Source organism: Schistocerca serialis, chromosome 10 (genome assembly GCF_023864345.2).
Source record: "Schistocerca serialis cubense isolate TAMUIC-IGC-003099 chromosome 10, iqSchSeri2.2, whole genome shotgun sequence".
NCBI classification, from domain to species: Eukaryota; Metazoa; Arthropoda; class Insecta; order Orthoptera; family Acrididae; genus Schistocerca; species Schistocerca serialis.
Window position 1 is genome coordinate 201023806 of NC_064647.1, and position 72089 is coordinate 201095894.

The 72089-nt window shown below is 43.8% G+C and overlaps 1 pseudogene; it reads right to left on the reverse strand.

Annotated features, from left to right (window-relative positions):
* Window positions 1–19397: 19397 nt before the first annotated feature.
* LOC126425600 (5S ribosomal RNA) lies at window positions 19398–19516 on the reverse strand (annotated as a pseudogene).
* Between the last annotated feature and the right edge of the window lie 52573 nt (window positions 19517–72089).

Below are 72089 nucleotides of genomic sequence, written 5' to 3' on the forward strand. Positions count from 1 at the left end.
CTCTAAGCGATAATAGACTCGTCACATCTACACGATCTGGCTGCTAGCTAATCTATGTAGTGTTATTCGATCGTGTGATACTAAACACACTATGTGAACAAAAGTATCAGGACACCTGGCTGAAAATGACTTACAAGATCGTGGTGCCCTCCATCGGTACCAATGGAATTCGATGTGGTGTTGGCCCACCCTTAGCCTTGATGACAGCTTCCACTGTCGCACGCATACGTTCAATCAGGTGCTGGAAGGTTTCTTGGGGAATGGCAGCCCATTCTTCTCGGAGTGCTGCACTGAAGAGAAGTATCGACGTCGGTCGGTGAGGCCTCGCACGAAGTCGGCGTTCCAAAACATCCCAAAGGTGTTCTACAGGATTCAGGTCAGGTCTCTGTGCAGGCTAGACTATTATAGGGATGTTATTGTCATGTAACCACTCCGCCGCAGGCCATGCATTATGAACAGGTGCTGGATCGTGTTGAAAGATGCCTCGCCGTCCCGAATTGCCCTTTAACAGTGGGAAGCAAGAAGGTTCTTAAAACTTCAATGTAGGCGTGTGATTTGATAGTGCCACGCAAAACAAGGGGTGCAAGCACTCTCCACGAGAAACACGACCACACCATAACAGCAACCCCTCCGAATTTTACTGTTGGCACTACACACGCTGGCAGATGACGTTCACCAGGCATCCGCCATAGCCACACCCTGCCATAGGATCGCCATCTTGTGTACCGTGGTTCGTCACTCCACACAATGTTTTCCCACTGTTCAATAGTCCAGTGTTTACGCTCCTTACACCAAGCGAGGCGTCGTTTGTCATTTACCGGCGTGATATGTGGCTTATGAGCAGCCGCTCGACCATGAAATCGAAGTTTTCTCACCTCCTGCATGTCATAGTACTTGCAGTGGGTCCTGACGCAGTTTGGAATTACTGTGTGATCCTCTGGATAGATGTCTGCCTACTAAACATTACGACCCTCTTCAACTGTCGGCGGTCTCTGTCAGTCAACAGACGAGGTCGGCCTATTCGCTTTTGTGCTGTACGTGTCCCTTCACGTTTCCACTTCACTATCACATCGGTAACACAGGACCTAGGGATGTTTAGGAGTGTGGAAACCTCGCGTACACACGTATGACACAAGTGACACCCAATCACCTGCCCACATTCGGTCCGTGAGTTCTGCGTAGTGCCCCAATCTGCTCTCTCACAATGTCTAATGACTATTGAGGTCGCTGATATGGAGTACATGGCAGCAGGTGGCATCACAACGCACCTAGTATGACAAACGTATGTTTTTGGGGTTGTCCGGATACTTTTCTTCACATAGTGTATCATCAATGAACTATCGTAAAGGAACTGCAGCGGGCCAGGAACAAAATTTCTGTTCCCTGTAGTGAATGGCAAATCTAATTAAATGTGGATAAACGTTGGTTCAAAATGGCCCTGAGCATTATGGGACTTAACTTCTGAGGTCGCCAGTCCCCTAGAACTTAGAACTACTTAAACCTAACTAACCTAAGGACATCACACACAGCCATGCCCGAGGCAGGATTCGAACCTGCGACCGTAGCAGTCGCGCGGTTCCAGACTGTAGCACCTAGAATCGCTCGGCCACCCCGGCTGGGTGTTGCTCTCACAAGGGAACCTCCCCATAGCACCCCCCTCAGATTTAGTTATAAGTTGGCACAGTGGATAGGCCTTGAAAAACTGAACACAGATCAATCGGGAAAACAGGAAGAAGTTGTGTGGAGATATGGAAAAAATAAGCAAAATATACAAACTGAGTAGTCCATTCGCAACATAGGCAACATCAAGGATATTCTGAGATTAGGAGCGCCGTGGTCGCGTGGTTAGCGTGAGCGGCTGCGGAACGAGAGGTCCTTCGTTCAAGTCTTCCATCGATCGAAAATTTTAGCTTGTTGTTTTCAGACAATTATTATCTGTCCGTCTGTCGTCCGATGCAAGGTAACTGCGCCGTAGTATCGGGCAAGGTAGAAGAATCTTTTTACCTATTCGCCAAGTGTACAAGTTAGTTGGGTCGACAACATATTCCTGTCATGTGACGCATATGCCGTCACCAGTGTCGTATAGGATATATCAGACGTGTTTTCCTGTGGAGGAATCGGTTGACCTATGGCCTTGCGATCAAATGTTTTCGGTTCGCATTGGAGAGGAACGTCCTTTCGTCTACTAATAGCATGATTTTGCGGTGCGGTCGCAAAACACAGACACTAAACTTATTACAGTGAACAGAGACGTCAGTGAACGAACGGACAGATCATAAATAAAAAAACGGAAGTAAACTTTTCACTCGAGGGAAGACTTGGACCAAGGACCTCTCATTCCGCTGCCGTTCACGCTAACCACGGGTCCACGGCGCTCCTGAGCTCACACGCTCCTTGAAGTAGCTTATCGTGCTCATGGACTACTCAGTTTGTATATTTTGCTTATTTTTTTCATAGTTCCACACAACTTCTTCCTTTTTTCTCGATTGATGTGTGTTCAGTTTTTCAAGGCCTATCCACTGTGCCAACTAATAACTAAATCTGAGGGGGGTGCGATGGGGAGGTTCCCTTGTCAGACGTCCTGTCACAATAGGTGAACCACTCGAGATTAGTCGGTAATACTGAGGAGTTGTACGAATGGAACAATCACATCAAAACCGTATTGAGGAAGATCAGTACACTTTGATTTGTTGGCACGGTTCTCGAAAAAGAGCGGTGCTTCTGTAAAGAAAACTGCATGTACGTCACTAGTGGAACCATTTCTACAATACCGCTCCACTGCTTGGAGTCCTTATCAGGTCCTGGTGACAGCGGACATAGGCGAAATTCAGAGACGCGATGCTGGCGTAGTCCACAGAGATATGGAAGTGTTCCGAGTCCTCGGAAGAAGTACTTCGTAGTTATTGCGAAATCTAGTTGGCTAAATTTACGGGTTCTGTATTTGAAGGCTCCCCCCTTCGGAGGTTCGAATCCTCCCTCGGGTATCGGTGTGTGTGTGGTCCTTAGCGTACAGTAGTTTAAGCTAGATTAAGTAGTGTGTAGGCTTAGGGACCGATCACCTCACCAATTTGGTCCCATAAGACCAATTTGTATACAAATTTCCAATTTGTATTTGAAGAAGATTACGCGACTAATACGCTCCCTAGGGATCGCGGTAGTAAGAAAATAAAGATTATGGCTTTCTGTCTTTTAGTTATCAGTCTTCCGACGTGGCCCGCCCACAGTTCTTCACCACTGCTAAGCCGTTCATCTCAGAGTACCACTTGCAACCCAAGTCCTTAGTTATTTTGCTTGGTGTATTCCAATCTCTGTCTCCTTCTAGTACCGTGGAAATTATTCCATGATGTCTGAACAGATGTCCTATCGTCCTGTCTCTTCTTGTCATTCTTTTCTCGCTCATTTTGCGCAGACCCTCCTCATTCCTTACCTTATCATTCCACCTATTTTTCGATATTCTTCTGTAGCACAATATCTCCATTGCCTCCATTCTCTTCTGTTCCGTTCTTCCTACTGCCATATTTCACTTCCATACAATGTTGTGTTCCAAAGGTACATAGTTCTTTCTCATATTAAGACTTACGTTTGATACTAAAAGACTTCTATTGGCCGGGAATTCCTCTTTTTCCAGTGCTAGTTTGGTTTTTATGTCTCCCTTTCTCCGTCTGTGATAAGTTATTCTACTGCCTAAGTAGCAGTATTCCTTAACTTCGTCTACTTCGTGATCCCCATTTCTGATGTTAAGTTTCTCGCAGTTTTCATTTCTGCTGTTTCTCATTACTTTCGTCTTTCTTCGATTTACTCTCAATCCACATTATGTTCTCATTAGATTATTCATTCCATCCAGAATATCATGTAATTCTCGTTCACTTTCACTCAGTATAGCAATGTCATGAGTGAATCGTGTCGCTGATACCCATTCACCTTGACTTTTAATTCCTAAGTCTTTCTTTAATTTCCATCATTGCTTTTTCGATAGTAGGGGCGAAATGCTACAACCGTGTCGTACTCCATTTTTAATCCGAGCACTTCATTCATGGTCAACCACTCTTGTTATTCCCTCTTGACTCTTGTACACACTGTATATTACCCGCCTCTCCCTACAGCTCACCCCTATTTTTATCAGACTTTTGAGCATCGTGCACCATTTTACAATCTCGGATGCTTTTCCTAGATCGGCAAAACCTATGAGCGTATCTTCATTTTCTTCAGTCTTCCTTACATTATCAATCATTGCGGTCAGCAATTCCTCTCTGGTGCCTTTATCTTTCCTAAAGCCAAACTGATCATTAATTTTCTTTCCCATTCTTCTGTATATTATTCTTGTCAGCAGCTTGAATGCATGAGCTGTTAAGCTGATTGTGCGGTGATACTCGCACTCACTTGCCTTCGCTATCTGCGGAATTGTCTGGATGCCACCAGCCTCGTAGATTCTACAGACCAACTTGAATAGCTGTTTGATTACCACCTCCCCCAATGATTCAAAAATTTCGATGGAGTGTTATCTACCCCTTCTGCCTTATTTGATTTTAAGTCTTCGAGAGCTGATTTAAATTCTGAGTGTAATACTGTATCCACTTTCTCTTCCATACCGACAGCAATTTCTCCTTCTCACGTGATCAGACAAATTCGACCTTCATAGAGGTCTTCTTTGTATTGTTTTCATCTATTGGCTCCCTCCTCTTCGTTTTACACTGGAATTCCCACAGCACCCGTAATGTTACCACCATTGCCTTTAACTTCACAGAGGGTTGTATCGACTTTTTTTTATATACTGAATCAGTCATCCCAATGATCATTTTTTTTCGAAATCTGCCCATCTTACCAGCAGCCATTTCGCCTTGGCTGCCCTGCTCTTACTATTTATTTCATTTCTAAGCGACATATAAGGACTTGGAAGAGCAGTCGAACGGAATGGACAGTGTCTTGAAAGGAGGATATAAGATGAACATCAACAAAAGTAAAACGAGGATAATGGAAATTAATCGAATAAAACCAGGAGACGTCGAGAGAATTAGATTAGAAAGTAGTAGATGAGTTTTGCTATTTTGGCAACAAAATAACTGACGATAGCTGAAGTAGAGATGATATAAAATATTGACTGGTAGTGGCAGGAAAAACATTTCTGAAGAAGAGAAATTTGCCAGCATCGGATGTAGATTTAAATGTTAGTAAGTCTTTTCTCAAGGTATTTGTATGGAGTGTACCCTTCTATGGAAGTGAAACATGGACGATAAACAGTTTAGACAAAAAGATAATAGAAGCTTTTGGAATGTTGTGGTACAGAAGAATGTTGTAGATTTGATTGGTCGATCACGTAACTAATGAGGTGGTACTGAACAGAACTGGGGAGGCAAGAAATTTGTAGCACAACTTGATCGAAAGAAAGGGTCGGTTTATAGGACTCAGTCTGAGACATTAAGAAATCACCAGTTTACTACTGGAGGGCAGAGTGGGAGGTAAAAATCGTAGAGGGAGACCAGCAGATGAATTCAGTAAGCAGATTCAGAAGGATGTAGGCTGCGGTAGGTACTGGGAGATGAAGCAGCTTGCACAAGATAGAGTAGCGTGGAGAGCTGCATCAAACCAGTCTCAGGACTGAAGATCTCAACAACAACAACAACAACGACAACAGCTGATTTATGCTACGGTATACCTGTGTTTCCTTGAACGTTTTTGTACTTCCTTCTTTCGTCGATAAGTTGTAGTGTTTCATCTGTTCCCCAAAGCCCTTTTTAGAGATGTCCGCTCTTCTTCAAATGAACTGCCTACTCTGGTATTCCTTATCGCAGTAGCTTCTCATCCGCCAGTGATTGAGTATCCCACTTCCACCCAGACTGATGGCGGTAACAGAGCCATAAAGACACAGATTTACACCACACCCTATTCCCAAATAGAACAAGAAAGACGTTCCGCGTTCTGGCCCTGAACGAGGCAGTTGGGTCCGACTGACCGCCGTGTCTTCCTCTGATAATAGCTTCATCAGATGTGGTGCGGATGGGCATGCGGTTAGCACACCGTTCTCCCTGTCGTTAGCGGGTTTTTTGACCTTCATAGGAAAGAAAATCGTTAACAACGGTACAATCTACCCTCCACCGTCCACCGTACACTGATCGGCCAGAAAATTATGACCATATATCTAAAAGCCGGTATGTCAACCTGTGGCACAGATAACGCCGGCGATGCGTCATGGCATGGAGTCAATGGGACCTGGGTAGGTCGCTGGACAGAGTTGGCACCACATCTGTACACACAAGTCACATAACTCCCGAAAATTCCGGAGAGTGGGGTGGGGGGAGGGGGGGGGGGGAGTGTATGGGGCATGACCTCTGTCGCCACATTCAATTCCACATGTGTTCGATCCGTTCAGATCTTGCGAGTTGGACGACCAGCACATCAACTGGAACTCGCCACTGTGTTCCTCGAACTACTCCATCACACTCCAGGCCTTGTGACATGACGCATTATCTTGCTGGAAAATGCCAATGCCATTGCGAAACATGGTCGTCATGAATGGCTGCACGTGGTCTGCAGTCAGTGTACCTCCATGGTCGCATGGTGCTTTGCACGAGCTCCACTTGATTCATGGATGCCCACGTGAATGTTCCCCAAAACATAATGGAGCAGCCACCAGACCGTCTCTGTCCCACAGAGCAGGTGTCAAGAAGGTGTCGGATTCGCGCCTTCCCGTCAGCATGATGAAAAAGGTATGGAGATTCGTCAGACAGCGCAACGCTTTGCCACTGCGCCAACGTCCAGACCTATTTCATTCGTATTGCCGATGTCTTGCGAGTTGGGGGACCAGCACATCAACTGGAACTCGCCATTCGCCCACCCTGTCTGCCACACTTGACGTACTCGTACCATTTCATATCGCTTCGCAACGCTATGCACAGATGTTTAAACAACGTGACTGTGTCAAGCAGGACCCTACTAATACTATACCCGAACATTACTGCACACATGCTCATAAATTAAGGATAATGATGATACATGGTGAAAAAACGCTCTGGTGGGTGGTTTGCGTGTTTAAATCGCCTCGGGATATGACCATGCGGTGCATTTGACCTGCGGTCGTCACACGGTAACGCTGGCAACAGTCCACATACGCAGAGGTGTGTTGGTGCATGTCAGAGTACGGTGCAGAGAGTAAGTGTGCAGTCGTTTTCAGAGGTGCTAATGGTGACTGTGTGTTGAAAATGGCTCAAAGAACACATATTGATGACGTTACGAGGGGTAGAATACTAGGGCGACTAGAGGCTGATCAAACACAGCAGGTAGCACGGGCCCTCCGTGTTCCCGCAGACGGCCACGGAGTACTGCAGATAGCCTTGCTTGGGACCTTACTGCAGCCGCTTGAACAGTTGTCTCCACACACAGTCTAGAGACGAGACATGGTTTATTCACCCGGATACCTGCAAGGTGCATTCCACTGACCCCTGGTCACAGGAGAGCCCGTAAAGCCTGGTGTCAAGGACACGGTACATGGTCATTGCTACAGTGGGACATGTTCACGGACGAGTCCAGGTATAGTCTGAACAGTGATTCTCGCCGGGTTTTTATCTGCTGTGAACCAGGGACCAGATACTAACCCCCTAATGTCCTTGAAAGGGGCCTGTATGGAGGTCGTGGTTTGATGGTGTGGGGTGGATTTATGTTGGTGCACGTACACCCGTGCATATCTTTGACAGAGGAACAGGTCAGGTGTATCGGGACATTTTGCACCAGTATGTCCGCCTTTTCAGGGGTGCAGTGGGTACCACCTTCCTCCTGAGGATGATAACGTACGGCTCCATCGAGCTGCCATTATGGAGGAGTACCTTGAAACAGAAGATATCAGGCGAATGGAGTGGCGTGCCTGATCTCCAGACCTAAACCCCACCGAGCACGTCTGGGATGCTCTCGGTCGACGTATCGCTGCACGTCTTCAAAACCCTATGACACTTCAGGGGCTCCGACAAGCACTGGTGCAAGAATGGGAGGCTATACTGCAGCAGCTGCTCGACCACCTGATCCAGAGTATGCCAACCCGTTGTGCGGCCTGTGTACGTGTGCATGGTGATCATATCACATGTTAATGTCGGGCTACATGCGCAGGAAACAGTGGCGTTTTGTACCACAAGTGTTTCGGGACGGTTTTCTCAACTTATCACCACTACCGTGGACTTACAGATCTGTGTCGTGTGTGTTCCCTATGTGCCTATGCTATTAGCGCCAGTTTTGTGTAGTGCCACGTTGTGTGGCACCACATCTGCAATTATCCTTAATTTATGAGAATGACTGTAGTTTGTTTTTCCTGCTCATCCAGCTACCATTCATCACACCAACTAGAAATCAGCGAACAGCCACAGACTGACGTCCACCCTGTCTGCCAGGTCATTTATGTATGTACAGAACAACAGTAGTCCTTGGGACAACACTGGAGTTACCCCTGTCTCCAATGAACATTCGCCGTCGAGGACAATATACAGGGTTCTCTTACTTCAGAAGTCTTCGAGCCAGTCACACATCTGCGAGCTTATTCCGAATGCACATATCCTCTTTAACAGTCTGCAGTGGGGTATCATGTGAATATTTTTCGCAAATGTAGAAACATGAAATCTGTATGTTGCCCTCCATCCATAATTTGCAGTATATCATGCGCAAACTGGGTTTCGCGCGAGCGATGCTTTCTTAAGTCGTGCTGATTCGTGGACATAAGGTTTTCGACCTCTGAGATACATATTACAGGCGTACTCAGAATGCATCCTAAAATTCTGCAGCAAACTGATGTTAAGGATATTGGCTTTTAATTTTGCGAGTCGATTTCTTTAACTTTTCATATATACAGGGTGGTCCATTGATCGTGACCGGGCCAAATATCTCACGAAATAAGCGTCAAACGAAAAAACTAGTTCTTTGTAGTTTTTTCGTTTGACGCTTATTTCGTGAGATATTTGGCCCGGTCACGATCCGACCACCCTGTATATAAGAAAAGTTAAAGAAATCGACTCGCAAAATTAAAAGCCAATATCCTTAACATCAGTTTGCTGCAGATTTTTAGGATACATTCTGAGTACGACTGTAATATATATCTCAGAGGTCGAAAAGCTTATGTCCACGAATCAGCACGACTTAAGAAAGCATCGCTCGCGCGAAACCCAGTTTGCGCATGTCTACTTTGAAGGGGGAAACCAGCTGGCGCTATGGTTGACTCGCTGGATGGCGCTGCCATAGGTCAAACGGATATCAAGTGCGTTTTTTTTTAAAATAGGAACCCCCATTTTTTATTACATATTGGTGTAGTACGTAAAGAAATATGAATGTTTTAGTTGGACCACTTTTTTGGCTTTGTGATAGATGGCGCTGTAATAGTGAGAAGCATATGGCTCACAATTTTACACGAACAGCTGGTAACAGGTAGGTTTTTTAAATTAAAATACAGAACGTAAGTACGTTTGGCATTTTATTTCGGTTGCTCCATTGTGATACATGCACCTTTGTGAACTTATCATTTCTGACAACCCAAGTTGTTACAGCGTGCCGGCCGCGATGGTCTAGCCAAGCTGTTACAGCGTGCCGGCCGCGGTGGTCTAGCGGTTCTGGCGCTGCAGTCCGGAACCGCGGGACTGGTACGGTCGCAGGTTCGAATCCTGCCTCGGGCATAGGTATGTGTCGTGTCCTTAGGTTAGTTAGGTTTAAGTAGTTCTAAGTTCTAGGGGACTTATGACCTAAGATGTTGATTCCCATAGTGCTCAGAGCCATTCGAACCCTTTTTGTTACAGCGTGATTACCTGTAAATACCACATTAATGCAATAAATGCTCAAAATGATGTGCGTCAACCCCAATGCATTTGGCAATACGTGTAACGACATTCCTCTCAACAGCGAGTAGTTCGCCTTCCGTAATGTTCGCACATGCATCGACAATGCGCTGACGGATGTTGTCAGGCGTTGTCGGTGGATCACGATAGCAAATATCCTTCAACTTTCCCCACAGAAAGAAATCCGGGGACGTCAGATCCGGTGAACGTGCGGGCCATGGTATGGTGCTTCGACGACCAATCCACCTGTCATGAAATATGCTATTCAATACCACTTCAACCGCACGCGAGCTATGTGCCGGACATCCATCATGTTGGAAGCACATCGCCATTCTGTCATGCAGTGAAACATCTTGTAGTAACATCGGTAGAACATTACGTAGGAAATCAGCATACATTGCACCATTTAGATTCCCATCGATAAAATGGGAGCCAATTATCATTCGTCCCTTAATGCCGCACCATACATTAACCCGCCAAGGTCGCTGATGTTGCACTTGTCACAGCCATCGTGGATTTTCCGTTGCCCAATACTGCATATTATCCCGGTTTACGTTACCGCTGTTGGTGAATGACGCTTCGTCGCTAACTAGAGCACCTCCCGAAAATCTGTCATCGTCCCGTAATTTCTCTTGTGCCCAGTGGCAGAACTGTACATGACGTTCAAAGTTGTCGCCATGCAATTCCTGGTGCATGGAAAGATGGTACGGGTTCAATCGATGTTGATGTAGCATTCTCACCATCGACGTTTTTGAGATACCCGATTCTCGCGCAATTTGTCTGCTACTGATGTGCGGATTAACCGCGATAGCAGCTAAAACACCTCCTTGGGCATCATCATTTGTTGCAGGTCGTGGCTGACGTTTCACATGTCGCTGAATACTTCCTGTTTCCTTAAATAACGTAACTATCCGGCGAACGGTCCGGACACTTGGATGATGTCGTCCAGGATACCGAGCAGCATACATAGCACACGCCCGTTGGGCATTTTGATCACAATAGCCATACATCAACACGATATCGACCTTTTCCGCAAATGGTAAACGGTCCATTTTAACGCGGGTAATGTATCACGAAGCAAATAGGTCCGCTCTGGCGAAATGTTACGTGATACTACGTACTTATGCGTTTGTAAGTTTCCTTTAATTTACGTCTATGGTCACAAACTTTTTGTTAACAGATTACCTGTTTCGGTGTTGAATGATCATCATCAGATCTGCAGCAGAGATGGGAAAAACATAAATATACTCGCAAACTGTCTACAGCTTAAGAACAATACATAGACCATAATGAAAAGTAGTACTGACAAAATTAACATTTGTGTGCTTTAAATACGAAGAGACATACCTGTTTCATAAAAACAAAGTTCTAACGTACTGCAGCCATAGTGGCATCGTCAAATGTTAAATACGGAATCAGCACCAGCATTGTCAAATACATATAAACAACATCATACGCACGAGTCATGTTGTCTGTAGTACTACTGTTCAAAACAAGCTACCGTACAGTAGCCACAAGATGTTTGTGTTGTAAGTTCACCAGATGTCGCTAATGTCGGCATACACTAGTTTTCAATAATTAATAGAAACAAAGAAAATAAAGGGCGATACAATAGTTGAAGTCTGTAATAAGCTTATAACGTAGAAAAGGCATTACAGTAATAAAAAGCAATAAAATGAAGAACACGACAAAAGTAAGATTGTCAAAAAGAAGAAGAGTTAAGAAACAGTGGTTGACCTGTCCTTTAGTGCCAATATTCTAGATAATGACATAAATATTTAACACCATTGATAGTGCAGCGGTTAATATTAAACAACCATGAAACAAATCGCTAAAGGTGCCACAAATGAAAGAGAGGATAGTGCTGCACATAATCAGCGCCGTCTGTTAGCGCAAACACCAGAATTCCGCACAGGCACGTTTGTGACTATTACATCTACCACAAAGCGAAAAAGTGGTCCAACTGAAAAATTCATATTTCTTTACGTACTGCACGAATATGTAATAAAATATGGGGGTTCCTATTTTTTAAAAAATGCAGTTGATATCTGTTTGACCTACGGCAGCGCCATCCAGTTGGTCAACCATAGCGCCATCTGGTTTCCCCCTTCAAGCTGGACGAGTTTCGTTCGCTGCAGTTTTTTCGTTTTATGCTTATTTCGTGAGATATTTGGCCCGGTCACTATCAATGGACCACCATGTGCATGAGTCACCTGCGCTTTTTTCTAGTCGCTTGTCACTTTGGGCTGGACGAAAGATTCGCTATAAATGGAAACTAAGTGAGATATCGGTGACGTATAGTCTTTGTAAAACCATCCGCACCTGGTGGCGTTTTTGCTTTCAACTCTTTCTGTTGTTTCTCTACGCCAAGGATGCTTATTACGATGTCGTCCATAGGGGACACTGTGCGATAGTCAAACGACGGTACGTTTTTACGATTCTCCTGCATGAACGACTTCTTAAACGTGGAACTTAAAACTTCGGCTTTTCTTTCGCTATCGTCTATTGCCAGACCAGACTAGTCAACAAGCGACTGGATGGAAGCCTTAGATCCGCTTAGCGATTCTACAGAGGACCTGAACTTTTTCGGGTTCTCCTCCAGATTTTCAGCCAAGATGTAACGCTGGTAGCTGTTGTGTGCGTCGCACATAGGTCTCTATGCAGATGTGCCAATATCTACTAATCTTCGCCTGTAGTCATTTGCGTATCTTCTTTTGAACCTTTGCTTCCTCAACATTTTCCGAATTTCGTTATTAAACAAAGGTGGGTCTTTTCCGTTCTTAATTAATACTTGTCCAGAGCACGATTTAGAATCTGTTTAAACTTTTCCCATAATTCGTCTATGTTCATCATTCTGGAACTAAATGATTGTAATTCGTTGCCTAAGTGAGGTGTTAACAGCTGCTTATCTGCTCTTTCTAACAGAAACACTCTCCTAGGCCTCTTGAATGATTTATTACCTTTCATAACCATAGTCGCTGTGATGATATCATGATCACTAACCCCCGTCTCTGTACTGACACCATCGATAACATCCGACCAGTTTGTAGCTAGACGGTCTAAGATACTTCTATCCCGTGTAGGCTGCCGAACTAGCTGCTCAAGGTAGTTTTCGGAAAACGTGTTTAAAAGTACTTCATAAAACCGTCTTTCTGTACCAGTTTCTATAACCCCTTCCAATGAATCCATACACGTTCCACTCTATTCTCGGTAGTTCAGACTCATCACTAACTACGATCATGCTCATAAATTAATGATAATTGCAGAATGTGGTGCCCCATAACGTGGCACTACACAAAACTGGCGCTAATAGCATAGGCACATAGGGAACACACACGGCACAGATATGCAACTCCATGGAATTGGTGATAGTTGTGAAAACGGTCCCGAAACACTTGTGCTACAAAACGCCACTGTTTCCAGCGCATGTACCCCGACATCAGTACGGGATATGATCACCATACACACGTACACGGGCCGCACAACGGGTTGGCATACTCTGGATCAGGTGGTCGAGCAGCTGCTGCGGTATAGCCTCCCATTCTTGCACCAGTGCCCGTCGGAGCTCCTGAAGTGTCGTAGGGGTTTGAAGACGTGCAGCGACACGTCGACCGAGAGCATCCCAGACGTACTGGATGGGGTTTAGATCTGGAGAACAGGCAGGCCGCTCCATTCACCTGATATCTTCTGTTTCAAGGTACTCCACGATGGCAGCTCGGTGGAGCCGTGTGTTATCATCCATCAAGAGGAAGGTGGGACCCACTGCACCCCTGAAAAGGCGGACATACTGGTGCAGAATGACGTCCCGATACACCTGACCTGTTACAGTTCCTCTGTTAAAAACATGCCGGGATGTACGTGCACCAATCATAATTCCACCCCACACCATCAAACCACGACTTCCATACAGGTCCATTTCAAGGACATTAGGGGGTTGGTATCTGGTTCCTGGTTCACGCCAGATGAAAACCCGGCGAGAATCTCTGTTGAGACTATACCTGGACTCGTTTGTGAACATAACCTGGGACCACTGTTCCAATGACGATGTACTGTGTTCTTGACAACAGGCTTTACGGGCTCTCCTGTGACCAGGGGTCAGTGGAATGCACCTTGCAGATCTCCAGGCGAATAAACCACGTCTGTTCAGTCGTCTGTAGACTGTTGGTCTGGAGACAACCGTTCCAGTGGCTGCGGTAAGGTCCCGAGCAAGGCTACCTGCAGTACTCCGTGGCCGTCTGCGGGCACTGATGGTGAGATATCGGTCTCCTTGTGGTGTTGTACACTGTGGTCGTCCCGTACTGTAGCGTCCGGACACGTTCGCTGTAGGCTGGAATCGTTGCCATAATCTTGAGGTCACACTTTGTGTCAAAAGGGGGGTCCGTGCTACGACCTGCTGTGTTTGAACAGCCTCCAGTCGCTCTAGTATTCTACCTCTCATAACGTCATCAATATGTGTTCTTTGAGCCATTTTCAACACACAGTCACCATCAGCATGTCTGAAAACGTCTGCACACTTACTCGCTGCACCGTACTCTGACATGCACCAACAACACACCTCTGCGTATGTGGACTGCTGCGAGCGCCACCGTTTGCAACGACTGTAGGTCAAATGTACCGCATGGTCATACCCCGAGGTGATTTAAACCCGCAAACCGCCCACCAGAGAGTTGTTTCACCATGTATCAGCATTATTCTTAATTTATGAGCATGAGTGTAGTATTGCGTCATCTGGGTACTTATGCACAATTGACCATAGACTATTTTGAATGACCCGAGAACTATCACAGCGGTGTCGGTTGGTCGGTAGAAACATCCAAGAATTAACTTGGTTTCACCTAGATCTGTTATGCGAGACCAGATAACTTCACTGTCACAATTTCAGTCTCAATAGGTGCAATATTTTTGTCGACTGCTATGAACATTCCCCTTCTTGCGGCGTCTAATCTGTCTTTCCGATAAACTCGCTAAATATCTGATAGCTTTTTACTTCGCGTTGCAGCCAGCTCTCAGTCCCAAGAATAATTTGAAGTTGAGAACTTTCCTGGAGCGCAGTAAAGCTTTGTTATGAACAGCAGGTTTGCCTCGTCATACAACTGGGGTGAAATTACATTAGGTGTTCCACAGGGTGCAATCATGGGTCCCCTTCTGTTCTTGATATATGTGAACGACCTCCCTTCCTATCTGAAACAGGAAGTTGAACCGACACTGTTTGCTGATGATACAAGCATCATTATTAATCCAGTAAAAGAAACTCCAATTGAAAATGATACAAATAAGGTCTTTGGAAAAATCATTAATCGGTTTTCTGTAAATGCTCTTGCTCTAAACTTTGAAAATACACAGTACATGCAATTTTCTGCTGCAAAAAGTACAGTTCTTCAATAAATATAACACATCAACAGAAGTCAGTAGACAGGGTAGAGCATACTAAGTTTTTGGGTGTACACATAGATGAGAATCTTAATTGGAAAATTCGTATTTTGGATGTTGTAAAGCGACTAGGTTCAGCAACTTTTGCAATCAGAATAATTGTCAATTTTGAGGATATAGAAATTAGTAAACTAACATACTTTGCATACTTTCACTCTCTGATGTCATACGGAATAATATTTTGTGGTAACTCAACATTTAGACAAAAAGTATTCACTGCTTAAAAGAAAGTGGTTAGAATAATGTGTGTGGTTCATAGTGGCACATCTTGTAGGCATCTTTTTAAAAGATTGGGAATTCTTACAACAGCCTCACAGTACATTTACTCACTAATTAAATTTGTTCTCAACAACATGGACCAGTTTAAAAACAACAGTGACATTCATGATTATAATACCAGAAATAAGAAAGATTTACACTATCCTTTACTCAGCCTATCTTTGGGGTAAAATATGCTGCTATAAAAAATTTTCGACAAATTACCAGATGAAATAAAATGTCTGACAGACGGCAGTAACGGCTTCAAAAATGAATTGAAATCATATATTCTTGATAATTACTTCTATACCATAGATGAATTCGTGAATAGGAATAAATAAATCTATAAATATAGTATACGCATTTTGTGCCATTTAAGGGAATGGGGTAAATAATAGAAATATTAATCTTTAACTCTGTATTGTAATATATATACAGGGTGTTACAAAAAAGTACGGCCAAACTTTCAGGAAACATTCCTCACACACAAATAAAGAAAAGATGTTATGTGGACATGTGTCCGGAACGCTTAATTTCCATGTTAGAGCTCATTTTAGTTTCGTCAGTATGAACTGTACTTCCTCGATTCACCGCCAGTTGGCCCAATTGAAGGAAGGTAATGTTGACTTCGGTGCTTGTGTTGACATGTGACTCATTGCTCTACAGTACTAGCATCAAGCACATGAGTACGTAGCATCAACAGGTTGGTGTTCATCACGAACGTGGTTTTGCAGTCAGTGCAATGTTTACAAATGCGGAGTCGGCAGATGTCCATTTGATGTATGGATTAGCACGGGGCAATAGCCGTGGCGCTGTACGTTTGTATCGAGACTGATTTCAAGACGAAGGTGTCCCGACAGGAAGACGTTCGAAGCAATTGATCGGCGTCTTAGGGAGCACGGAACATTCCAGCCTATGACTCGCGACTGGGGAAGACCTAGAACGACGAGGACACCTGCAATGGACGAGGTAATTCTTCGTGCAGTTGACGATAACCCTAATGTCAGCGTCAGAGAAGTTGGTGCTGTACAAGGTAACGTTGATCACGTCAGTGTATGCAGAGTGCTACGGGAGAACCAGTTGTTTCCGTAACATGTACAGCGTGTGCAGGCACTATCAGCAGCTGATTGGCCTCCACGGGTACACTTCTGCGAATGGTTCATCCAACAATGTGTCAATCCTCATTTCAGTGCAAATGTTCTCTTTACGGATGAGGCTTCATTCCAACGTGATCAAATTGTAAATTTTCACACTCAACATGTGTGGGCTGACGAGAATCCGCACGCAATTGTGCAATCACGTCATCAACACAGATTTTCTGTGAACGTTTGGGCAGGCATTGTTGGTGATGTCTTGATTGGGCCCCATGTTCTTCCACCTACGCTCAATGGAGCACGTTATCATGATTTCATACGGGATTACCTGTGTTGCTAGAACATGTGCCTTTACAAGTACGACACAACATGTGGTTCATGCACGATGGAGCTCCTGCACATTTCAGTCGAAGTATTCGTACGCTTCTCAACAATAGATTCGGTGACCGATGGATTGGTAGAGGCGGACCAATTCCGTGGCCTCCACGCTCTCCTGACCTCAGCCCTCTTGAGTTTCATTTATGGGGGCATTTGAAAGCTCTTGTCTACCCAACCCCGGTACCAAATGTAGAGACTCTTCGTGCTCGTATTGTGGACGGCTGTGATACAATACGCCATTCTCCAGGGCTGCATCAGCGCAACAGGGATTCCATGCGACGGAGGGTGGATGCATGTATCCTCGCTAACGGAGGACATTTTGAACATTTCCTGTAACAAAGTGTTTGAAGTCACGCTGGTACGTTCTGTTGCTGTGTGTTTCCATTCCATGAGTAATATGATTTGAAGAGAAGTAATAAAATGAGCTCTAACATGGAAAGTAAGCGTTTCCGGACACATGTCCACATAACATATTTTCTTTCTTTGTGTGTGAGGAATGTTTCCTGAAAGTTTGGCCGTACCTTTTTGTAACACACTGTATATTACAAAATCTTGTTTCACATGTGCATTTCTTGTGCACTTGGTACGTTCCATATCATAACGGCTACCGTACCGTGCGATTGATCAATGGAACAGGCAGCTAACTAACTAACTAAGTAGCACCAGGTCAGGTTAAAGGAAAGCATCGAAGCGTTTCAGAGGGGTGCTGCTAGATTTGTTAACGGTAGGTTCGATCAGCGCGCACGTATTGCGGAGAAGCATTGTAAACACAGATGGGAATCCCTGGAGGGAAGACGACGTTCCTTTGCGAGTCATTATCGTGGAAATTTATAGAAACGGCGTTTGACGCCGATTGGAGATCGATTCTACTGCCGCCAACGTACATTGCGCGTAAGGGCCGTGAAGATAAGGTGTGAGGAATTAGGGCTCATACGGAAGCTTTTAAACAGTCGTTTTCCCCTCGCCCTAGTTGAAAATCACTAATAGTAGTACAAGATACCATCCGTCAAACACCGTACCGTGGTCGATGGGAATGCAGATGTAAAAGCATCCTATACGTCACTCCCTTTCTCTTTCCAGTAGCAAAAGGAGAAAGGCAAAAAGGACTGTATAGTGGCTCCGTATCGGCCAGCTTAGCGGATCTTACACGAAATGTACATTGGTGCCAATAGGGTTTCTCTGCGGACAGCTTCAAATGCCGCTTCTCCAAATTTTGTCAGTAATATTTAATGATGAGAACTTCTACCCTCAACCCAGTTGAGTTAACGGAGCAATTTCGCGCCACTTGAGTGTTGGTCGAACCTACCGATACCAAATTTTGCAGCACACCTCTAAAGTTCCCTAATCCAACCTGATGGAGACCCTAAACAATCGGACAGTAATCAAGAACGGATCGCGGAAGTGTAGTATACGCGCTCACCTTTATAAATGAACCAAAGTTCCCTAAGCCAACGGCTTTGCCGCAGTGGTAATACCGGTTCCCGTCAGATCACCAAAGTTAAGCGTTGTCGGGCTGGGGTACCACTTGGATGGGTGACCATCCGGTCTGCCGAGCGCTGTTGCCAAACGGGATGCACCCACCCCTTGTGAGGCAAACTGAGAAGTTACTTGATTGAGAAGTAGCGGCTCCGGTCTCGTAAAGTGACATACGGCCGGGAGAGCGGTTTGCCGGCCACATGCCCCTCCATATCCGCATCCAGTGACGCCTGTGTTTCTGAGGATGACACGGCGGCCGGTCGGTACCTTTGGGCCTTCATGGCCTGTTCGGGATGAGTATAGCTTTTTCTTTAAACTTTCCTAGGATTCTTTTAATAAAGCGATGCAGACAATTCCGCTACCCTGCAAACCGACATTGAGTGTTTGCTCCATGCCATATCACTTCGCAACCCAACGCCAAGATACGAATTTGTTCATTATAAATGTCTGTGAAAACAATTGGTTTCTTTATAAAAACTTTTCTGATGCCTGTCTCGATTTTCTTTTATTCATGTTTTACACGGACGCACTTCGGGAAACGATTCCCGTTTTCAAGTGTGTTTTCTCTTCGTACTGTGCCGTTTTTTCGAAAGGTCTTCTATGTGTGAGGTTCTGCATCGAAGACATTACGTAAAAGTGGCATAGTACAAAGAGAAAATCATTTCCCGAAACAAGTCGTGTAAAATGTGAATAAAAGAAAATCGTAACTTGTAGCAGAAAAGTTATTTGTAAACAAACCCATTACGTCTAGGTATAAAAAGCAATCCGTCTTCAGGCCACAAGTGGCCCGTCGGAACCATCCGACCGCCGTGTCATCCTCAATGAGTATGCGGATAGGAGGGGCGTGTGGTCAGCACACTGCTCTCCCGGTCGTTACGATGGTTTTCTTTGACCGGAGCCGCTACTATTCGGTCGAGTAGCTCCTCAATTGGCATCACGAGGCTGAGTGCTCCCCGAAAAGTGGCAACAGCGCATGGCAGCCCGGATGGTCATCCATCCAAGTACCGGCCACGCCCGACAGCGCTTAACTTCGGAGTTCTGACGGGAACCGGTGTATCCACTGCGGCAAGAGCCGCTGCCGGTATGTCTAGATATAAGGGGCGATCAAAAAGTTTCCGTTCTGACGGGAACCGGTGTATCCACTGCGGCAAGAGCCGCTGCCGGTATGTCTAGATATAAGGGGCGATCAAAAAGTTTCCGTTCGAAGGTCGTACAGCCCAGAATCGGTATGCCAATCAGGCAAAATCGCTGTGAGCATTGTATCAATATTCTCACCATTGCACCAGCCTGAAGATATCAGTTTGGTAAAACATTTTGTACTGCTCCCTGAAGAAGTCCCTAACTGCCTGCTGCACACCTTCGTCCGATAGGAATCGTCGATCCTTCAAGGCCCTTTTTGAGGGACTGGAGGCGTGATAATAGCATGGGAAGCGATTCAGGACTATACGGCGGGTGCTTGAATTGTCTGTCGCTTCAGTTGGCAAAACGTCTGGGCTACATTTGCGATATGTGGGCGTGCGTTATCATGAAGCAGCAGCAATCTCTGTCGCGCCAGCGTTCGTCGCCTAAATCTCAGATGCCCGCATCTGAGTCGCGCTACGTTGCATATACGCTGCAGCAACGCCCTCAAACGGAAACTTTATGATCTCCCCATATATTAATTCGACGTGATTGCGTCACGCAGCACACCACTAAGCCAGTAGTTGAACGTTACAGGATTGTTTTTCCTACTCGTTTCCATTAGTTTAAATTTTTCTACATTTAGAGGAAGGTCGATCATCACACCTATAGTCACTCAAAGACGACTCTTTTCCGCACACTCCAGCGTCATCAACAAATAGTCGCAGTTTGCTGCTCCCCGTAAGGTAGACAGCTTGAATAAGCTTGAACAAGCTAAGACGAAATGGTTACATGAAAAATAAATCGAAAAACAAATGACATTCTGAAGGACTAACTCAACATATAGAAAAGTGAAAATAACCTTCGGAGAAATTAAAAGGAAGGACAGTAACATTAGAAGTTCAATGAGAATTCCACTATCAAATGCAGAGAAGAGAGAGGATAGGTGCAAAGAAGGCCTCTATGTGTGGGAAGATTTGTCTGACGTGATAGAAGAAGAAACAGGAGTAGATTTAGAAGAGACAGGGGATCCAGTATTAGAATTTAAGACAGCTTTGGAGGACTTAAGATCAAATAAGACAGAAGGGATAGACAACATTCCCTCAGAATTTCTAAAATCACTGGGAGAAGTGGCAACAAAATGACTATCCACGTTGGCGTGTAGAATGTACGAGTCTGGCGACATACCATCTGATTCTCGGAAAAATTATCGTGCATACAATTCCGACTACTGTAAGAGCTGACAATGAGAGAATTATCGCACAATCAGCTTAACAGCTCATGCAGCCAAGTTGCTGGCAAGATTAGCTGGCTGGCTCTGAGCACTATGGGACTCAACTGCTGAGGTCATAAGTCCCCTAGAACTTAGAACTACTTAAACCTAACTAACCTAAGGACAGCACACACATCCATGCCCGAGGCAGGATTCGAACCTGCGACGTAGCGGTCGCGCGGTTCCAGACTGTAGCGCCAGAACCGCTCGGCTACCAGCGGCCGGCTGGCAAGATTAGCACACATAAGAATGGAAAAGTAGATTGAGGAAGAGCGTAGAAGCGGCGGGGAAAGGAATACTGTATGTGGAAAACACTGACAAAGAGAAGGGACGGGAAGATAGGACATCTGTTAAGACATCAGGGAATGACTTCAGTGGTAGTAGAGGAAACGGGTCACGGCAAAAACTGTAGAGGAAGACAGAGATTGGAATATATCAGGCAAATAATTGAGGACGTAGGTTGAAAGTGCTATTCCGAGATGAAGAGGTTGGCAAAGGAGAGGAATTCGTGGAGGGCCGCATGAAACCAGTCAGAGGACTGATGACTCAAAAAGAAAAAAGATATATATATCCAACTGGGTTTTGTAGCGTGCGCGAAATATAAATAATAAGTTACTTTCTACATTCATGTTCAGTAAAAACAGAACACCTTGAACAATCAGAGATAGGACGTTCAAAGTCACAGGATATGTACGTTATTATGTTCCGCAGAAATGATTAGGATTTCAGTCACCTCGGTTCATAGTGTGCTGTTGCCTAGTACGCACAGGGTCCGCTATGGGCCGTGGGAACTTATTCCGTGCGTGATGGCATCAACGCGTATAAGGTACGAATGGCGTCATGTGGTGTAGCCATCCAAGCTGCATTCACTTGGGTCCAAAGTTCATCTGTTGTGGTTCGCATTGGGTCACCCGTCGTTCCACCACACACCACACATTTTCGACTGGCGACAGGTCTGCTCGTCTGGGGGGCCAGGGCAAAAGGCTGACATCCTGCGACACCAAGAAGGCACGTGTTCGTGCAGCAACAAGTGGGCGTGCATCGTATTGCTGAAAGATGGCATCTGGGGTGTTGTGCAGAAAGGGTGTGGCAACGAGTCGCAGGATCTCATTCACGTAGGTCACACTGGTTACAGAGCCCTGGACACGCACCAGCTGTGATTTGTGGTTGTACCCAATGGCACCCCACACCACAAGACACTGAGATGGCGCTGCATGTCCTGTGCGAATGCACTCACTGTGATGCCGGTCCCCGTCTGCTACAAACCAAATCTGCGGCGAACCAAAATGCAGCCATCGTTTCCAAACAAACACACCCTGCATCCGTCGGAAAACACTCTCTGATGCCATTCTATTCAACATTGCCAACTAGCATGTTTCTGCATATTCGTCAATGAGAACCCGGGGGCCGACATGGTTCAATAATCATTCCTCTGGCACATACTAATGTACATGTACTATGAACATGAACGTCCTGTCTCTTTTCGTTCAAGGTGTTCTGTTTTTTTCTGATCATGAGCGTACTTAGCATCGTGGCAGTGACTTGCATCAAAGTATATACTTGTTCTACATCTACATGGTTAGTCTGCAATCCGTACTTAAGTGCTTGGCATAGAGTTCATCGAGCCATTTCCATACTACTTCTCTACCATTCCACACTCGAATGGCGCGTGGGGAAAAGGAACACCTAAATCTTTCCGTTCGAGCTCTGATTTCTCTTATTTTATTATTATGATCATTTATCCCTACCGAGAGAGGTGGCGCAGTGGCTAGCACACTGGACTCGCATTCGGGAGGACGACGGTTCAATCCCGCGTCCGGCCATCCTGATTTAGGTTTTCCGTGATTTCCCTAAATCACTCCAGGCAAATGCCGGGATGGTTCCTTTGAAAGGGCACGGCCGACTTCCTTCTCCGTCCTTCCCTAATCCGATGAGACCGATGACCTCGCTGTTTGGTCTCTTCCCCCAAACCAACCAATTTATCCCTACGTAGGTGGGTGTCAACAAAATATTTTCGCATTCGGAAGAGAAAGTTGGTGATTGAAATTTCGTAAATAGGTCTCGCCGCAAAGAAAACCGCCTTTGTTTCAGTGACTGCCACCCCAACTCGCGTATCATATCAGTGAATTCTCACCCCTAATGCGCGATAACACGAAACGAGCTGCCCTTCTTTGCACTTTTTCGATGTCCTCCTTCAATTCTACCTGGTAAGGATCTCATACCGCGCAGCAATATTCCAGCAGAGGACGGACAAGTGTAATGCAGGCTGTCTCTTTAATGGGTTTTTCGCATCTTCTAAGTGTTCTGCCAACAAAGCCCTGTCTTTGTTTCACCTTCCCCACTATATTATCTATGTGGTCTTTCCAATTTAAGGTGCTCGTAATTGTAATTCCTAGGTATTTAGTCGAATTGACAGCCCTTAGATTTGTGCGATTTATCGTATACCCAAAATTTATCGGATTTCGTTTAGTAACCAAGTGGATGACCTCGCACTTTCTTTGTTTAGAGCCAATTGCGACTTTTCGCACCATACAAAAATTCTCTCTAGATCATTTTGTAACTGGAATTGATCGTCTGATGATTTTACTAGACGGTACATTACAGCGTTATCTGCAAACAATCTAAGGGGACTGCTCAGATTATCGAATAGATCATTTACGTAAATCAGGAACAGCAGAGGGCCTATGACACTACCTTGCGGGACGCCAGATATCACTTCTGTTCTACTCGATGATTTACCGTCTATCACTACGAACTGTGACCTCTCTGAGAGGAAATCACGAATCGAGTCACACAACTGAGACGATACTCCATACGCACGCAATTGCATTAATAGTCGCTTGTGAGGAACGGTATCAAAAGCCTTCTGGAAATCTAGGAATATGGGATCGATCTGAGATCCTTTGTCGACAGCACTCATTACTTGATGGGAATAAAGAGCTAGCTGTGTTGCACAAGAACGATATTTTCTGAATCCGTGTTGGTTATGTATCAATAAGTCATTTTCTTCAAGGTGATTCATAAAGCTCGAACTACAGTATTTGCTCAAAAATCCTACTGCAAATTGAGGTCAATGAGGTCAATTCAATGGGTTACTCCTATTTCCTTTCTTGAATATTGGTGTGACCTGTGCTACTTTTCAGTGTTTAGGAAGAGACCTTTTGTCAAGTAAGTGGTTGTACATGATTGCTAAGAAAGACGCTATTGTGTCTGCACACTCTGAAAGGAACCTGATTGGTATACCATCTTGACCGGAAGATTGCCTTTTGTAAGTGATCTGAGTTGTTCCGCAACACCTAAGATATCTACTTTTATGTCACTCATGTCAACAGCTGTTCTGGTTTCGAATTCTGGAATATTTACTTCGTCTTCTTTCGTGAAGGAATTACGGAAATCTGTATTTAGTAACTCCGCTTTAGTGGCACCTTCATCGGTAACATTTCCATCGCTATCGCGCAGTGATTGTATTGATTGTTTTTTGCCGCTGGTGTACTTTACATACGACCAGAACCTCTTTGGGTTTTCTACCATATTTTGAGACAATGTTTCATTGTTGAAACTATTAAAAGCATCTCGTATTGACGTCCGCTCGAAATTTCGAGCTTCCGTGAAGACTTTCCAGTCTTGGGGATTTTGCGTTCTTCTGAATTTGGCATGCTTTTTTCGTTGCATCTGCAACAGTGTTGTGACGTGTTTTGTGTACCATGGTGGATCAGTTCCGTCTCTTATTAATTTATGCGTTATGAATCTATTTCTGTCGATACTGTATCTCTGAATTTGAGCCATATCTGGTCTACACATACATAATTAGCTTGGAAAGAATGGAGACTCTCTCTTCCGAAGGCATCAAGCGAATTTTTATCTGCTGTTTTAAATAGATATATTTAGCGTTTATTTTTAGTGTTTTTGGTTGATATGGTTTTGAGCCTCGCTACAATGACCTTGTGTTCACTAATCCCTGTATCCGCTCTCTATTAGATGAGGATTATTTGTGGCTAAGAGGTCAAGTGTGTTTTCGCAACCATTTAAAATTCGTGTGGGCTCATGAACTAATTGTTCAAAGTAATTCTCAGTGAAAGCATTTAGTACAATTTCGGAAGATGTTTTCTGTCTACTACCAGCTTTGAACATGTATTTTCGCCAACAAATCGAGGGTAGGTTGAAGTCTCCACCAATTATAACTGTATGAGTGGGGTAGTTATTTGTGTTGACCGAACGACATTGTCAGTTACGACTGCAATGGTCACAGTATCCCTGAGTTTTCTCCGTGGGTCAATAGTAACGTCTCGCCTAGAGAATCCATCGCATTTCTTGTTCCACCAGGTCGTTGGCCTCGCACGACTGCCATCCAGGCGAATGGCTGCTTGAAACGTGCACCACGCCACAAATTCAGTCCGTTGAGTGCAGAATTATGCTTTGGGGTACATTCAGTTGGGCTTCTATGGGAACTGTGGTAGTACTCCAAGACGCCATGACAGTAATGAACTTACAACACTACCGCCCACTACTGTTATACTATAATCTCAAAGCTGGAGGCAGTTCATATAGTGAAATTATTTTTATTAAAATAATTACAGTATAAGGAAGCAGAGCAGTGTTACCCTCTGAGAGGAATTTTGTTATACTGACCGTGTTGTACCTAACGGAGGTGGTTTATCGGAAGTGAAAGTCAGAATTACGTAAATATTCATACAGTAACAAGCAATATTTTGCCTATCCACACTGTACAAATGATAAAGAAAACGGTCGCCAACCTAATTAGGCATAAGAATGAGTAACATTTTTGTTCACGAAAATAAATATGAGTAACTTCAATGGAAAGATCCAGCCTATACTTTGACACACGACAGTGCAACGAACTCTGGCACAAGCATATGTTAACGTTAAAGACGGAACTGACAGTCAGAGCAGAACAAAGCTATTCTCATAAGTACAACTGATAATGACATACACTTTTCCCTTCAAGGTTTCGTCAAACTGAATGGTTTCAATAATATTACTATTAAAGTGCACTTTGGAATTATACAGTTGAGCATAGATTTAGTCTCACTTTTCAAATACTTTCCTATCTGACATGAAATCTGAATATGGTTCACTGCAAAATTATGTATTGTGCATATATTAAGTCTCTCTCTACTAAATACTTTTCTACTTAGCATGAAAGTTACATGGAGTCCAATAGCAAACACTTTCTCACTGACCTTTGAATAAAAGAAGTTACTGTTCTCATAGGTAGTGGTCTTTCTGTTAATTGTTATCTAGCACGAGCACAATAGAGAAACTGTGGATCCTATTACATTATTAATATGCACTTTCAATACACAAGAGGAACAGGCACTTAGCAAGCATGAGTATATAACTTCCCACAGTTAGTTCTCAACCTTTACTGCAGTGAGACGCAGAGTTGACATATTGGTAAGATACTGACTCACTTTTTGCAATTTACAACACGCAGCACTATGATCATTCACTAAGCAAAACTTTATAAGCCTCACTCTTAAGAACTTTTAATTTTGAAGTTGACAGCAAACTGTTTTAATACCTGAAACTTCCTGGCAGTTTAAAACTGTGTGCCGAACCGAGACTCGAACTCGGGACCTCTGCCTTTCGCGGGCAAGTGCTCTACCACTTCGCAGGAGAGCTTCTGTAAAGTTTGGGAGGCAGGAGGTGAGGTACTTGCAGAAGTAGAGCTCTGAGGACGGGTCTTAAGTCATGCTCGGGTAGCTCAGATGGTAGAGCACTTGCCCGCGAAAGGCAAAGGTCCCGAGTTCGAGTCTCGGTGCGGCACACAGTTTTAGTCTGCCAGGAAGTTTCATATCCGCGCACACTCCGCTGCAGAGTGAATATCTCATTCTGTTTTAATACCTGTTTGTACTACTTTATTACTTTAAATTCTATTTCTCACTTTAGTTTTTTAGCAAGCCCACAAACTTTTAATAAGCATTTTTAATTGGAAAATTACTTTCAGCAAACATTATTTACTTTAGTACACTGTTTTGGCACATTAACTTTAACTTTCTTTTTACTGTGTTCAAGAGGCATTAATTAGTAAAACACTGGGCTTTAATATTCTTTCAATAAGGACACTCAGTGAGCACTTTAGCATGGGAAGGACCCTAAGTGGATATGTGACTGAGGATAAATCAAGGTAACTTTTCATAGATAGTGTTTTGTTTACCTTATTATCGAAATCAGGCACGTGAGCTGATCCTTCACCGTACCCTTCTACAATTCCTTGGTTCCGTTACAGTGATTGAGGAAAATGGAGGTGAGTGCATGTTGGTGGGTGGGTGGATTTGCAGGCGGAAATGTTGGACTCTGTCATTCCTTGGTGGCGATGATAGATACCAATCCCAGAATAGTTCCATCTATTTATGCATCCATTCGATGCTGTGGGACATTGGCACGATAAGCCTCTCTCGGCACCAGCACAAATCACATCTTTTACATGAGCTGTTGGCGGGTACGCAGCTCGTCCCAGACTGACTCTTGCCCCCACCTCTTCCTACATGCCACTCACATTTTGCGCGCGCCGCGGTTTCCGTTCCCGCAACGCCTTTTATACATATAAAGAACTAATAACCCTAAGTGAGGATCAGTAAACACAGAGTAACAAGACATTTTGAACAAAACATATCATTTGCACATATTGACAATTCTACATAAAATTATTTAAACAAATTTTCAGTTATATACAGGGTGAGTCACCTAACATTACCGCTGGATATATTTCGTAAACTACATCAAATACTGACGAATCGATTCCACAGACCGAACGTGAGGAGAGGAGCTAGTGTAATTGGTTAACACAAACCATAAAAAAATGCTCGGAAGTATGTTTTTTAACACAAACCTACGTTTTTTTTTAAATGGAACCCCGTTAGTTTTGTTAGCACATATGAACATATAAAAAAATACGTAATCAGTGCCGTTTGTTGCATTGTAAAATGTTAATTACATCCGGAGATATTGTAACCTAAAGATGACGCTTGAGTACCACTCCTCCGCTGTTCGATCGTGTGTATCGGAGAGCACCGAATTACGTAGGGATCCAAAGGGAACGGTGATGGACCTTAGCTACAGAAGAGACTGGAACAGCACATTACGTCCACATGCTAACACCTTTTTATTGGTCTTTTTCACTGACGCACATGTACATTACCGTGAGGGGTGAGGTACACGTACACACGTGGTTTCCGTTTTCAATTACGGAGTGGAATAGAGTGTGTCCCAACATGTCAGGCCAATAGATGTTCAATGTGGTGGCCATCATTTGCTGCACACAATTGCAATCTCTGGCGTAATGAATGTCGTACACGCCGCAGTACATCTGGCGTAATGGCGCCGCAGGCTGCCACAATACGTTGTTTCATATCCTCTGGGGTTGTAGGCACATCACGGTACACATTCTCCTTTAACGTACCCCACAGAACGAAGTCCAGAGGTGTAAGATCAGGAGAACGGGCTGGCCAATTTATGCGTCCTCCACGCCCTATGAAACGCCCGTGGCCGGTGTTTGTTACAACACGCAACTGAACGTCGGAGGTTTCAAGCGTCAACTTTAGGTTACAATATCTCCGGATGTAATTAACATTTTACAATGCAACAAACGGCACTGATTACGTACTTGTTTATATGTTCAGATGTACTAACAAAACTAACGGGGTTCCATTTAAAAAAACATAGGTTTGTGTTAAAAAACATACTTCCGTGCATTTTTTTATGGTTTGTATTAACCAATTACACTAGCCCCTCTCCTCACGTTCGGTCTGTGGAATCGGTTCGTCAGTATTTGATGTGGTTTACGAAATATATCCAGCGGTAACGTTAGGTGACTCACCCTGTATAATAAATTTTTGTTTCCCTCCAAGTGAGGCAAAGTGTTTAACTAATAAAGACAATGCATTGCATATTTGTTTACCAGGACATCAAAGTTTTTACAAAGAAAAAAGTAAACAGTCTTGTGGTATCGAATTAATCATACAGTAACTACAAAACTCAACGATGGAATGTTGAATAAAACAGAAAGCAAAATAAATCAGCAGGGCATTATAGCTATGGTGTTACAAACTAAGTAACATTACTACGGACCGCCTGCATCGCTTCCTACGTGAAATCTCCCCCTACGGCTATCTTCCAGCAGGATAACTGTTCATGTTCCAAGGTCGGAGTCGTGCTCTAGTGGTTTGAGGGACATTCTGGTGAACTCACATTGATGTCGTGGCCAGCAAATGTGCCTGATCTGTACCCATGGGCACACATATCGGGCGCCAGCTGCGTGTTCGCAAACGTGACCTGTGAGTAGAGATATCGTAACACATACTTCTGGAAATCTATCAAGTAGAATCCATGCCATGCGGAATCGCTGCTGTACAGTGATTGAGAGGTGGACCAACACGCTATTAAACAGTTGCTTATAACGTTTTGGCTCATCCGTGAGCACCTATTGGAAAATCACGGGTGCCAGTCGCACATCCTTCTTGACCAGCACTCACATATGAACACAACCAGAGCGACATTAGGTAGGTAGTATTGTCTTTACTGACCATTTCAATGCGCACTTTAATTGCGCCAGGTGGGGTTACGAGTCCTAGAAGTGTGCACGTTATTTACTGCACGTCTCGATACCACAGTGGTTGCACTGGTCTACTACAGTGCTGTCACGTGTACAGTCAAAACAGAACGAGTCACCGTGTAAGGTTTATATATGTCTTTCGCTAATGTAAATAATTCACCTTTACTGCAGTGGGACAAAGATGAATGCGCGCGCGAATAGTGAATAAGACCCTTAGTGTTTCTGCACCTACACCAATACTCTGCAGACTGCTGAGGGGTTCATGAAAGACATTACGTCCCATTGTGCCTCTTATTGTGGTTTCTTCCTGTCCCGTTCACATTTTTCGAGAATAGAATTTCCCATAAAATGGCAGTTTCAAAAGTGATCATACACCGCAGTTACGAGGACCACACCGTGGTTCAGGTCGAGAAAAACCAGTTTTCGGTTTTCATCATATTTCGATAGATTAAAGTTTTATTTAAGTACTCTGAAAACGATTTTGCTGAAAAAAATGTTTTTCGAGCATTTAAAGAGCATTTTCCTACCACTTTTGTTTATGTGCCACGCCCACTTTTCTGTCACCCACTGTCAACCCACCCACTGTCAACTCTAAGCCATACGGAGATGCCATTATTAGCAAAATAGAATGTGTAGGCCATGTTCAAAAACGTTAGGGAACAAGGCTGAGAAAACTAACTGTTGATATGAGAGGAAAACAATTATAAGATGGAAAACTGTTGACTGGACAGGGTCGGTTAACTAAAACTGAAATAGAAAACTTGCAGGTGTACTATGTGCAGGCAATTAGGAGAAATAAAGAAAATCTGGAGGCAATGAAGAGAGATGTTTGGGCCATATTCTTCCATAAGTCCTCTACTGATGATAAGCCATGTCATGGATTGTGTCGATCAGGAGAAAATTCGTGATGCAAATACAATAGGACTCAGGCAACTGGAGAATCTTATTCTCACCAGTATTCTCATCCTTCTTCTGTTATTACAGCAATTAAAACTATTTTCAGAGACTTTGCTCATCCTGACCTACTAAGGAAATGTCTGCATGGGCAGGCACAGAACCTAAATGAATGTTTCAACAGCATAATTAGGTGCCGCCTTCCTAAAACTGTATTTGTAGGCACGCATACAATGAAACTAGGAGTTCATGATGCTGTTATTAGATTCAGTTGTGGTTATATTGGAAAGTGTTGGGTACTGAAAAAGTTGGGAATTAATCCTGGTGAAAATATCACTGGGCTGCAACATTGCGATAAAATGAGGATAGGCAATGCAGACAGGTCTGCATCTAATAAGGCCAAGAAAGCAAGACAAACATCCAGGAAGGTGAAAAAGAAGCTGGAAGACCTGCTAGAGGCCAAAGAAGGGCCATCATATGCAGCAGGACAGTTTTAATTAACTGTAAGTAACAAATTTCAAAAGGTTTTTGTTTAATGTCAATTTCCTTCAAACTAAAATTTTCAGTACATATGCCCCATTATATCAGAAGCTGTGATAGATAAATGAATGAAATTTTCAGAGACTCTGCATAACACGAAAAGCCACCTCTGGTACGACATTCATTAATATTCCCCCAATTGGAAGTTCATAAAAAAATATTTTCTGCAGAAAAAACTTAATATTTTTTGTTAATAAATTTGAAAAAGTATTTCTTAAAAAGTATAAAATGGATAAAGTAAATTTTAGTACAGTTGACTGTATTAGAATCATGTAACATATAGTAAAAATATTAAGGCCCTGCATCAGATACTTTATTCAGAAATAGGTCAAATGCTTGCCTAAGTTAATATGGGTTCGATAGGCAGGGTGTGGTCCGCTTAAAAAAAAATAATACTCCCTTTCTGGAGGTTTCCAATTCACTCAAGGATATATTATAGCAACAGTGCATATGGATTGGGTGTAATGATTGCACTGACAGATCGATAGCAGAGGGGATTCTGAGTGCGCCGTGTCACGGCTCAGCTCATTTGATTTACCCGCGAGACCATTTCACTTGTTTTCGCCGCAGCGATAGGGGGCGTGGTCGCTGAGCGCTATGGGCGCTGGTGCGCGGAGCAACAGTTGTGGAGGGCGGCTCGGAGGGTATATGGCGACAGGACGGAAGCGGCGGGGAGTCAACTGGTGGCTGCCGGCTAAGGACTGCGGTCAGTGTGGCTGTTTGCGAGCTTGCTTAGCGTGGTTCTCCATGACTAGCCGTTGTTTGTTGGGCCCAGCACTCGAGTGTAACAGGAAACTGCATCGGTGTAGTTCTCGTCGCCCGGCTAGGCCGAAATTTTCATACACCTTTATCATATTTCATGATCATTACTTTATTATGGGGTCGGTACTTGTGGCCAACATTTTGTGATTTGAAATACTTCAGAGAATATCATCATGTGCCAGGTGTCTACTGTGAATAATTGTTAATTTGTTTCATAGTGTATGGCACGGTATCCACTATCATCGATCATTTTATGTAAGTTCTGTCCAAATTATTATTACATTAGACTATGTTAAAATTGGTGCGTTTAAATTGCAAATTTCCTAATTCTACTAATATTGCTTGGGATAAACTCATCTATTTCTTCATATTGCCATATTTGTGTATTGTGTTTCTCCTCGAGACTGACTGAATTCATTTTGGAACTCGTGGGCCGGCCGGTGTGGCCGAGCGGTTCTAGGCACTTCAGTCTGGAACCGCGCGACCGCTACGGTCGCAGATGCGAATCCTGCCTCGGGGATGGATGTGTGTGATGTCCTTAGGCTAGTTAGTTTTAAGTAGTTCTAAGTTCTAGGGGACTGATGACCTCAGATGTTAAGTCCCATAGTGCTCAGAGCCATTTGAACCATTTGAACACGTGGGGGAGGGGGGAGGGGTATTTAAATGAAAATTTGCTAGATAACACAACCGTCGTGAAATTGAAACCTTGACAGTGTTTACTCATGTCACCAGTCGTTAATGTTATTTCTGTCTTGTAGCTTACTTAACTGATATAAAATAATTTAGAAATTGTGTGTATTTGTCACGAAATGTGAACTGATGTCATATGACATTTGTGGTGTCACCGCCAGACACCACACTTGCTGGGTGGTAGCCTTTAAATCGGCCGCGGTCCATTAGTATACGCCGGACCCGCGTGTCGCCACTGTCAGTGATAGCAGACCGAGCGCCACCATACGGCAGGTCTAGAGAGACGTACTAGCACTCGCCCCAGTTGTACAGCCGACGTTCATAGCAATGGTTCACTGACAACTACGCTCTCATTTGCCGAGACGATGGTTAGCATTACCTTCAGCTACAATTGCTACGGCCTAGCAAGGCGCCATATTCCTTTGCTATATATATTGTGGTTATAACATGTATCATCAAGAGCGATGTTCTACAATTGTGGATTAAAGTTAAGTATTCCAGAAGCTACGTACTTTTCTTTATAGCATTCATTACGTATCCTGTTTCAGGCCTCACGCCAGCCTGCGTGAGTTTAAGCGCGTGCCTTTCGGCTTCCTCTCATTGCGTCTAGGCTGTCTTGTCTAGTCACAACAAGATTGACATTTATGTAGGGTTTACGTAAGCTTACGTGAAATCAGGAGATAAAAATAAAAAAAAAAGATTATCATTGCCACAGTTTTTTTAGCAGGCAGTAACGAATTTGTTGCACTCTTGCCAAATTGGATGTTTTTAAGGTTTGTTTACATATAGTACAAATGACAAGTTCAATATTTTTCTGGTGTAATTGTTAATATTCGTACATGTTGCGCTATTGTACAATATAATACAGGGCGTTTCAAAAAGAAAGAGCAGATTTCAAACATTTATTTCTCAAAAACTACAAATGATAGAAACACAATTCAAACGTTTCTTGTCAGAGAAAGGTTCAAAGTTTTTCAATGGTCCGCGCAGAAGTTCCATGCAAATCCGCAGTGGCGCTGGCGTTTGTTTGTAGGAAAATGGCGACGACACCACAGGAACGATCATTTTGTGTGCTGCAATTTGCAAAGTTAGAGTCCATTGTTGGTGTGCAACGTGCATTCCGCCGTCAATTCAGCAAACAGCCGCCTCGTCATAAGCAAATTTATGAGTGGCATCACAGATTCGTAGAAGATGGTTGCATCTGCAAGCGAAAAAGCACGGGTCGTCCACGCACATCGGATGAAAATGTCGAGCGTGTCCGTGCAGCTTACGAAAGGAGCCCTAGAAAATCCACGGCACGGGCAAGTCACGAACTAAACATGTCTAAAACAACGGTATGGCGCGTTCTGAGTAACCGTCTGCACATGAAGCCGTACAAACTGCAGTTATTGCAAGCATTGCGTCCTGACGACCACAACAAAAGGTTCGAATTTTCAACTGCAATTCTACAGGACATGGAAGAGGACAATTTTGCCGAACGATTAATTTTTTCAGATGAATCAACGTTTCACATTTCTGGTAAAGTTAATCGGCATAACGTACGAATTTGGGCGAGTGAAACTCCGAGGGACGTTATTCAACATGAAAGAGACTCACCAAAGGTTAACGTCTTTTGTGCAATTTCGGTAAACAAAGTTTATGGACCTTTCTTTTTCATGGAGAAAACTATCACAGGAACCATTTACCTGGACATGTTAGAAAACTGGCTATTTCCTCAACTTCAGGAAGATTCAAATCACTTCATCTTCATGCAAGATGGCGCCCCACCACACTTCTCTGAACCTGTACGACGGTACCTAAATAACACCATTCCAGGACGGTGGATTGGAAGAGCAGGAGCACAAGATCAATGTCATCGTCTGTGGCCTCCCAGGTCACCAGACCTTACTCCCTGCGATTTTTATTTGTGGGGGTACATAAAGGACTGTGTTTATGTCCCACCTATGCCCGCTACTCTTCAAGAGGTACGACATCGAATTGTTGCGGCCGTGAATTCGGTAACTAAAGACCAGTTGCGTCGTGTGTGGCAAGAAATGAGATACCGGTTTGATATTTGTCGTGTAACAAATGGTGCTCATATTGAGGTACAGTTTTGATATTTGTTGTGTAACATTTGGTACTCATATTGAGTGAAGGACCGTTGGAATTGTGTTTCTATCATTTGTAGTTTTTGAGAAATAAATGTTTGAAATCTGCTCTTTCTTTTTGAAACGCCCTGTATACCTTTTACTAACAGTACCTTTATGTATTGTTTCAGAGTGGGGCTGCATGTTCTTCTAGAGAATGTTTTTTTTTTTTTTAAATTATTGCTGAAATTTCATTTTAAACTGTTAATTGTATTAACTTGGATGTACAACCAATTATTGTTAAATAATATATGTGTGTCAACAAGGTTTGGACCAAATTAATGTTCCTACACCTTCCCCATCATGGCTCTGCTACCGTCTGTACAACACACTGAGGTACGAGGTATGCTGAAACAAAAAAAAATGGTTCGAATGATTCTAAGCAATATGGCACTTAACATCTGAGGTCATCAGTCCCCTAGAAATTAGAACTACTTAAACCTAACTAACCTAAGGACATCACACACATCCATGCCCGAGGCAGGATTCGAACCTGCGACCGTAGCGGTCGCGTGGTCCCTGACCGAAGCGCCTAGAACCGCTCGGCCACAATGGCCGGCTATGCTGAAAGACCCATATTAGTATGTGGTGTAGCCTCGAGAGCCGCAACGCAGGCATCCAATCGACCGGGAGATGGCGAATATTGTCCTGGGATACGTTATTCCACCCCTGACCGACCAGTACACGTATCTCTGTAAGACTTGTTGGTTGACAAGTCGCACGAGTCACTCACTTCTCGTCTCATCATACGCCACATCTGTTCGATTGGAAATAAGTCCGGAAATCGTGCTGGCAAGTTGCTGCACGTGTTGCAGAGCACAATGACTCTCACTGGCAGTGTGTGGCCCAGCATTATCCTGTTGGAACAACACATCACGTTCCTATTGCAAGAACGGAAAAAGAACGGCTCTAACGACATTGTGCAAGTATCGAGTGCTGGTTAGCATACCCTCCCGAAACACCAAAGGTGAACGAGAGTTGTAGCTTATCGCACAACAGACCAATACGTCTGGGGTGGGATCAGGTGTGACTTGGACGAATTCACTCTTCAAGACAGCGCTCAACAGGTTTACGACGTACGCACAAACAACCAATACTTGCATGCAGACAGAATTCTGTTTTCATCGCTGAAGACCACGGCGCACCATCTACCAAGTGATCCTCTGACGGCACCTTGCACGTTGGTCATGTGGCATGAGATGGAGATGAGCTAGAGGTTTGCGTACCATTAGTCCCAGTTCTCGATAGTTCCTTTAGACACGTCTGGGTTCACAAACCCTCTTATCTCTGCTTGGTAACTGTACGCTGATACCAGCACCGTAGCACAACTGACGCAGCACGAGCAACTTGTGTGGCCGTTCTCTGAGCGGACCATCCCGCCATTCGCAAGGCCGCAGTTTGTCCTCTTCGTTCAGTTGAGTGTAGGAAGCAAGAGTGCGTCTCTGTGGCATGGTTGTCTGCTTGCAGCACACGTTTGCGCCATACGGAGCCTTCTGGCACTGAGAGCTCTCTATTAAAGGGTAGACTACGGTATCTCTTGGTGGACGACGCTGAAACCATCTACTATCTACTATCCCTTGCTGCCGTATGAAGTCATCGGATTGAAATCGACATCGTCTTGCCAGGTGTACTAGCTTTTTTCCTAAAGCGTATGATGAACGTAATTTTTTATTAAATTGCCACAACCGCGAAATTTTATGAACAGAATCACCGGTTTTGGCTACAATAGTCACCTCTAGAATCTGCAGTATGTAACGCCGGAAATGCATATCCTCCTATTTCCATCTATTATACTATAAATTTTTTCCTTATTTTGTCACCTGAAGATATGACATTTCTGTCTCTTTATATACTGTAAATGTTTTACTGTTTGTATATATATATTTATGCATTTATGTCGATATATAATTGGTTTGTTTTGTAAATATTATTTGTACTTTTACGCTGGGTCTTGCCTAGGGAAAACTATGCTGTCGAACGATTACATCTATAGGTCGTGCGGAGAACCAGTGTTTAGGGTCTTGGGTAGTGTTAACTCTGCCGCGTGGAACGCGGGCAGAGCAGAGTCTGGCTGGAGTAGGGCGGTGGAGCAGGTGTGTTGTGTGACGCTCCCGCGAGTTGCCGCGCTTTCGGGATTGGGTGGCATGTAATTGCGCTCGACTTGATATGATAGTTTCTGGCACGGTGTCGCGGACGGGAAACATTAGCTGGCACACAACAAGACCCCGTTTCGCCTGGTGACCGTGTCGAGAAGAAGGCGCGCCAACATCCAGCTTCTGCAACAGCGACGGCCGACAATGAGTGACTGTCGCCACCTCCTCGATCGACGGCTTCAAACCTTCAATCAACCAACAAGGAAGACTGAAAGCACGTAAAGTTTCGAGAACTGTATGGCAGACCTCAGATTTTCAAACTGTTCCATTTGCATCACTAAAATAAAGCAACTTAGCATGAACCTTTGCTGCTCATTGTCCCAATTGCATTGCCAAGCAGGGTCCCTTCCTTTTCCGAAATGAACCCGAGTATCGTTGAAATTCAAACGGCGGCATTAAAGAAATATCATTCCATTTCACTGCTTTTATTTCAAAATTCAGTTAAAGTATTCATAGCTGGCTACAATAACCAAACAGAACTATATTTAGATTACACAAGCACAAATTAAGAGTGCAAGTTTTGTTACCATATTTAAGCTTACCTGCGACTGCAGCTCAGCTTGGTCTATACTTAGTTTTACTATTGTTAATTGTTCAAAATCATTTAATTCAAGTTCAAAGTTAAATCTCTTATATCTAAATTGCATAGATTCAAATTGCATTTGAGATGATGGATGAGGTAGCCCAAGACTAACCTTATTCTATTTAATTTCGTAGTGCTTCAGAAACAAAGTTCACTATTAATTTAAGTCATTAAATTAATTTTCAATTTTTCGGTTTTATTAATTCTTTTGTTAAATTAAGTCAGAGTGTAGCGAAATTTATTACTTCTGACAAACATCCAGTTTTCACACAACACGTGTCAACCTTCAGCTGCCACACCTTTAGTGCTAATTATATGTGCACTGACCTTTCTTTTTCAGTAGTTATAGTAGTTGTCCATAGGACTGGCGACCGTAATTTTTCCCAAATTTCAAATATCTAATTAACGCCAGTTAATCGTTAACGTAACGACCGCACATTTACTTTCTTTATTAACTTCACCCTTTTTGAAAATTAAATCCACCAATTTCATTTGCAGCCGACCGGGGTGGCCGAGCGGTTCTAGGCGCTCCAGTCTGGAACCGCGCGAACGCTAAGGTCGCAGGTTCGAATCCTGCCGCAGGCATGGATGTGTGTGATGTCCTTGGGTTGGTTAGGTTTAAGTAGTTCTAAGTTCTAGGGGACTGATGACCTCAGAAGTTAAGTCCCATAGTGCTCAGAGCCATTTGAACCATTTGGACCATTTCATTTGCATTTTTCCTTTCATTTAGATATAACCCTTCCTCCCTCCTTACCGACAGATTAACTTCAGTGACGATTGCTTTTCCCAAATTTCCATTAGGTGCACGCGGTTTAATTTTTCACTGTCATTAAGGTTGATACGTGACCGGGGGTGGGGGGTTACAAGTAGAAGCAAAAGGAAAACGATTTAAAAAAAGAGTAGAAAATCGAATATGAACACCATATTTCTCATTCTGGTGCACAGGATCAAGTTATGACAATGTAAAAACAATACCACGCATGCTTCAGTTGGGTATCTATAGGAAACAAACTACCCTAGCGGTCGCTGATGCAATGCCTAATGTATGACACAGATAATTTTACAAAGTAAGTAAGGGAAGGTTCATTTAAAAGTACAGTTCTTGAAAGTACTCTCACTTTATTTACATTAACAAAACCATTTGTTTTGCATTTAATCATATAAAATCTATCTTTCTGATCGTTTTATGATGACCATAATTTAAGAAAACGTTCAAAAATAAAAACTGATCGCACGGATCATTCTATAATTGAATACTACTTACTCAGTTATAGAATGATTTCTGAAATCAATTTTTGTTACGATGTATTCAATTTTGGAATGATCTCTTTCATCAGTTTTTATTTCTGAACGTTTCGTTAAATTCTGATCTGCTTTAAACGGTGAGAAGAGGAATATATTTCTCAAATGGTTAAATACAAAAAACGGTTTTGCTTATTTAACAAGAGAATACCTTAAAGATCTGTACTTTTAAGTGAACCTTCTCTTAATTTCTTTGTATACTTATCTGTACGTTATGCGTGCATCAACGATCTAAGTTTATGAGATACTATTTTTGACATGATTATGACTTATTGGTGTGCAGCGAAATGAGAGATATGTCGTGTTTATATTATATTTGTTTTTAAGCTCTTACTGCAGTGTGTAGTAATGCTTTTATTTTAGTTTCTTGTAGATTCTGAAGGTGACTTCTTTATCGCCGGAACCGGTAATTCTGTACAAAAAAACTTCCCGATCAAGACATTTAAACCAAAAAATTCGAGAATATTTAGGAAATATCCTTTAGGTGTCTTATGCAATGTGTGAAGGATATTTTCTTGAACGTTCTCCCAATCTGTTTCACTTTAAAATATTTACAATCACTGCACTCTGTCTTAAATCATCCCTTGTTAACGTATTTGTCTTGCTAACTTTCGATCGAGTGCCAGAATCTACTTCCGAGTGCTGCAAATGCATGGAAACCCACCTCCACCCCCACTCCCTTACACTGATTCACCACCCTGTTAATACATCAACCATTACCTTCCGTCTGTTCTTTGGTATATGAAATCCTTTCTCCCTATGTATTTTAAACAAACATCTCACTTTCTTTTCCTTATGTTTGGCTTAGTGATCTGCTCCAGAACATTCAATTCACCTTCTATGTCTTGTACACTTGGGGAAAATATTTCTATCCTCTGGAACATGATCGAAAGAAGGCCCATTTTTGGTTTCTTTGGTAACGAGAATCAGCTGTAATAACTGTATCAGTCTACGTTGGATATATAAATGCACTGAAATACAAGATTCCTGGGCTGTCTTAAGGGTTAAATCCAAGTAATTTAAGAAACATTGGACTTCGTTTTCTACAGTAAAAAGAATATGTGCGCTGCGTTCAAGTTTTCTGCAACTTTCGACGACTGTGTCTCTTGATATATGTGCATTCTCCGCCTGGCGTTTCTGCACACCATCTGAGGACAAATGTAATGGCTTGACGATGATAATTAAAATCGAGACCAATTACCATTAATACATATTTTTAAAAATACTTTTGGGAATACGACTATTTCTTGAAAATATCATGTAGATCGCTGTTTTTTCAACAATGTTAGCAAAAGATATAAATTTGGAGTAATTGAAAGATAGGTAAATTTCCTGCCAATCCAATGATCCCGTTTTCTTTCTATTTTTAATCAGTCTCCTGATTGCTTTGATGCGGCCCGCCACGGGTTCCTCTCCTGTGCCAACCTCTTCATCTGAGAGTAGCACTTACAACCTGCGTCCTCAATTATTTGCTGGATGTATTCAATTTCTTTCTTCCTCTGCAGTTTATTATTATTACCCTCCGCAGCTCCCTCTGCTACCTTGGAAGTTATTCCCCAAAGTCTTAACAGTTTTGTCCCTTCTTCTTGTCAGTGTTTTCCATATATTCCTCTCTTCGCCGATTCTACGGAAAACCTTCCCTTTTATTACTTTATCAGTCCACATTTTCAGTTTCCATCTGTAGCACCACGTCACAAATTTTTCGATTCTCTTCTATTCCGGTTTTTCCACAGTCACTGTTTCGCTAGCATACAGTGCTGCGGTCCAAAAGTACATTCTGAGAAACTTCCTTCTCAAATTCACGCTTGTACTTGGTACTACTAGACTTATGGTCAGGAATGCCCTTTTTGCTAGTGCTAGTCCGCTTTTTACGTCCTCTTTGCTCCTTCTGTAATAGATTATTTTGCTACCTAGTTGGCAGGTTTCCATAACATTGTCTACTTCGTGATTCCCAATTCTGATGTTAAGTTTCTCGCTGTTCCCGTTTCTGCTGTTTCTCATTACTTTAGTCGTTCTTCGATTTACTCTCAGTCCATATTCTGTACCGAGAAAATTGTTCATCAACAGATCATGTATTTCCTCTTGACCTTCACTGGGAATAGCGAATCTTATCGTTGATATCCTTTCTCCTTGAATTTTAATCCCACTCTTACAACTTTCTTTTATTTCCATCGTTGCTTCTTCGATGTATAGATTGTACAATAGGGGCGAAAGACTACATCCTTTTCACCGCTCTTAATCTGTGAGATTCATTCTTGGTCTTCCACTCTTACTGTTGCTCGTGGTTCCTGAACATTTGTATATTACCTGTGTTTCCCTAAAGCGTACCCATTTTTTTTTTGAATTTGTAACACCTTGCAGCATTTTACATTGTCGAACGCTTTTTCCACGTCGATAAATCCTATGATTGTGTCTTGATTTTTCTTCAGTCTTGCCTCCATTATCAACGTCTCTGGTGCCTTTACCTTTCCTAACGCCAAATTGATCGTCGTCTAAGAGATCCACAATTCTCTTTTCCATTTTCTGTAAATTATTCTTGACACCAACTTGGATGCACGAGCTGTTAAGCTGATTGTCCGATGACTCTCACACTTGTCGGGTCTTTCAATCGTCGGAATTGTGTGGACGATGTTTTTCCGAAAGTCTGATGACATATCGCGTGTCTCGAACCAATGTGATTAGTAGTGTTTTGTTGCCACTTTCCTCAATGACTTATAAATTCCCCTGATTTTGTTTACTGTATTTTTTAATACATTCAAATATGCAGCCAAATCTGGGAGGAAACAAATTTATGGGATGGCTTTGAAACGTCCCCTTTGAATAATTATACACGACTGTCCTTAACCTGACACACAATATTTTGTTAGCGCAACGCAATCTGACTTTCAAAAATCTCTACAAAAGAATGGCCCTGACTAACATTAAACTATACCTTTCACAAATCACTTACCTCACAAAAATCTTCGCTGCTCAAGCTACTGCAATACAGCGAGCGCCACTACTGCCAGCTAAATAAAAGATTCAAACTATGGAAGGCACTAACTACTGATAGGGATAGTTAGCAAATGAAAGATATTAATAGAGAACAAACAATGTATTTACCTTAATATCATCACAAGTCATAATATATATATCAGTTCATGACAAATTAGAAACCTCCGCCATCTCTCTCCCCACATCCACCACTGCTGGCGGCTCACCTCTAACTGCGCAACGCTACGCGCTGTTCACATCCAGCTGCCGCTGCCCAACACTACAATGGCAGACAACAATGCAAATTAGCCACAGACTGCACACAGCACAGCCAGTGATTTTCATATTGAGCGCTACGTAACGTTGCCAATAAGAAAACATAAACAGCCTACTTACATAGAGAAAACATAAACAGCCTACTTACAGCTTGAGTGCAAGAAGTGACCGGTTTGTAGGACACGTCCTCAACTATCAAGGAATCGCCTATTCCGTGATAGGGGAACAACGGCAGAAATATTTTAGAGAGCGACAAGTGTTGACTACAGCATGCAGCTTGAGGTGAACGTCGCTAGTAGTTACGCAACGATGGAGAGCCTTGCGCAGCACACACTGGCGTAGAGAGCTGCTGCGCCTAGAGTGACAAGGTAGGGTGACGTAGTCGACCGTGGCATTACAGGACCAACTGTCGCGGTATTTACTTGCTGGCGAATCTTCCGGTTGGTATGGTCGTCGTCCATGAGACTTTTTCGTTCCTGGCGTTTCGTTCAGAGCTGCGTGGGATATCTTCAGAGGTCTTCGGGTTCCTCCATTGCCGACTGACGGGTCGGACGTTCGATAGTATGCCCGCACAACCACCGTCGTCGAAATTGCACAGATATCGCTTAGCTTTGTGTATATATTGGCACGGCTAGTCAAGAACCATTCCCTGCCGTGTGGGTCGGGCATAAAACATCTCTGAATCACGTTGTGAATCTAGAAGAGTATAATGACTTTTCTGGAGACTAGAAAACTACTCTGTAGGAATCAGCATGGGTTTCGGAAAAAATGATAGTGTGAAACTCAGCTCGCGCTATTCGTCCACGAGACTCAGAGGGCCATAGACACGGGTTCCCAGGTAGATGCCGTGTTTCTTGACTTCCGCAATGCGTTCGATACAGTTCCCCACAGTCGTTTAACGAACAAAGTAAGAGCATATGGACTATCAGACCAATTGTGTGATTAAATTGAAGAGTTCCTAGATAATAGAACCCAGGAAGTCATTCTCAATGGAGAGAAGTCTTCCGAAGTAAGAGTGATTTCAGGTGTGTCGCAGGGGAGAGTCGTAGGATCGTTCCTATTCACAATATATATAAATTACCCTGTCGGATAACATCGGAAGTTCAATGAGGCTTTTTGCAGATGATACTGTAGTATACCGAGAGGTTGTAACAATGGAAAATTGTACTGAAATGCAGGAGGATCTGCAACGAATTGACGCATGGTGCAGGGAATGGCAACTGAATCTCAATGTAGACAAGTGTAATGTGCTGCGAATACACAGAAAGAAAGATCCTTTATCATTTAGCTGCAATATAGCAGGTCAGCAACTGGAAGCAGTTAATTCCATAAATTATGTGGGAGTAGGCATTAGGGGTGATTTAAAATGAAATGATCATGTAAAGTTTATCGTCAGTAAAGCAGATGCCAGACTGACATTCATTGGAAGAATCATAAGGAAAACAAAGGAAGTAGGTTACAGTACACTTGTTCGCCCACTGCTTGAATACTGCTCTTCGGTGTGGGATCCGTACCAGACAGGGTTGATAGAAGATATAGAGAAGATCCAAAGGAGAGCAGCGTGCTTCGTTACAGGATCATTTAGTAATCGCGAAAGCGTTACGGAAATGCTAGATAAATTCCAGTGGAAGACTCTGCAGGAGAGACGCTCAGTAGCTCGGTACAGGCTTTTGTTGAAGTTTCGAGAACATACCTTCACCGAGGAGTCAAGCAGTATATTGCTCCCTTCTACGTCTCGCAAAGAGACCATGAGGATAAAATCAGAGAGATTAAAGCCCACACAGACGCATACCGACAATCTTTCTTTGCACAAACAATACGAGAGTAGAAGGGAGAACCGATAGAGGTACTCAAAGTACCCTCCGCCACACACCGTCAGGTGGCTTGCGGAGTATGGATGTAAATGTAGATGTAGATGAACAAGCAGTTGAAAACTGATCGCGTTTTTCCAGAGATATTTCATACACTTTCAACCGCGACGAATCCAAAGACAGTTTTTTTTATTACTCTGGAATAACATATCAATTGAGTTCCAGTCTATTTTTACTAATTCGGTCTCTGAGTAATTTGTTTTAGTTTCCTTAGCAGTCTGTATGCATTCGTTGAATTCTATTAAATCTCTTTGTAAAAAGGTTTATAAGCTAACCCTTGAATGTTCACAGATATTATTGTCTATGTACTAGCTGATTATGGAATTTAGTAAACACTGGGAATGTCTCGTATACTTCTGTTTTATTGACACAATTATGTTCTTGAATTAATGAGAGATGGCACTGCGGGATCAATGAAAGCAGAGTTGATCCTAGTGCGCATTGTTTCGGTATGATAATAGTCAGTACCACATTCCTTCGTGTACCTATCATCAAAGATATGCTTTTCCGTGAAACTGTCCTTTGCGATTAATGTCCGATAAGTTAAAAATATGTCTGTGGGCCTTACAACGTCTAAGCTTCTCAATTTTCACGACACGATGTTAATTATGGGTTCGAATCCTTTTAATGTCTGTTTAACACAAGTTTAGTCTTTTAACGGGCAGTATTTTTCACTTCTCGTTTATTAGCAGAATCTGACAACGAGCGGCAAATATACTAGTGTGATAAGGTGTAAACTATTTTCGGTCCCAATACTCTTTAATAATTCGCATGCAGCGATTAAAGTCCTAATTCAACATAAAAGTTTCCGTATTGTCAATAAATCTCTTCACAGTCGTAAGTATCCGATCGTAGTGTTTCGTTTAACACGTACAATCACCATTCGCTTGAATACCAGTGTTCATACAACCAATTACCTCTAATTGACTCCGTCTCTGAATTTATCTCAACATAATCTATTCTCCACCAATCCAATGTCTAATCCACTTCTAAGAATGCAATTTGATTAGGCTTCTAATCCCAAAATTCCGGTCCGCAGCTCGTGGTCGTGCGGTAGCGTTCTCGCTTCCCACGCCCGGGGTTCCGGGTCCGATTCCCGGCGGGGTCAGGGATTTTCTCTGCCTCGTGATGACTGGGTGTTGTGTGATGTCCTTAGGTTAGTTAGGTTTAAGTAGTTCTAAGTTCTAGGGGACTGATGACCATAGATGTTAAGTCGCATAGTGCTGAGAGCCATTTGAACCATTCGAACCAAAATTCCGACTACCACGGAAGAACTGCGAACACACTTGCCACTGCTGAAAGCAGAAACTCAAGAGACCTAACAATGCTGCGCATTGGTTTATATATCACATTTAAAAGAAAACGCAGCTCTGTTATGTACTTGCTTGGATTCCCTTTGTACTACTTTGCGTTCTTCTATTTCGAATATGTACTCTTTGTAAAATTTTAACTTACTATTACTTCGAAATACTACTACCGCGAAATACTACAGTTTTTTGGCTCTTAGGTCATTTCGTATTACAGAATTTAATCTAATACTCGTTTCTGTATAACCCCTCTCTAAAGAGCGGTTACAATAGCTACATAAAAACAGTGAAAAGGGGACGTGCCAGTCGTTGTCAAGGGTCAAACTTGACTGTCGAATTCTCTTCTGTCAAACCTACCTACCGATTCTGCATAGCTCCCGGGCCCGTGGTCAAGGGTTTCAAATGGCTCTGAGCACCATGGGACTTAACATCTGAGGTCATCAGTCCCCTAGAACTTAGAACAACTTAAACCTAACTAACCTAACGACATCACACACATCCATGCCCGAGGGAGGATTCGAACCTGCGACCGTAGCAGCAGCGCGGTTCCGGACTGAAGCGCCTAGAACCGCTCCGCCACAGCGGCCGGCCGTGATTAACGCATCGGCGGCTACTGCGACAGATTCGCGAATTAATACGACGACACGCACTGCGCGCCACAGAGATGTTCCAGCACGGACATTATGTCAACGTCTATTTGACACCAAAAATAAGTCACTTGGCACACGTTGTGCCGTTGCCCACCACGATCGCGTCAAGACTACAGTCGGCCTTCGGACATTTCGTAAGTGCTGACCTCTTCAGAATCCGCTACGACACCTTGACGGCGCCACCTAGGGGAGGAGGCAACGGACTAGTAAACGTGAGGAACAGGGCGCGTCCGCTATTTCTTAGTACGCTGCAACGCTATTGGAGAACCGAGCACGTCACCTTAATGGCCGCTATGGTCAACGAAGTGCCCCCCCACACAACACGGCACTGCCCGCAACTTCAGCGAATCCTTCGTCGATTACCGTTGTGCTCAGGACAGTTTGCTGGAGACCAGGCTGGCCACAACGAGAGACACATATCGAGGCTTCCTTCAGCAACAGTCTCGTACCCGGCGATACAGTGGCAGAGAATATGGAGGGCGGTCCGTCTCCATCTCTCCCTACAGAGGTACGTGCATTGTACGAGGTGCAGTCAAGTTCTAAGGCCTCCGATTTTTTTTCTCCGGACTGGAAAGAGATAGAAACATGCCCATTGTATTAAAATGAGGCCGCGTTCATTGTCAATACGTCCCAGAGATGGCAGCACCGTACGGCAGATGGAATTTTACCGCCAGCGGGGAGAATGAGAACTGTTTTAAATACTTAAAATGGCGACCTTTTCCGTACTTGAACAGCGTGCAATCATTCGTTTTCTGAATTTGCGTGGTGTGAAACCAACTGAAATTCATCGACAGTTGAAGGAAACATGTGGTGAGGGAGTTATGGATGTCTCGAAAGTGCGTTCGTGGGTGCGACAGTTTAATGAAGGCAGAACATGGTGTGACAACAAACCGAAACAACCTCGGGCGCGCACAAGCCGGTCTGATGACATGATCGAGAAAGTGGAGAGAATCGTTTTGGGGGATCGCCGAATGGCTGTTGAACAGATCGCCTCCAGAGTTGGCATTTCTGTGGGTTCTGTGCACACAATCCTGCATGACGACCTGAAATTGCGAAAAGTGTCATCCAGGTGGGTGCCACGAAAGCTGACGGACGACCACACGGCTGCCCGTGTGGCATGTTGCTGAGCAATGTTGACGCGCAACGACAGCATGAATGGGACTTTCGTTTCGTCGGTTGTGACAATGGATGAGACATGGATGCCATTTTTTAATCCAGAAACAAAGCGCCAGTCAGCTCAATGGCAGCACACAGATTCACCGCCACCAAAAGAATTTCGGGTAACTGCCAGTGCTGAAAAAATGATGGTGTCCATGTTCTGGGACAGCGAGGGCGTAATCCTTACCCATTGCGTTCCGAAGGGCACTACAGTAACAGATGCATCCTACGAAAATGTTTTGAAGAACAAATTCCTTCCTGCACTGCAACAAAAACGTCCGGGAAGGGCTGCGCATGTGCTGTTTCACCAAGACAACGCACCCGCACATCGAGCTAACGTTACCCAACAGTTTCTTCGTGATAACAACTCTGAAGTGATTCCTCATGCTCCCTACTCACCTGACCTGGCTCATAGTGACTTTTGGCTTTTTCCAACAATGAAAGACATTCTCCGTGGCCGCACATTCACCAGCCGTGCTGCTATTGCCTCAGCGATTTTCCAGTGCTCAAAACAGACTCCTAAAGAAGTCTTCACCTCTGCCATGGAATCATGGCGTCAGCGTTGTGAAAAATGTGTACGTCTGCAGGGCGATTACGTCGAGAAGTAACGCTAGTTTCATCGATTTCGGAGGCCTTAGAACTTGAATGGTGAACGGCAAGTTCCTGAACCGTCAACTGCATTCCATTCACCTGGTTCACACGTCGATATGCCGCCACTGCGCGGTCGTCGACTCCGAAGGGCACCGTTTGGTTTGTTGCACGGCAATCGACTGTTGGCTTCTAACGAGGAATAGCTGGCCCTTTTACTGCGTACGGCGCACACGGCGATCAGAACTGACGACCCTCTGTTCCCGGACAGAGTATACTTTCCCGCCGCCAGGACAAACGCCGTAAACTGGATAAAGGAGATGGCGACATATTATTTGTATCGCACCGATGACAACAATAGTTTAGACTTCTGGTACATACTGTAAGAGCAACATGAGATCTTGCTGTGACACGTTAAATACAGAAAATGTTTTTCCAATTACTTTGGTTCGTTATTCACGGACCCTCTGGATAGTTGGGGTCTTCCGGGTATGAGAAGTGAAATGAGGATATAGCTCAACGCTCAGGAACTAACGTTCATCCTTGACGTATTCATGGGACAGTATATCGTTTTTAAGAGATCGAGAAGCTTACCTGGATACACGCCAACAGGGCCGTTGCAGGATCCCGTTTTCTTTTCTTTCTTTTCTTAGTGAACTCTTTAAATCTAGATGGCGTTAGGAGCTGTATTCACATTTGGATGTGTTGAATGGCACCTTTAGTTTCTGTGTGTAGGTTTGGCACCTACGAGGGGCGTTTAAAAAGTCCGTGCAAAGTCCGAGAGATGGCACCACCGGCGCGTATCGAGGTCATGTTCATTTAGTAGCATCTTTGGAAAGAATGCACACCAAGTTTCAGCCATATTGGTCTATTTCTTTGTGTTTGGCATTCGTGTGAATCAAGGAAGTCGAGTGATTGTCAATATAATGGACGAAAAAGAATTTCGTGTGGTGATTAAACATTACTTTTTGAAAGGCAAAACGCCTCAGGAGACTGAAGAGAAGCTTGATAAACATTGTGGCGACTCTGCACCTTCGATTAGAACAGTTTATAAGTGGTTTCAAAATTTTCGTAGTGGCCATATGTGCACAAGTTATGCTGAACGTTCTGGACGCCCCGTGGAGGTTACGACTCCAGAAATCAATGATAAAATCCGTGATATGGTGATGGATGACAGAAGAGTTGACGTGCGTGAGATTGCTAGTGCTGTGGGCATCTCGAATGAACGGGTACATAATATTTTGCATAAACATTTGGACATGAGAAAGCTATCCGAAATATGGGTTCCGCGATTGCTTGCGCTTGACCAAAAACGGAATCGTGTGAAGTGTTGCAAGGATGGTTTGCAGCTGTTCAGGAAGAATCTGCAGGATTTTAAGCATCGTTTCGTCACTGTGGATGAAACATGGATACATTACTATACTCCTGAGACAAAACAACAATCTAAACAGTGGGTTACTAAGGCATTATCTGCACCAAAAAAGGCGAAGACCAGTCCTTCGGCCAGAAAGGTTATGGCGACTGTCTATTGGGATTCGCAAGGGATAATCCTCATCGACTATCTGGAAGAGGCTAAAACTATTACAGGTGCATATTATTCATCGTTAGTGGACCGTTTGAAAACCGAGCTGCAAGGAAAACGCCGGCGATTGGACCGCAAAAAAGTCCCTTTTCATCACGACAATGCATCAGCACACACCTCAGCAGTTGTGGTTGCAAAATTAATGGAAATAGGATTCCAATTCGTTTCACATCCCCCCTTTTCTCCAGATGTGGATGCAATAAGCAACGAAAGGGTAAGTTCCGATTGTGGAATGTCAGAAGCTTGAATGTGGTGGGCAAAATGAAAATGCTAAGGCCAACTCTAGACAGTGAGGCTCAGTGTAGCGAAATGAAAAGAACAATAGCTGGCTGTATGAACGTAGGGTAACATGAACAACAGAAAATAGCACAACGGGAGAAGGATTCGTTATGAATAACAAAGTAGGACACAGACTGAGCTATAAGACCAGTTTAGTTTATAGGGCGGTACTCACCAGAATCGGCAGCAAACCAACGCTGACAAAAATAGTTGAGGTATACAGGCCAACGTAGCAAGCAGAATATGAAGAGAAAGAGAAAGTATGTGCGGATACTGAATAGGTAATTCAGTATGTAAAATGAAATAAAAATCTAATAGTCATGGGGGATTAAAATGCTCTTGTAGGGAAAGCAGTAGAACAATAGTTTGCAGGAGAATATCGGCTTTTTACTAGGTATGAGAGAGGAGAAAGACTAACTGAGTTGTGTAATAAATGTCAGCTATTACCAACGAATAATCTGTTCAGGAATCATAAGAGGAGAATATATTACATGAAGACAGCCCAGAGACAGGGGAAGATTGCCGCGCGGGATTAGCCGAGCGGTCTTAGGCGCTGCAGTCATGGACTGTGCGGCTGGTCCCGGCGGAAGTTCGAGTCCTCCCTCGGGCATGGGTGTGTGAGTTTGTCCTTAGGATAATTTAGGTTAAGTAGTGTGTAAGCTTAGGGACTGATGACCTTAACAGTTAAGTCCCATAAGATTTCACATACATTTGAACATTTTGAAAAGGGAAGATTCCAGCTGGGCTACGTCATGGTCAGGCAGAGATTCCGAAATTGTAAGGGTTAGCTTGGGGCAGATATAGATTCAGGTGACAGTTTAAAAAGGATAAAGAGTAGACTCAGACTTAAGAGAATGGGGCAGAACATGGAAAGTGGAAAGATGTGGGACACTCGAGTACTGAGGGAGGAGGAGAGGCGTTTGAAGTTCGCTACTGATGTGGGTACTGCGATAATAAATACCACAGTAGGCAGTTGAGGCGGGAAGGTACGGATGTCTCTAAAATAGATGTTTGAAAGACAAGCATAGTTACTAGGAATCTAACTGCGAAGAAACCTTCGGTAACAGAATAAATACTGCGACCGATCGACAGAACGAGGTAATACAAAAATGTTCAGAGAAAGGCAGCAATACTGAAATCTAAATCACTTAAGAATGAGATAATTAGTAAACGCAGGGAAACTGTGGCGAAATAGCTGCAGGAAAAACATGGAAAAATGGAAAGAGAAATGACTGTACGAACGGCTTGCTCAGCATATACAGAGTGCTCCATTGATCGTGACCGGGCCAAATATCCAACGAAATAAGCGTCAAACGAAAAAACTACAAAGAACGAACCTGTTACCAACTGTTCGTCTAAAATTGTGAGCCATATGTTTGTGACTATTACAGCGCCATCTATCACAAAGCGAAAAAAGTGGCCCAACTAAAACATTCATATTTCTTTACGTACTACACGAATATGAAATAAAATTTAAAAAAAAACGCAGTTGATATCCGTTTGACCTATGGCAGCGCCATGTAGCGGGACAACCATAGCGCCATCTGGTTTCCCCCTTCAAGCTAGACGAGTTTCATTCTTTGTAGTTTTTTCGTTTGATGCTTATTTCGTGAGATATCTGGTCCGGTCACTATCAATGGACCACCTTATATACAGGGTGAGTCACCTAACATTAACGCTGGATATATTTCGTAAACCACATCAAATACTGACGAATCGATTCCACAGACCGAACGTGACGAGAGGGGCTAGTGTAATTGGTTAACACAAACCATACAAAAATGCATGGAAGTATGTTTTTTAACACAAACCTACGTTTTTTTAAGTGGAACCCCGTTAGTTTTGTTAGCTCATCTGAACATATAAACAAATACGTAATCAGTGCCGTTTGTTGCATTGTAAAATGTTAATTACATCCGGAGATATTGTAACCTAAAGATGACGCTTGAGTACCACTCCTCCGCTGTTCGATCGTGTGTATCGGAGAGCACCCAATTACGTAGGGATCCAAAGGGAACGGTGATGGACCTTAGGTACAGGAGAGACTGGAACAGCACATTACGTCCACATGCTAACACCTTTTTATTGGTCTTTTTCACTGACGCACATGTACATTACCATGAGGGGTGAGGTACACGTACACACGTGGTTTCCGTTTTCAATTACGGAGTGTTATAGAGTGTGTCCCGACATGTCAGGCCAATAGATGTTCAATGTGGTGGCCATCATTTGCTGCACACAATTGCAATCTCTGGCGTAATGAATGTCGTACACGCCGTAGTACATCTGGTGTAATGTCGCCGCAGGCTGCCACAATACGTTGTTTCATATCCTCTGGGGGTTGCAGGCACATCACGGTACACATTCTCCTTTAACGTACCCCACAGAAAGAAGTCCAGAGGTGTAAGGTCAGGAGAACGGGCTGGCTAATTTATGCGTCCTCCACGTCCTATGAAACGCCCTTCGAACATCCTGTCAAGGGTCAGCCTAGTGTTAATTGCGGAATGTACAGGTGCACCATCATGCTGATACCACATACGTCGACGCGTTTCCAGTGGGACTTTTTCGAGCAACGTTGGCAGATCATTCTGTAGAAACGCGATGTATGTTGCAGCTGTTTGGGCCCCTGCAATGAAGTGAGGACCAATGAGGTGGTCGCCAATGATTCCGCACCATACATTTACAGTCCACGGTCGCTGTCGCTCTACCTGTCTGAGCCAGCTAGGATTGTCCACGGACCAGTAATACATGTTCCGTAGATTCACTGCCCCGTGGTTTGTGAAACCCGCTTCGTCGGTAAACAGGTAGAACTGCAACGCATTCTCTGTTAATGCCCATTGACAGAATTGCACTCGGTGATAAAAGTCATCACCACGTAATTGCTGATGTAGCGACACATGAAACGGATGAAAGCGCTGACGATGCAGTATGCGCATGACACTACTTTGACTCAGTCCACCGGCTCTCGCAATGTCCCGTGTACTCATGTGTGGGTTCACGGCAACAGCAGCTAACACACCAACTGCACCCGCTTCTCCTGTGACGGGCCTGTTACGGACCCGTTTGCGTGCTACGACCATACCTGTTGCATACAGTTGGCAGTAGATGTTTTGCAATGTGCGGCACGTTGGATGCTCTCTGTCCGGGTACCGTTCTGCATACATCCTGCAGGCTTCAGCTGCATTTCGTCGACACTCGCCATAGATGAGTATCATCTTCGCCTTTTCAGAGTTCGAATACACAATGGTCACAGTTCCTACGACACTACACTATCACAGACGTCTGGTAACACGGTGTACTACAGTTGGTCTGCGTGCGGAGACGAATGCAGAATAACAATAGCAGCAAGCGCTACATGCGGACACTGCGACAGCTACACCAAACCACAACAGTGCACTACAGCCACACTCGTAAACACGGTCGTCATCGTAAACATGTCCCTGCAGGTACTACTCGCCGACCGTGGCCCGTGTTTGTTACAAGACGCAACTGATCGTCGGAGGTTTCAAGCGTCAACTTTAGATTACAATTTCTCCGGATGTAATTAACATTTTACAATGCAACAAACGGCACTGATTACGTATTTGTTTATATGTTCAGATGTGCTAACAAAACTAACGTGGTTCCATTTTAAAAAACGTAGGTTTGTGTTAAAAAACATTCTTCCGTGCCTTTTTGTATGGTCTGTATTAAACAATTACACTAGCCCCTCTCCTCACGTTCGGTCTGTGGAATCGGTTCGTCAGTATTTGATGTGGTTTACGAAATATATCCAGCGGTAACGCTAGGTGACTCACCCTGTATATACCACGTAACGACCCATGCTGGAACACCCTTAAATACCCATGTTAGTACGTCGTGTAGCGTCTGCAGCGGTAATGCAGTCATCCAATCGATGATACAGATGGTGAATTCTAATTTTATACTTATTTATACACTCCTGGAAATGGAAGAAAGAACACATTGACACCGGTGTGTCAGACCCACCATACTTGCTCCGGACACTGCGAGAGGGCTGTACAAGCAATGATCACACGCACGGCACAGCGGACACACCAGGAACCGCGGTGTTGGCCGTCGAATGGCGCTAGCTGCGCAGCATTTGTGCACCGCCGCCGTCAGTGTCAGCCAGTTTGCAGAGGCATACGGAGCTCCATCGCAGTCTTTAACACTGGTAGCATGCCGTGACAGCGTGGACGTGAACCGTATGTGCAGTTGACGGACTTTGAGCGAGGGCGTATAGTGGGCATGCGGGAGGCCGGGTGGACGTACCGCCGAATTGCTCAACACGTGGGGCGTGAGGTCTCCACAGTACATCGATGTTGTCGCCAGTGGTCGGCGGAAGGTGCACGTGCCCGTCGACCTGGGACCGGACCGCAGCGACGCACGGATGCACGCCAAGACCGTAGGATCCTACGCAGTGCCGTAGGGGACCGCACCGCCACTTCCCAGCAAATTAGGGACACTGTTGCTCCTGGGGTATCGGCGAGGACCATTCGCAACCGTCTCCATGAAGCTGGGCTACGGTCCCGCACACCGTTAGGCCGTCTTCCGCTCACGCCCCAACATCGTGCAGCCCGCCTCCAGTGGTGTCGCGACAGGCGTGACTGGAGGGACGAATGGAGACGTGTCGTCTTCAGCGATGAGAGTCGCTTCTGCCTTGGTGCCAATGATGGTCGTATGCGTGTTTGGCGCCGTGCAGGTGAGCGCCACAATCAGGATTGCATACGACCGAGGCACACAGGGCCAACACCCGGCATCATGGTGTGGGGAGCGATCTCCTACACTGGCAGTACACCACTGGTGATCGTCGAGGGGACACTGAATAGTGCACGGTACATCCAAACCGTCAAGGAACCCATCGTTCTACCATTCCTAGACCGGGAAGGGAACTTGCTGTTCCAACAGGACAATGCACGTCCGCATGTATCCCGTGCCACCCAACGTGCTCTAGAAGGTGTAAGTCAACTACCCTGGCCAGCAAGATCTCCGGATCTGTCCCCCATTGAGCATGTTTGGGACTGGATGAAGCGTCGTCTCACGCGGTCTGCACGTCCAGCACGAACGCTGGTCCAACTGAGGCGCCAGGTGGAAATGGCATGGCAAGCCGTTCCACAGGACTACATCCAGCATCTCTACGATCGTCTCCATGGGAGAATAGCAGCCTGCATTGCTGCGAAAGGTGGATATACACTGTACTAGTGCCGACATTGTGCATGCTCTGTTGCCTGTGTCTATGTGCCTGTGGTTCTGTCAGTGTGATCATGTGATGTATCTGACCCCAGGAATGTGTCAATAAAGTTTCCCCTTCCTGGGACAATGAATTCACGGTGTTCTTATTTCAATTTCCAGGAGTGTATATTGTGACGTTCACTGTTAATTTCATAAGTTAGTTAAAAATGTTAATTAGACAAAAGACAAATGAAATGTAAATCGAAGTCGCATTGAAATTGCAGTTGTATTATAAATTGATTGTTTAATAGATTTTATAAATAGTACATGTCAATTTCGCCGTATTTCTACATGGTATTTTACAACAGAGAAATAGGTACATACTTACTGATGCCAGTGTATATTAAAAAGAGTTGAAGAAAGAGACTCTCTGTCCTAACACCAACTTTTTGATGTAGTTTTGGTTTATTTACTTTTTGTAAAGCATGTGGAACGTGTTAACTGTGGCTTAATGTGCAAGGTGCAGTACAATTAACGTCACTGGGAAACACTCATTATGTTTTCCGGAATACTCCGCACACCAACATCCAACCGACAGATACTAATCATTGTAAGTAAAGCAACAAAATCTGTCTCATATTGTGAATAATCCTCGCCACACTCAGTGCTTACATGTTTCGTTTATACATTTTGCCACAGCTGTACGACTTCCACAGTGCTGCAGACAATTAATATACAGGGTGATTCAAAAAGGATACCACAACTTTAGGAATCTAAAACTCTGCAACGACAAAAGGCAGAGCTAAGCACTATCTGTCGGCGAATTAAGGGAGCTATAAACTTTCATTTAGTTGTACATTTGTTCGCTTGAGGCGCTGTTGACTAGGCGTCAGCGTCAGCGTCAGTTGATGCTAAGATGGCGACCGCTCAACAGAAATCTTTTTCTGTTATTGAGTACGGCAGAAGTGAATCGACGACAGTTGTTCAGCGTGCATTTCGAACGAAGTATGGTGTTAAACCTCCTGATAGGTGGTGTATTAAACGTTGGTATAAACAGTTAACAGAGAATGGGTGTTTGTGCAAAGGGAAAAGTTCTGGACGGCCGAGAACGAGTGATGAAAATGTAGCACGCATCCAGCAAGCATTTGTTCGCAGCCCAGGAAAATCGACTCGCAGAGCTAGCAGACAGCTGCAAATTCCACAATCAACTGTATGGAGAGTCCTACGAAAAAGGTTAGTTATGAAACCTTATCGTCTGAAATTGGTTCAAGCACTGTCTGCAGCTGATAAGATTAAAAGAATCGATTTCTGTGATTTTATCCTTGCTCAAATGGAAACAGATGAGTCTCTCGTTTCAAAGATTGTGTTTAGTGATGAAGCAACTTTCCACACTAACGGGAAACAACTCAGTATGAACGTGACTCGCCTAAGGTGAACGTTTTCTGTGCCATTTCAGCCAATAAAGTTTTTGGTCCCTTTTTCTTATAAGGTGCTACTGTAACTGGACTACAGTATCTGGAGATGTTAGGGAATTGGCTGTTCCCTCAGCTCGAACAAGAAGCACAACAATTCATATTTCAGCAGGATGGAGCGCCACCACATTGGCACTTATCTGTCCGTAACTACCTGAACGTCAACTACCCGAGGCGATGGATCGGCCGCCAGGCAGCCCGTGACAGAGCACTTCATCACTGGACTCCAAGAAGCCCTGATCTTACCCCCTGCGATTTTTTCTTATGGGGGTATGTTAAGGATATGGTGTTCCGGCCACCTCTCCCAGCCACCATTGATGATTTGAAACGAGAAATAACAGCAGCTACCCAAACTGTTACGCCTGATATGCTACAGAGAGTGTGGAACGAGTTGGAGTATCGGGTTGATATTGCTCGTGTGTCTGGAGGGGGCCATATTGAACATCTCTGAACTTGTTTTTGAGTGAAAACAAACCGTTTTAAATACTCTTTGTAATGATGTATAACAGAAGGTTATATTATGTTTCTTTCTTTAAATACACATTTTTAAAGTTGTGGTATTCTTTTTGAATCACTCTGTATGTACCATGTGATGATGAATCGCTAGGCGGTTCGAAACCGGTAATGGAATAACCAAAAAACAAAACAAAAAAATAGAGGAACAAAGCAAAATCCGACTGGTTGCAGTAATTTTAAGAAACCTTTAAAGCTGCACTTCCTTAGTTTCGTCTTGAATCGTTCCTCCACCCCTGTCAGCAATCGGTGTAATGCCTTCCATGTCAAATAAACCATATGAGAGTCCACAGCAGGTTCCTCCTTGATATTCTCCCGAACCCTTTAGGTTAATGAATTTCGCGCGAGTTCTGCTCAGCGAGTTCGTGGTGCTGACGCAATTGCTGATGCTGTTCGCATGAATCTCCGCCTTGACGTCAACCTAGATCTTCGTGGCTGTTATACGAAGAAGGAGTGTGCAGGATAGATTTCTTGCTTCTTTTATTCCATTTCTGCAGCCGTTCTTGTGCGGATGTCACGTGGCGGTATAACCATAATTTGACAAATTTTGGTGACAGGAGCTGGTCGTAGGCAGCCACTCATAATGAGCATATTCATGTGTCTAGCATAAGTGGAATTTCGCGAAACTGGTACTTCTCCTACAGAGGAGTGTAGTGCAAGAGCAGTTGTGCGCTGGTTTGGCTGTGAGCTTCAGGAGCAGCCGGTAAATTTACGAATGTTGTTCCGGGGAAATACATCTAGCTTTGTTTCTTCAAAATGATCTTTGAATGTGAAAATACGATCCAGCGTCACACTCAGGTCTTTTGGACTATCGTAGAGACACAGTTGTTTCCATCTCCAGGTAATATGTAACTTCCTCCTGCATTCCCGGTTTCTCGGATGAAAGGCGCAGATCACCGTATTTCCAGGGTTTGGTTGTTATCATAATACTCGCCGAAATCTTTTAGGGCTGATGTCAGCTTCATCTCCACTTCTTCAAAGGTTTTGCCTTGAGTTGTAGTTCCTGTCTCAGCTGCATAAATAAATGTCCTTGTGCCAGGGTTGATTGCTTGGTCGTTCTATATATATTGTACACCACGAGTGCCAGTACACTAATAACTTGTGGGAGACCGTTCTTCGAAGACCTTAATCGGCTCCTCTTACTACGAAAAGCGACAAAAGACCTTCTGTTTCACAGCGAACACAGGGTAAACTGTGTTAAACGTAAACCTTTTGTGCCTGTGATCTCGTTGTTATACGCTGCTGACGGATCTGTGAATGCCACTCCTGTTACTTCTACTGTTTCGTATCCATCTTGAGTTGGATTAAGGTTTTCGCCACAGCAACACTTTCTTGGGCGGAAACCTGACTGCTCATTTATAAGGATTGTATAAACATGGTTTGAGATGTAGTGAGGATTATCCTCTCCAAGACTTTCCACATTTGCCAGATAAGAGAAACTGGTCGGAAGTGTTTGGTGCTTTACCAGGCGTTACAAGTGCTACACCTTCGGCTTTCTGCCAGAACTTAGGAACTTGTAATTTTGATAATGCAGGTGTTCATTAAGTTTAACATCCATCTAGCCAAAACCATAATACAAGATGAAGGGATAACTTGGGGAAAAATAGGAAAATGAACAGAAGCGCCAAAGAAACTGGTATAGGCACGAGTTTTCAATTACAGAGATACGTAAACAGGCAGAATACGGCGCTGCGGTCGACAACGCAAGTATAAGACAACAAGTGTCTGGTGCAGTTGTTACATCGGTTACTGCTGCTACAGTGGCTGGTTATCAAGAATGAAGTGAGTCTGAACGTGGTGTTACAGTCGGTGCACGAGCGATGGGACACGGCATCTCCGAGGTAGCGATGAATTGGGGATTTTCCCGTATGACCATTTAACGAGTGTTCCGTGAACATCAGGAATCCGATAAAACATCAAATCTCCTACACCTCTGCGGCTGGAGAAGGATCCTGCAAGAACGGGACCAACAACGACTGAAGAGAATCGTCCAACGTGACAGAAGTGCAACATTTCCGCAAATTGCTGCACACTTCAGTGCTGGACCATCAACAAGTGTCAGTGTGCGAATCACTCAACGAAACATCATCGATAAGGGCTTTCGGAGCCAAAGGCCAACTCGTGTATCCTTGACGACCGCACCACACAAAGTTTTACGCCTCGCCTGGGCCCGTCAACACCGACTTTGGACTGTTTACAACTGGAGACATGTTGCCTGGTCGGGCGAGTCTCGTTTCAAATTGTATCGAGCGGATGAACGTGTACGGGTATGGAGACAAGCTCATGAATCCATGGCCCCTGCATGTCAGCAGGGAACTTTTCAAGCTGGTGGAGGCTCTGTAATGATGTGGGGGGTGTGTAGTTGGAGTAATATGGGACCTCTGACACATCTAGATACGACTCTGACAGGTGACACGAACGTAAGCATCCTGCCTGATCACCTGCATCCATTCATGCCCACTGTGCATTCCGACGGACTTGGGGAACCCCAGTAGGGCAGTGCGACATTCTACACGTCCAGAATTGCTACAGAGTAGCCACAGGAACACTCTTCTGAGTTTAAATACACTCCTGGAAATGAAAAAAGAACACATTGACACCGGTGTGTCAGACCCACCATACTTGCTCCGGACACTGCGAGAGGGCTGTACAAGCAATGATCACACGCACGGCACAGCGGACACACCAGGAACCGCGGTGTTGGCCGTCGAATGGCGCTAGCTGCGCAGCATTTGTGCACCGCCGCCGTCAGTGTCAGCCAGTGTGCCGCGGCATACGGAGCTCCATCGCAGTCTTTAACACTGGTAGCATGCCGCGACAGCGTGGACGTGAACCGTATGTGCAGTTGACGGACTTTGAGCGAGGGCGTATAGTGGGCATGCGGGAGGCCGGGTGGACGTACCGCCGAATTGCTCAACACGTGGGGCGTGAGGTCTCCACAGTACATCGATGTTGTCGCCAGTGGTCGGCGGAAGGTGCACGTGCCCGTCGACCTGGGACTGGACCGCAGCGACGCACGGATGCACGCCAAGACCGTAGGATCCTACGCAGTGCCATAGGGGACCGCACCGCCACTTCCCAGCAAATTAGGGACACTGTTGCTCCTGGGGTATCGGCGAGGACCATTCGCAACCATCTCCATGAAGCTGGGCTACGGTCCCGCACACCGTTAGGCCGTCTTCCGCTCACTACCCAACATCGTGCAGCCCGCCTCCAGTGGTGTCGCGACAGGCGTGAATGGAGGGACGAATGGAGACGTGTCGTCTTCAGCGATGAGAGTCGCTTCTGCCTTGGTGCCAATGATGGTCGTATGCGTGTTTGGCGCCGTGCAGGTGAGCGCCACAATCAGGACTGCATACGACCGAGGCACACAGGGCCAACACCCGGCATCATGGTGTGGGGAGCGATCTCCTACACTGGCCGTACACCACTGGTGATCGTCGAGGGGACACTGAATAGTGCACGGTACATCCAAACCGTCATCGAACCCATCGTTCTACCATTCCTAGACCGGCAAGGGAACTTGCTGTTCCAACAGGACAATGCACGTCCGCATGTATCCCGTGCCACCCAACGTGCTCTAGAAGGTGTAAGTCAACTACCCTGGCCAGCAAGATCTCCGGATCTGTCCCCCATTGAGCATGTTTGGGACTGGATGAAGCGTCGTCTCACGCGGTCTGCACGTCCAGCACGAACGCTGGTCCAACTGAGGCGCCAGGTGGAAATGGCATGGCAAGCCGTTCCACAGGACTACATCCAGCATCTCTACGATCGTCTCCATGGGAGAATAGCAGCCTGCATTGCTGCGAAAGGTGGATATACACTGTACTAGTGCCGACATTGTGCATGCTCTGTTGCCTGTGTCTATGTGCCTGTGGTTCTGTCAGCGTGATCATGTGATGTATCTGACCCCAGGAATGTGTCAATAAAGTTTCCCCTTCCTGGGACAATGAATTCACCGTGTTCTTATTTCAATTTCCAGGAGTGTACTTCTGCTGCCTATCAAACTCCCATACATGAACATTATTGAGCATATTTGGGATGTCTTTCAACGTGCTGTTCAGAAGAGATCTCCAGCCCCTCGAAATCTTACCGATTTACGGACAGCCCTGCAGGTTTCATGGTGTCAGTTGGTTCCAGCACTACTTCACTTTTGCGGGGGCCCTGTAAGATATTGGGCAGGTTTTCCACTTTCTTTGACTCTTCAGCGTACCTTGTAATGAAATAGAAGTAGCTGTACATCAAGAGGTCAGATGACAAGCCAGTACTGAGCAAAGAAGGGAAATCTGGATAGAAAAAATGTATAGAAGGGGTATGCAAAGGAAATGAACGTGAAGCCAATATTATAGAAAGGGCAGAGGAAGCAGATGAAGATGAGATGGAAGATATACTGCGAAAAGAATTTGACAGTGCACTGAGAAACCTAATGGCAGTCAGGGCTCTTGGAGTACACGACATTTCCTCAGCATTACTGAGATCCTTCGAAGAAAAATACGAAAACCCGAAAAACACAACAGATTAGTGTGACTAATGCGGCGCAGGAAACCCGTTGGTAACCAAAATAGCTTTCATTCGTCACGGAATGGATAAGAATTAAGGTCCTGTAAGATTTCTAAGGGAATATTGTATCATTCTTCCTGCAAAATAATGGCAACTTTGTAAGGTTTCCTACTCTTATTACGTACCCTCAGCTAACAAGAAAAGTTATTATAATTCAGATGATTCGAATGAACTGGATACTGAAACGAAATATTGCTCTTTAGTACAAATCCAACTCGTGCATTCCCGGAATTAGCATACAGATCAAATTGCAAAGAAGAGAAACACGAAACAAAATACACGATGAAAGATGATGTTGATGGCTGACAGAGTTATTAAAAAGGGAAAGCGGTCAGACTAAAACGATACCTCCGGCAAGGTAACAGCGACAACCCTTTCTGACTCTAAGTGAGGCACTGACGGAGATTGTGAACCGCTAGCTAACATCAGTACGACATAGGCTGGTTTAAATACAGGGCTGCAGGTCAGATGGACTCACTGCAGTGAAGACTTAGTCCTCAGACATGAACTGCTAATAGGCCAGGGCTGTCGATATGTTTACCACTGAGCTGCCCAGTGGGTGATGCGCCCGTAGTTGCGCAAAGGTTGAAGCCGGCATACCCTTGCTGCGAAATGTGCAGAGAATCATGGCTGGCGCTCCGAAAAAGCCAACACTGTCCTATGTGGCGGATCTCCGCCAATTTGCCCAGCGTACAACGTAAGCTCGGCCGAACTGCCCAGACCGTCCTCTATGGTGGACGTCCACCAATGCCACGAAAGTCTCTCTTCCCCACTCGACACAAAATCCTTGTAGAGGCGCCAAAAATTGGCCTCTCCAATGGTCAAACTGCCTGCGAAAATTGCGCCAATATCTACTTACAACATCGCGGCAGATCTCCCGCCTAGACACGGCATAGTGGTATTCCTCCAATGAGAAAGGTCGCCGCCGAAATCTATGCTCTCCCCTGCTGAACTTGGCGTCAGAGAAATGTGCATGCATTCGACATCAGCGGTGGACAATGCCGTCCTTCCCAGAGACAATCATAAAGCCCTGTCGGTCGCATATCCCAGAGTACGCCTCTGGACTTATAACACTACCGTCTGCTACTGTTATACCATAACCTTAAAGTTGGAAGCAGGTTGTGAAATAAAACTATTTTGTTATAGCAACTATGGTATAAAGCGACAGAGCAGTGTTACCCTCTGAGAGGAATTTTGTTATGTTGACCGTGTTGTACCTAACAGAGGTGGCTTATCGGAAATGAAAGTCAGAATTACGTAAATATTTGAGCGGTAACAAACAAAATTTTGCCTATCTGCACTGTTTAACTGATAATGGAAAACGGTCGCGAGCCTAACTAGGCAAGAGAATGATTAACATTCTCGTTCAAGAAAATAGTTATTAGTAATTTTAACGGATAAACACAACCTATACTTGGCCACACGCGAGTGAAATGAACTCTGACACACTCATATGTTTACGGTAAGATTGAAACTAACAGTTGGAGCAGCACAAACTATTTGCAAAATTATAAGAGATACCGAAACACACTATTACTTTCAGGCCTTGTTCAAACTGAATGGTATTTATATCATTACTATTAACATTCACTGCAGGATCATAAATTGTACATATGTGAAGTCTCTCTCAGTTAAATACTTTACTATTTAAAATGAAAGTTAATTGGAATCCACTCACCGGTTGCTTCTCATTATCATTTGAATAAAGAAATTATGGTTTTTATAATTAGTGGTCTTCCCATTACTTGTTCCCCAGCATTAATACAATAGACAAACTGTGGATCCTGTTACATTATTAATATGCACTTCCTATACACAAGAGAGACATACACTTAACAAACATGAGTATATTACGTTTCACAACTGCAGTTTTCCACTTTTACTACAGCGAAACACAATGTTGGCAAAATTGCAAGAAACTAACTCACCTTTTAGAATTTACTACAGACAGCAATGTGATCATTTTCTAAGCAAAACTTTATAAGCCTCAGTCTTGAGAAATTTTAATTTGAAGTTGGCAACAACACATTAATAAGCAGTTTTACTTGAAAAATTATTTTCAGCAAGCCACTTTAACTTTAACTTTCTTTTTACTATGTTCAAGAGGAATCAATTAGCAAAACACTGGGATTTATTGTTATTTCAGAAGGGACACTCGGCAATCACTTTAGTTCAAACGGAGAGGAACCTGAGAGGTGTTATGATAAGGAGAAAAATCAAGGTAGGTACATAAATTCAGATGTAAATTACCGTATATTTGAGCACAATAACACATCCATTAAGCTGATCCTTCACTGTACATAATTGTAGCATTCCGATGCAATGATTGCGCAATGTGGTGGCAACTGCACGTTGGTAGGTGGAATTGCAGGTAGAATTGCTGGACTCTGTCATTTTTTGGTGGCGATGATAGATACAAATTCCAGAACAGTTCCAGCTATTTATCCATCCATCCCAGGCATTGGAAAGTAGCAGAAAAAGCCTCTTTCGGAAGCAGAACAATATGCATCTTTTACACGGCAGTGCACAGACTCGTAGCTCGTCCCCGACTGACTATCAGTTCCACCTTTTCCACCTAAGCCGACCACAATTTGCGCGCGCTACACAGTTCCGTTCCCGAGGGGAACCACTACACCTTTTACACACAAACTAACTAAGAACCCTAAGTGAGGATGAGCAGTTTACATAACACTAAACAATCATTTTAAACAAAACAGAACATTTGCACATATTGACATTTCTACAAAAAAATTATTTACACAGAAATTACAATTATATATAGTAAGTCTTGTTCCCTCAAAATGGGACAAAGAATATAAATGACAGTTATGCTACACAGCATATAATCAAATCAAGGAGTATACAGTTTTGTGTTCTCTATTCTATCAAACACACTTACAGAAGCTCAATGATGTAACATTAAATGAAACAAAAGCAAAATAAATCCGTACAGCATAAGAGCTATGGTGTTACAGACTGCAGGCTGAAGGGCATCGTCCCCCTGAAGACAGGGCCGCCTTTGTGGCGAGATGCCACCGCCTTCGATCACCAGCAAAGCGGTCGCGCGTTTGTAGAAGCCCCGATGCTTTCCTGGGAGGGCCTATGGCTGTTTCTCTTACTTCTCTGTCCTGGCCGCATCTCCCTGCCATCTTCACCGACAGAGAAAAAGAAATCTGGCTACAGAACTACATTGAAGAGCCAACACGGCGTGGCATGGACTCGACTAATGTCTGAAGTAGTGCTGGACGGAACTGACACCATCAATCCTGTAGGGCTGTCCATACCGTAAGAATTCAGGTTAGGGGAGATCACTTTTTATAAAGCGGCTTTACTACTGAGTACTTTAATCGTTCCTAAAGGAAAAATTACAAATATGGCTAAATACAGGGCTACCATGTGCAGCACAGTACTTTAACATTCTGCTAGGCACTCCATCATAGCCATGAGAGCCCTTAGTCTTCAGTGATTTAATTATTGACTCAATCTCCCCTTGTCTGTCTCGCAGAGGAGTATTTCAGACATCAAACTCGGAAAGGCATTTGCCAAGAAAGTTACATGATTCCCTGTAGAAACTAAACTTTTATTTAATTCACCAGTGTGTTGCAAGGCATCCCAGATATGAACAATAATGTTCATTTCTGGGGAGTTGGCTGGCCAGCGGAAGTGTTTAAACTCGCAAGAGTGTTCCTAGAGCCACTCTGTAGCAATACGGGACGTGTAGGGTGTCGCATTATCCTGCTGGAATCGCCCAAACCGTCGGAATGCACAATGGACATGAATGCATGCATGTGATCAGACAGGATGCTTACGCACGTGTCACCTGTCGGAGTCGTATCTGGACGTATCGGCAGTCCCATATCACCCCATATCACACCAGCTGCACACGTCCCACACCATTACAGAGCCTCCACCAACTTGAACGGTCCCCTTCCTACATGCAGGGTCCATGGATTCATGAGTTTGTCTCTATACCTGTATACGTCCATCCGCTCGATACAATTTGAAACGAGACTCTTCCGATAAGGCAACATCTTTCCAGTCATCAACAGTGCAATGTCGGTGTTAACGGGCCTGGGCGAGGCGTAAATCTTTATGTCGTGTGGTCATCAAGGGAATGCGAATGGGCCTTCGGCTCCGAAAGCCCATATCGGTTATTTTTCGTTGAATTGTTCGTACACTGACATTTGTTGATGGATCAACATTGGAATGTGCAGCAACTTGCGGAAATGCTGCACTTCTGCTACGTTGAATGATTCTCTTCAGTCGTCGTTGGTCCCGTTCTTGCAGGATCTTTTTCCGGCTGCAGCGATGTCGGAGATTCGATGTTTTACCGAATTCCTGATATGCACGGTACACTCGTGAAATGGTCGTACGGGAAAATTCCCAATTCATCGATACGTCGGAGATGCTGTGTCCCTTCGGTCGTGCGCCGACTGTAACACCACGTTCGAACTCACTTAAATCTCGATAACCTGCCAATGTAGCAGCAGTAACCGATCGAACAACTGCTCCAGACACTTGTTTTCTTATATAGATGTTGCCTACCGCAGTGCCGTATTCTGCCTTTTTACACAGCTCCCTATTTGAATAGGCATGCCTATACCAGTTTCTTTGGCGCTTCAGTGCATGTTCTGACAATGGCTGATCTATTGAGGATATTGTACATGTGGTGTCACCGCCAGACACCACACTTGCTAGGTGGTAGCCTTTAAATCGGCCGCGGTCCGCTAGTATACGTCGGACCCGCGTGTCGCCACTGTCAGTGATAGCAGACCGAGCGCCACCACACGGCAGGTCTAGAGAGACGTACTGGCACTCGCCCCAGTTGTACAGCCTACTTTGCAAGGAACGGTTCACTGACGAAGACTCTCTCATTTGCCGAGAAGATAGTTAGCATAGCCCTCAGCTAAGTCATTGGCTACGACCTAGCACGGCGCCATTATCCTTTGTTATATTGCTATAATACTTCCGTATCATCAAGAGCGATGTTCTACAATTGTGGATTAAAGTTAAGTATTCCAGAAGCTACTTACTTTTCTTTATAGCATTCATTACGTAACCTGTTTCAGACCTCACGCCAGCCTGCGTGAGTTTAAGTGCGTGCCTTTCGGCTTCCTCATTGTGTCTAGGCTGTCTTGTCTAGACACAACAGTACATGTGTCGGTCTTGCTCACGTAGAACAGCGCAATCTGCAGGGTTGGCCAGCAGCTGCATTTATATTCAAGTATGTATTTCTCTCGGTGTTTCCGTATTTTTGTCCAACCCCATGTATACATGAGACAGGCGAAGTATCGTCAGACTTCAAGAACACGGTAATTATTCGAGTTCCAAAGAAAGCAAGTGCTCACATGCGCGAATATTTCCGTACTATGGTTTTAATAACTGATGGTTGCCAATTACTCACAGTAATTATTTAGAAAAGAACGTCAAAACTGGTAAAAGCAGACCTCAGAGCTGATCAGTTTGGGTTCCTTAGATATATAGGAACCCTCGAATTAATGGTAACCATGGCATATCTACATTCTTTTTAAATGTTAAACTAGCGTATTTTAATATGTTGTAAGGTGGCATAGTGACATAAGCCACACAATGTTGTCGTTTTTCTCTTTATACATACCGACTTCATACCTGTGATAGTAGTTTCCGTAAGTAATAGAAAACAGACAAGTAAAGTTACAGTACGCTGAGATGTATGTGACAATTCTTGGACTACTGTAGCAACACGTCGTCAGACAGAAAATCACCTTACATCACCTTTTTTATTGATCATATTACTGCACTGAACATGTGCAGAAGTCCCAAATAATCGACAGCTTTCTGGATCAGAGTAAGTCACTTTAGGTCTTTATGAGTCTATTACTATTTCCATTATTGATTCCATGAACTGAATTGTTGGTTTAATAAAGTGATACGTTGTTCACGACACTTTTCATTGAGGAATAAATGTACTGAGTAGCAGCAGCCAGAGTCTCCAGTTCTTGAACAAGTCTCTGCAGGAAGCTCTTGGCCTCACACCACAAATAATCCGTATTACACTTCTCTGGAATTGCAAAAATTTTGCTTGGATTGATGAGTTATCTCAAAACATCATTCTGTGACAATACGGAAATAAAATAAGCGAAGAATGATAACTTTCTTTATTTTTTTGTGTTAGACACGTCTGCCAATGTTCGCATTAGACACTTCAGAATTTCTGTGGTATGCTCCTCCCAATTAAATTTATTATTCCTCTAATCCTAAGAATCTAACACTGTCAGCCTCTGATTTCTACTTGCTGCAATATTTTAGATATAGGAGTGGGAGGAAACTTCTTACGGCCTCTGAACCGCGTATACAGTGTCGTCTTAAAGATTTATGACAAAAAACTTGCAAGGAAACATTTGTAAATGTTCACGAAACTTTTTTAACCGATCTCGCTGGAGCTATATTAGATTTACAATTCATTGAACGTTTGTATCATCTGGAACAAAAGAAAATTGGCATCTGGTACTGGCACTGACGAAAGGTCATTAATATACACAAGAAAAAGTAAGGGTCTTAAGGTGGAACCTTGTGGGACATCACATTAATTACTCCGCAGTTAGATGACGACTGGCATTCTAGCACGAGGATCTCTCCTACTGATATCTTTTGCATCCTGACCGAGGCGCGATATGAACGATTTTGCTGCATTTCCCGTCATCTATGTTGCTAATGCACTAATACGGTTCATGATTTCTTGTTCAGGCTGCTTATCTGACGCCTTCGATGGGCAACAAAAATTTGATTTTCAGTTTTTCGTATACCTGGTGACCGAATTTAAAAATTTAAAATGCTATCATAATCTGCTCATTAAGAGGTGTAATCTTATGTTAAAGCTTTACCACAGTAAGGTACGTAATACAGTTAGCAACTATGTATCGTTTTGGGGCAGTGTTGCGCACTACACGCATATTACTCGGACAACATTCATTCAATATTTGTGAATGAGAGCACTTTGCTGTTTCCAGCAAATTTCAAACGTAGTTTCAAACCCTCCCCCTTCTATAAAATGTTGTACCGAAAAAATCTTTATCGGTTCCTACATTCTCGTTGTTCTTTGCAATAAAATTTCAACATGGGGCATGACGTTTTAATTTATTAGTTCTTTACGACTAACTATACTGACAACACATTTTTCGGACTGCATCCGCATATAGCACTGCATGTACATCCAAAATTATAGTATTGTACGATACATAGTTCATCATAAACAATGAGTGGGTGAAAAACTACCTTTTGCTTAAACTGTAGAGCAGCAATACTTCAGCATCAGTAATAACGTTTTAATTTGTTACTTCTTTACTACTAGCTCTGTTCGGAATACACTTCACAGTCAGCGTCCACATACGTCACTGAATGTACCTCCAAAATCACATCACTGTACGACACACCGTTTGGGAGGTGTGACGTAATAAACAAAGATTTGCGTGGAAAACTATCTCTTGCTGAAAACGGAGCGGGTATTACCCCACTGTCTGATACGGAGATCACTTAGCAATTTCCAACAAACTTCAAAAATTATTTCAAAACTTTTATAAACTTTTTCTCGCTTAAATGCTTAACTTCACTTAATTAACACATTTACTCATTTGTGAAGTAATCAAAAGTTTGAAGATCGCTAATACATGGCAGTTCGTTTCTTTAAGGAATTGGAGGTTTACTGGTGGTATTGTAATTTACTTAAAGCGATATTTCAATTCGCAATTTCAAAAGGACAGGTCACTGAAAAAAAAGATAGTCTATGATCCACTTCAAGCAGATCACTAAATAAATAACTGTAGAGCAGATCAACGTGATACACTCTCAAATTTTTCCTGATTTCCTACAAAGAACGAAACTCGTCTAGTTTAAAGGGGGAAACCATATGGCGCTATGGTTTGCCAGCTAGATGGCTCTGCTATAGGTGAAACGGATATCAACTGCGTTTTTTTAAAATAGGTACCCCCATTTTTATTACATATTCGTGTAGTATGTAAAGAAATGTGAATGTTTTAGTTGGACCACTTTTTTCGCTTTGTGATAGATGGCGGTGTAATAGTCACAAACGTATGAGTACGTGGTATCACGTAACATTCCGCCAGTGCGGACGCTATTTGCTTCGTGATACATTACCCGTGTAAAAATGGACCATTTACCAATTGCGGAAAAGGTCGAAATCGTGTTGATGTATGGCTATTGTGATCAAAATGTCCAATGGGCGTGTGCTATGTACGCTGCTCGGTATCCTGGACGACATCATCCAAGTGTCGGGACCGTTCGCCGGATAGTTACGTGATTTAAGGAAACAGGAAGTGTTCAGCCACATGTGAAACGTTAACCACGACCTGCAACAAATGATGGTGCCCCAGTAGGTGTTTTTAGCTGCTGTCGCGGCTAATCCGCACATCAGTAGCAGAGAAATTGCGCGAGAATCGGGAATCTCAAACACGCGCTGCATGCTACATCAACATCGATTGCGCCCGTACCATATTTCTATGCACCAGGAATCGCATGGCGACGACTCTGAACGTCGTGTGCAGTTCTGCCACTGGGCACGAGAGAAATTACGGGACGATGACAGATTTTTTACGCGCGTTCTATTTAGCGACGAAGCGTCATCCACCAACAGCGGTAACGTAAACCGGCATAATATACACTATTGGGCAACGGAAAATCCACGATGGCTGCGACAAGTGGAACATCAACGACCTTGGCGGGTTAATGTATGGGGCGGTATTATGGGAGGAAGGATAATTGGCCCCCATTTTATCGATGGGAATCCAAGTGGTGCAGTATATGCTGATTTCAACGTAATGTTCAACCGACGTTACTACAAGATGTTTCACAGTATGACAGAATGGCGATGTACTTACAAATCGATGGATGTCCAGCACATAGTTCGCGTACGGTTGAAGCGGTATCGAATAGCATATTTCATGACGGGTGGATTGGGCGTCGAAGCACCATACCATGGGCCGCACGCTCACCGGATCCGACGGCCCCGGATTTCTTTCCGTTGAAGGATATTTGCCATCGCGATCCACCGACAACGCCTGATAACATGCGTCAGCGCATTGTCAATGCATGTGCGAACATTACGGAAGGCGAACTACTCGCTGTTCAGAGGAATGTCGTTACACGTATTGCCAAATGCATTGAGGTTGACGGATATCATTTTGAGCATTTATTGCATTAATGTGGTATTTACAGGTAATGACGGAGTAACAGCATGCGTTCTCAGAAATGATAAGTTCGCAAAGGTACATGTATCACACTGGAACAACCGAAATACAGTAAATTGATCAAACGTACCTACGTTCTGTATTTTAATTTAAAAAACCTACCTGTTACCAACTGTTCGTCTAAAATTGTGAAACATATGTTTATGACTATTACAGCGCCATCTGTCACGAAGCGAAAGAAGTATTCCAACTAAAACATTTATATTTCTTTACGTACTACACGAATGTGTAATAAAAATGGGGGTTCCTATTTTAAAAAACGCAGTTTATATCCGTTTGACCTATGGCAGCGCCATCTAGCGGGCCAACCACAGCGCCATCTGGTTTCCCACTTCAAGCTAGACGAGTTTCGTACTTTGTAGTTTTTTCGTTTGACGCTTATTTCGTGAGATATTTGACCCAGTCACGATCAATGGACCACCCTGTGGAAGTATGTGAGCTACCGCAACAAAAACCTGTAGTACATATTTATGTTGTGCAGGCACCAACGTGGCTGCTTTTTAAGGTTGGTGCATACAGGACAAAACATATTTCAAGAATAAAGGATTCAGCAAAGTCACTGCTTGGAGTGCAAATTATTTCTGCTATGGGGAACTGTACCAGTACAACTAAAGGTCCAATATAGAAGAACCAACATTTTTGTGTAAAAAGTCTCAGATATTATACAACATAAAAGTACAATCATTTAAAACAGAAAACTCGCGGTAGCTCTTTACACTCGGAGATATCCTAATATCATAATGCGTGTAGAAGTACTAGCTGGGATACCCGGCTTCTGTCAGGAAGTTGATATGAGATCGTGTGGTACTGGAATAATAGGATATACTTTAAAGTATAAGAAGTAAAAAAAAATTGAAAACATATTCTATTTATAATACTTGTTAAAGTACAACAGGTAAAAAAAATATTGAAAAAAAATGTTCAAATGTGTGTGAAATCTTATGGGACTTAACTGCTAAGGTCATTAGTGCCTAAGCTTACACACTGCTTAACCTAAATTATCCTAAGGACAAACACACACACACCCATGCCCGAGGGAGGACTCGAACCTCCGCCTGGACCAGCCGCACAGTCCATGGCTGCAGCCCCCAAGACCACTCGGCTAATCCCGCGCGGCAAAATATTGAAAAAATATTCTATTTACAATTCTTATTTATGAACAATATACTTCATTTTGTTATCCCACGTAGATAATGTGCAAATTTTTCGAATTTCGTATTCTAGAGCAAGCTACATGTAGTTGATTGTGAGAGAAGCAGGAGTCTTTGAGGCTGATGCCGCAATAATTCGAGATTTATCGTTAGGCTTTGTTAACTGTGAAGCTGTAGGCCAATTTGATTGGAAATTGCAGTCTTTTAAACTGGAACAGGAGTTCAGTTGAGTTCAGTAACATTCTGGGATAAATAGTGTGTGCTTTGTACTTTCCAGCCACAAATTCCGCAGTGATGATGTTATTTGATACGTGTTTGACAATTATCCTTGTTCCATTACATAGTTTTGTTGAGTTGAATTTCCTGTACTATGATCGGAGATCCAGTTTTAAGTCGAAGGCAGTGTAATGGCATTCATGGTACGCGAAAAGAGTTTAGAAATTCTGTAGGGAAGCTGACACTTTCTTCAACGTTTAACATCGTGTCGGTCGATTATGTATATCCTCTCTTCGCCGGGATTTTTCTTTTGAATATTAGAGTTGATATCGGCGATAATATTATTTTTAGTTGCCGAAATCGCCCTTTCAAATAGCCAGTCCGGATTGGTACAGTCGTGAACAATGTTTGGATAAAATTGGTCGATGAGTTCGTTTTCAGCAGTGGCTGTGTTGCAGAAATCATTGTTTAGTCAGGCCGGTTGTATGGTCCATAGGATATGTGCCTTCGCCTATTTGTAAGTTGTTGAACTGAAAGGGTACAGTACCGCCCGACATTGAAAATAGGTACAACATACTTCATTATTTTTGTCAGAAGAACACATTTTTTTTGTAAAATAACTCAAT